This window comes from Rhinatrema bivittatum, unplaced genomic scaffold (assembly GCF_901001135.1).
Source record: "Rhinatrema bivittatum unplaced genomic scaffold, aRhiBiv1.1, whole genome shotgun sequence".
Lineage (NCBI taxonomy): Eukaryota > Metazoa > Chordata > Amphibia > Gymnophiona > Rhinatrematidae > Rhinatrema > Rhinatrema bivittatum.
Window position 1 is genome coordinate 25,156 of NW_021821165.1, and position 72,089 is coordinate 97,244.

At 45.5% G+C, this 72,089-nt stretch overlaps 1 protein-coding gene across 1 annotated transcript; it reads left to right on the plus strand.

Annotated features, from left to right (window-relative positions):
* Positions 1-8,019: 8,019 nt before the first annotated feature.
* Positions 8,020-58,069, plus strand: LOC115082500 (E3 ubiquitin-protein ligase TRIM39-like; the record flags this gene model as incomplete). Its single annotated transcript, XM_029586729.1, has 9 exons — positions 8,020-8,422; positions 14,408-14,461; positions 15,293-15,388; positions 15,846-16,076; positions 39,192-39,214; positions 41,817-41,926; positions 56,771-56,776; positions 56,877-56,906; positions 57,843-58,069. Coding segments are annotated over exons 1-9 (1,152 nt in total), but the record flags the coding sequence as incomplete, so codon positions are not given.
* Between the last annotated feature and the right edge of the window lie 14,020 nt (positions 58,070-72,089).

A 72,089-nucleotide genomic window follows, 5' to 3' on the forward strand; every position in this document is an offset into this window, starting at 1 on the left:
GGTATGTATCTAGCTAAATCAGATGTGAGCTGTATGGTTGATGAGTGGTCAACCGATGTGTTATCACTGCATTTCATTTTTAAAATTTCCTACTGTAATAAAAATGTGCATCATTGATTGCCCTACCGTCACTGTACTTGTCGCAATATTGTCTGATAGCAAATATGTCACGTCTCCCCTGCCATAAGAATTCTTGTTCCATGACAAAACTATAACAGTTTCGTTAGAGATGGGTACTGGTATAAATTCGGATGAACTCTCCACAATTATGGAATGACGTTGACCTCTTTCTATATCTTTGGCCACAGAAACAATGGACAATGGCGAAGGTGACAGCGGAGAATCCGAACACAACCAGGAATCCATTTTTCTGCAGCCTAGCGCGGACTCCCCCAGCCAACAGATGTCAACAGGGGACATGGATACACAGGATCTGTACGATGTCCCTGTCAACGAAGCACAGGAAGTTGTCCTAGACCTCCAGGATTTGACCCCCCCCCCCTGGCATTTGAAGAACCGGACCCATCCCAGCTACTTGATGAAGCACCAGTGATGGAGGAAATTGCACCAGTGTTACCGGACATGGAAGTGCCACTTTTTGCAGATGATGTCGTGAGCGAGCAATTACTGGAAGGAATAAGCTCGCGCCAGGATCATCATCATGAGCAAATCCTCCAGGAACTGGGTTTGCTGAGAGCCGACTTTAGAGAATGCATGGGGGCACTGAATGGCACAATCCAAGCACTTGCCTCTAAACCTCCCTCCGGCAACCATTCCTAAAACGTTAAATAAAAGTTATATTTTGTTTTCAATTTGAGTAAGCGTACTTTTATGTTTTTATTACAACCGGCAAATTCTTATATGGTCACACATGGGGCATAGGATGGGCAGGGCAATTGAACAGATCTTGCAGTAGGTGTGAATAAGAGCTTCATTGTTACAGCGGTTGGTGGGGGTGGTACATAACATGTTCATGATGTCTATGGCACCCCATTCCCTTATGCCCGGTATGAAGGTGCAGACGGGTGGAGAAGGGCCGGGGGGGGGAGGAGGAGGGGAATCCGTTATCCTAGGGGGGGGGGCACTCCACAGGAAAGAGCATAAAAGACAGGTAAAGTAGTATGCTATGGGTCACCACACATTATTTATGTAACACCTGCACTTCACGAAATGTGAATGTAACGTTAAAAAACAGATTTTATTGCAGGGAAAAGCTGTGATATTCATAGAAAGAAAACTAGATGTGGGCTGACAATATCCATGTAACACATCAAGGGATATTTATTCAAGCATAAATAACCATATGCTACTGTTCATATTTAAGTGGCTGGAAACGGTCTGGAGGACCATAAAAGGGAAAAAATGTATTAGGTTTGAATGGGTTGACCAAATATATTCAAGATTGCAAAATATGGATATGATGAAATCAATATGAGTTGTTAAATGGTTTAACGGAGGGGTCATCTTCCGGTAATGTCTTCTGTTCTGAGGAGTAAATTTTCAAAGAGATCAATTTCGAATTCTGAAAGAAAATGAGAAGAAATGGCAAAAGTGAATAGGACATACAGGTACAGAAATGATCAATATCTAGAGATTTAAATTGGAACCAGACCCTTTAAAAGTAACCCCTTACCTTCCCCCACCCTCCTGACAGGTACCTGGTGGTCCAGTGGGGGTCCCGGGAGCGATCTCCTGCTCCGGGCCGTCCTCCCACTCCCAGGCCGTCGGCTGCCAATAATCAGAATGGTGCCGATGGACTTATGCCCTTACCCTTACCATGTGACAGGGTATACGTGCTCCGACCATGCGACAGGGGCTGAGCAATGGCACCGGAAGCGATTTCCTGCACTGGGCCCATCGGAGGTTTGGGGGGGAGGGGGGTTCAGTAGAGTCGGGGGAGCCAAGGGGTTACTATTGAAAGGGTAGGGGTGGGTTTTTGGTTTATTTTTGTGTGCATTTTCCCGCCCTCCCCTTATCATCGGGTTTTCCTATCTTTTTGGGGGAGGCCTCAGCTTTCTGACGATTTTGAAAATATCCACGATATTTTCCATCGTCCGAAGCCCGCTTCACATCTCTATTAATATCTATAATAAAGCACAGCTATGAACTACTATGAAAGCGCAATATCGTCGTGGGGACTGTAGACAGGAGTGGTTCTATGACAGCAGTAATGAAATGTAATGTATGACATTTAACTTACAAGAGTAATAACTTTTGATGATCCTTTGTCGGACTTCATGACCCCGTGCAGTGTTGTCCGCTTCAACTGCGAGCTCCACGGGCAGATCGGGTGGCAAGTCTTCGTCAACCTCTGCATGCACACCGAATCTCAGACAAATGTTGTGTAGCATGCAGCAGGCAATAATTATGCTCATGACCTTTTCGGCACTGTATTGCAGGCCCCCCCCCCCCCCCCCCGAGCGATCCAGACATCGAAAACGCCCCTTCATAACTCCAAAAGTGCGCTCAATCACGTTTCTGGTGCTGCCATGAGCCTCATTGTAGCGTTTTTCGGCAGCTGTGCCTGGGGACTGGAGCGGTGTTAGCAACCAAGGCTTACAGCCATAGCCGCCATCACCTATGGGATGAAAAATCCGGGATGCATTGAAAATAACTTTGCAGCACAAACACCGTAAACATAATAAACATTACTGTATAGCGATCATCCTTTAGATCCGGAGAACAGAACACATGACAGACAGAATCACGGGAAGTAGCAATTGTCACTTACCAAGTAGCCAACCTTCACCATACTTTCCTTCAGGGAATTGGGTACCCAGAGATGAATGCGCGAGAATGTAGGCGTCATGGCAGCTCCCTGGAAAGTGTGCTACAACATGTAGGATACAAAGGCGTGCTTCGCAAACCGCTTGCACATTCATGGAATGGAAGTGCTTGCGATTCCAGAACCCACTCTCTTCATCCAACCTGGGTCTTAACGCAATATGAGTGCAGTCGATAGTGCCCAACACATTAGGCATACCCGCAATACCCATGAAGCCGCTGCGGATCTGTTGCAGTTCAGCTGGATCCGTAGGAAAGACAATGTACTCCCTCATCCGCTTCATCATGGCCTTCAACACCTGTGACAGGTGCCGTGAAACGGAGGCCTGTGTCATACCAGCAATTAAGCTCACTGGGTTTTGAAAACTTACGGTACCAAAATAATTTAAGGCACACAGAAGTTTATTCAATCCGGGCACAGCATGGTGTCGATTGGTCTGGGGGTCCAGGTCCTCACGCAGGTCTTCATACAGGGACAAGATTGCCTGTGAGCTCAGCCGGTAGGTTCGGACAACATCTCGCTCACACATGCCAAAAAGCGTTGTCCGTGTGCGAATGAAACGTCCCGGCCGCTGGATGGCCCGTTGATGGGCTGGCATGCAGATGGCATGGCGCTCTGCCTGCAGAGGATACAACAGATGATAAAACTGACAATGATAAAACATACGTAATTCAAATTAGTAATGGACACATATAAATGCTTTAACAACGCATTAATGCTTACATCTGCCACAGGGATCACTTGTGTTCAGTTTGAATGGCGGTGCACAAAAATAATGAAAACAGATGGCTAGGGAGAGATGGACAGATAGTCCGCCATCACTGTTCAGAGTAAAATCATTTGAAAACATAATGTACTTTCATACACTCCTTACCCACACCTAATACGTCCCAATCCTGTCTCCTCTAACTGCATTTGCCTGTACCTAATTATACATAGTTTCTCCCAGGAGATTAGACTGGTTTCAATTGTACAATATGTTGATTTATTGCTATGTTCATTGACTTCATTTGATATATGCTTGTTCTTTCTAAATTGATTGTAAAGCCTGTTGCTAAATTATTGTTCATTGTAAACCGAGGTGATGTTTGTAACGTGCCGCGGTATATAAAAAACCTTTAAATAAATAAATAAATAAACAAACTACAGCCAGATTGTTTCAATAGCTGACACAAAATCTGTCACATTAAATATATACTGAAAAAAAAAGAAGCATGGCCATGGATCAGCAACATATGGACAACCGTATAGGCGACCGTAGAGGAACCACCCATGCCGTAAAGAACGGCGTCCATGTAAGTCCATTTCTTCTAGCGCCCATCTCTCTGGGCACCCATCTCTCTGGCCTTTACGGATGCTTCTCATCTACGGACGCCATGTTCACAGGCGCCTATGTCTACTGGCACCTCTACGGACGCCGGAATATGGGCGCCCAGCGAGATGTGCGCCCGTGAACATAAGCGTCCGTAGACGATAAGCGTCTGTAAAGGCGTTCACGTCTACGCCTTTACGGGCGCCCATGTTCCGGCGACCGCGTTCTCTTGTCCGCCTTTACGGACGCCTATATCTACCGGCGCCCGTCCCCCGGCGTCAATAGAGGCACCAGAAGGCATGGACGGCATGGACGCCGTTCTTACAGCTAAACAAAACAAAACAGATCACGTACCTCCTCCGGTCTTGCAGCTGGGTTCTCAGGTCGGATGGGTTCTCCTTGCTGCGGCCACCCCCTGTTCACCTCTCCAATCTGCCGAGCATTTCCTGCGTTTCTCAGTCGAGCATATCTCTGTCTCCTTCTCCACCGAATGATAATTAGTGCCAGAGCAAAAACAAACAGGTCGTCCATGGTGCAGTCCGGTACGTAGCTGTTCGAACACCACACTAACGCCAGGTAGAGGGTAGGCGGTAAACTAACAGGTTAAGGACGCGGCAAAATAGCGGGTTACAAAGGAGATAATCGGAGCGCGCTTCACAGTATCGGGAGAGAATAGCTAATCCGTTCATTTACATATCATATAAATGCTGGGTGCGGAAAGGGTTACGCGTCGGTTTCAAGAAGCGCTAAGGACGCGTGAAACTGAAGACTGTATCGCGGGATCGCCTTACGCGTCCGAATTGTGCGCCCACAGCAGGTTATAGACGGGGAATCTGCAGTCGCACTTTACTGTATCGAGCTGTTAGTGAGGTTCGGGACAGAACGATTTCTATTGCAGGCCCAAAGTTTTGGACACATTGCCAACCAATCTAAGATTGCAAACTGATATCAAGAAATTGAAAACAGATTTAAAGACCTGGCTTTTTACATGTGCACATACAGAGGCCTGAGAAATAAATCAGCAGGCTCTACACTGTAATCCTCTGCGCTTACTGAATTCTGTTAGTTTATGATTTTATGACATATATTTTAATTTATCTAAAATGTAATGATGTTTTATTGTTTTAGAGTAATTTAATGCGACCAATATTTTATGGTATTAATCTGTTATTAATAGTATCTAAGACATTATTGTATCTTATTGTAACTGTACACCCTTGTGATGGACTAGGACTGATGTAACGGTATAGGAAACCTAAATAAACTATAAACGTTCCTAGCCTGCTCTGGGGAAGGTGCGAGGACCAAAGAAATAGGAATAAAGAATAAACCATCCAGACCAGGAGCTCGGCCGGCCTAATGATGCGATGAAAAGAACAAGTGGAACAGGAGAGCCGAGGTTGGACGGGGCGGAGGGGGCCTGTGTTATGCACATAGAGGGAGCTGGAGGGGGAGAGGTCACTGCTCCCAGACCCGGGCTCTCTGTCACTGGGAGGATGGGGAGGGCAGAGAGCCCAGGACCCTCCCACATGCCGTGTAGACAATTTAACAGTTTTGTTGCTAATTCCTGAGACTTTGTGAACCCGATGCAACAATTTAGCTGCAAATCTGGCATCTGGCTGTGCCCCCAGCACCCGATCATCACAGCAGGCAGCCTGGGTCCTGTCCTCCCCTCCCGGTATTGTTACTGCCAGGGGGTAACAAGAAGGATCCGGGAAACGGGAAGATTTTATCTTTCTACATCTTCATCAAACAATAACGGATTATAAAATTAGTTCAGCAGATTGCACTACAATTACCCATGATGCACCCTGACCGAAATGTGAAAATCTCGTTTTCCATCCTTTACCTTTTGTCTCTTGTTTACCCCACCCTCATCCCCTCAGCACAGAATCAGTTACAAAATGTTTATATGATGCCCACTCTGTAATCAGGACGTCCCCGAGGCATTCATCCTTATTCCTCCACCACTATACTGAGACCCCTCCCACCCCTACATATCCCTCTCCCTCCTCCCTCCCCATGAATTCCTTCTACATCAACCACTAAAGACTCAGCTTCCAGCACCAGGTGAGAGACCCTGAATATATTTCTGTTCCTTATTCCTCCCCACTAACCTGAGGCCCCTCTCACCCCTACGTATCCCCCTCCCTCCCTCCCTCCCCATGAATTCCTTCTACATCAACCACTAAAGACTCAGCTTCCAGCACCAGGTGAGAGACCCTGAATATATTTCTGTTCCTTATTCCTCCACCACTAAACTGAGACCCCTCTCACCCCTACGTATCCCTCTCCCTCCTCCCTCCCCATGAATTCCTTCTACATCAACCACTAAAGACTCAGCTTCCAGCACCAGGTGAGAGACCCTGAATATATTTCTGTTCCTTATTCCTCCACCACTAAACTGAGACCCCTCTCACCCCTACGTATCCCTCTCCCTCCTCCCTCCCCATGAATTCCTTCTACATCAACCACTAAAGACTCAGCTTCCAGCACCAGGTGAGAGACCCTGAATATATTTCTGTTCCTTATTCCTCCCCCACTAAACTGAGACCCCTCTCACCCCTACGTATCCCTCTCCCTCCTCCCTCCCCATGAATTCCTTCTACATCAACCACTAAAGACTCAGCTTCCAGCACCAGGTGAGAGACCCTGAATATATTTCTGTTCCTTATTCCTCCACCACTAAACTGAGACCCCTCTCACCCCTACGTATCCCTCTCCCTCCTCCCTCCCCATGAATTCCTTCTACATCAACCACTAAAGACTCAGCTTCCAGCACCAGGTGAGAGACCCTGAATATATTTCTGTTCCTTATTCCTCCACCACTAAACTGAGACCCCTCTCACCCCTACGTATCCCTCTCCCTCCTCCCTCCCCATGAATTCCTTCTACATCAACCACTAAAGACTCAGCTTCCAGCACCAGGTGAGAGACCCTGAATATATTTCTGTTCCTTATTCCTCCACCACTAAACTGAGACCCCTCTCACCCCTACGTATCCCCCTCCCTCCTCCCTCCCCATGAATTCCTTCTACATCAACCACTAAAGACTCAGCTTCCAGCACCAGGTGAGAGACCCTGAATATATTTCTGTTCCTTATTCCTCCACCACTAACCTGAGACCCCTCTCACCCCTACGTATCCCTCTCCCCTCCCTCCCCATGAATTCCTTCTACATCAACCACTAAAGACTCAGCTTCCAGCACCAGGTGAGAGACCCTGAATATATTTCTGTTCCTTATTCCTCCACCACTAACCTGAGACCCCTCTCACCCCTACGTATCCCTCTCCCACCTCCCTCCCCATGAATTCCTTCTACATCAACCACTAAAGACTCAGCTTCCAGCACCAGGTGAGAGACCCTGAATATATTTCTGTTCCTTATTCCTCCACCACTAAACTGAGACCCCTCTCACCCCTACGTATCCCTCTCCCACCTCCCTCCCCATGAATTCCTTCTACATCAACCACTAAAGACTCAGCTTCCAGCACCAGGTGAGAGACCCTGAATATATTTCTGTTCCTTATTCCTCCACCACTAAACTGAGACCCCTCCCACCCCTACGAATCCCTCTCCCACCTCCCTCCCCATGAATTCCTTCTACATCAACCACTAAAGACTCAGCTTCCAGCACCAGGTGAGAGACCCTGAATATATTTTTCTCACTGCAAAGGTTATGAATGTAGAATTATTGTAAAAATCTTTCCTTCCCCGTTCAGTGTTCACACTGTGGTTTTAGCTACATTTTACTCAATTTAGAGACTTTTCACAGTGGATTTGGTGATTTTCTTCACTATGGGGTGGGCGTCCCTGTCTCCCAGATGGGGCTGCATGCAGAAAGCTGAAAACCTCCTGTCCCAGAGAGACACTCCCTGAATTTCACGGAAATCTCCTGTCAGCACAGGAAACTGAAACCGAAACCTTTCATTTCTTTCCTGCAAGAGCCATGGCTGCTGCAAACCCTGCTGAGAGTCTGCGAGATGAAGCTTCTTGTCCCATCTGTTTGGATTATTTTACAGATCCGGTGACCTTAGACTGTGGACACAACTTCTGCCGCTCCTGTATCACTCAGACCTGGGAGGGGAGAGACACAAACTTCCCCTGTCCCCAGTGCAGGGAAACCTCCCAGCAGAGGAACCTCAGGACTAACAGGAAGCTGGCAAATGTGACAGAAATAGCGAAAAAGCTTTCTGAGAGCTCAGTGAGACAGAAAGAGGAGAATCTGTGTGAGGAGCACGAGGAGAAGCTGAAGCTGTTCTGTGAAGAGGATCAGAGACCAATCTGTGTTATTTGTAGAGAGTCCCAGGGACCACAGATCTCACACCGTGATCCCCATACAGGAGGCTGTGCAGGAATACAAGGTGTGTGTCAGTATCTTTATTATCACAGTGTGTCCCGGGGTCACAGATCTCACACTGTGATCCCCATACAGGAGGCTGTGCAGGAATACAAGGTGAGTGTCAGTATCTTTATTATCACAGTGTGTCCCGGGGTCACAGATCTCACACCGTGATCCCCATACAGGAGGCTGTGCAGGAATACAAGGTGTGTGTCAGTATCTTTATTATCACAGTGTGTCCCGGGGTCACAGATCTCACACCGTGATCCCCATACAGGAGGCTGTGCAGGAATACAAGGTGTGTGTCAGTATCTTTATTATCACAGTGTGTCCCGGGGTCACAGATCTCACACCGTGACCCCCATACAGGAGGCTGTGCAGGAATACAAGGTGTGTGTCAGTATCTTTATTATCACAGTGTGTCCCGGGGTCACAGATCTCACACCGTGATCCCCATACAGGAGGCTGTGCAGGAATACAAGGTGTGTGTCAGTATCTTTATTATCACAGTGTGTCCCGGGGTCACAGATCTCACACTGTGATCCCCATACAGGAGGCTGTGCAGGAATACAAGGTGTGTGTCAGTATCTTTATTATCACAGTGTGTCCCGGGGTCACAGATCTCACACTGTGATCCCCATACAGGAGGCATGTGCAGGAATACAAGGTGTAGTGTCAGTATCTTTATTATCACAGTGTGTCCCGGGGTCACAGATCTCACACTGTGATCCCCATACAGGAGGCTGTGCAGGAATACAAGGTGTGTGTCAGTATCTTTATTATCACAGTGTGTCCCGGGGTCACAGATCTCACACCGTGATCCCCATACAGGAGGCTGTGCAGGAATACAAGGTGTGTGTCAGTATCTTTATTATCACAGTGTGTCCCGGGGTCACAGATCTCACACCGTGATCCCCATACAGGAGGCTGTGCAGGAATACAAGGTGTGTGTCAGTATCTTTATTATCACAGTGTGTCCCGGGGTCACAGATCTCACACCGTGATCCCCATACAGGAGGCTGTGCAGGAATACAAGGTGTGTGTCAGTATCTTTATTATCACAGTGTGTCCCGGGGTCACAGATCTCACACTGTGATCCCCATACAGGAGGCTGTGCAGGAATACAAGGTGTGTGTCAGTATCTTTATTATCACAGTGTGTCCCGGGGTCACAGATCTCCCACCGTGATCCCCATACAGGAGGCTGTGCAGGAATACAAGGTGTGTGTCAGTATCTTTATTATCACAGTGTGTCCCGGGGTCACAGATCTCACACTGTGACCCCCATACAGGAGGCTGTGCAGGAATACAAGGTGTGTGTCAGTATCTTTATTATCACAGTGTGTCCCGGGGTCACAGATCTCACACCGTGATCCCCATACAGGAGGCTGTGCAGGAATACAAGGTGTGTGTCAGTATCTTTATTATCACAGTGTGTCCCGGGGTCACAGATCTCACACTGTGATCCCCATACAGGAGGCTGTGCAGGAATACAAGGTGTGTGTCAGTATCTTTATTATCACAGTGTGTCCCGGGGTCACAGATCTCACACCGTGATCCCCATACAGGAGGCTGTGCAGGAATACAAGGTGTGTGTCAGTATCTTTATTATCACAGTGTGTCCCGGGGTCACAGATCTCACACTGTGATCCCCATACAGGAGGCTGTGCAGGAATACAAGGTGTGTGTCAGTATCTTTATTATCACAGTGTGTCCCGGGGTCACAGATCTCACACTGTGATCCCCATACAGGAGGCTGTGCAGGAATACAAGGTGTGTGTCAGTATCTTTATTATCACAGTGTGTCCCGGGGTCACAGATCTCACACCTGTGATCCCCATACAGGAGGCTGTGCAGGAATACAAGGTGTGTGTCAGTATCTTTATTATCACAGTGTGTCCCGGGGTCACAGATCTCACACCTGTGATCCCCATACAGGAGGCTGTGCAGGAATACAAGGTGTGTGTCAGTATCTTTATTATCACAGTGTGTCCCGGGGTCACAGATCTCACACTGTGATCCCCATACAGGAGGCTGTGCAGGAATACAAGGTGTGTGTCAGTATCTTTATTATCACAGTGTGTCCCGGGGTCACAGATCTCACACTGTGATCCCCATACAGGAGGCTGTGCAGGAATACAAGGTGTGTGTCAGTATCTTTATTATCACAGTGTGTCCCGGGGTCACAGATCTCACACCGTGATCCCCATACAGGAGGCTGTGCAGGAATACAAGGTGTGTGTCAGTATCTTTATTATCACAGTGTGTCCCGGGGTCACAGATCTCACACCCTGATCCCCATACAGGAGGCTGTGCAGGAATACAAGGTGTGTGTCAGTATCTTTATTATCACAGTGTGTCCCGGGGTCACAGATCTCACACCTGTGATCCCCATACAGGAGGCTGTGCAGGAATACAAGGTGAGTGTCAGTATCTTTATTATCACAGTGTGTCCCGGGGTCACAGATCTCACACCTGTGATCCCCATACAGGAGGCTGTGCAGGAATACAAGGTGTGTGTCAGTATCTTTATTATCACAGTGTGTCCCGGGGTCACAGATCTCACACCGTGATCCCCATACAGGAGGCTGTGCAGGAATACAAGGTGAGTGTCAGTATCTTTATTATCACAGTGTGTCCCGGGGTCACAGATCTCACACCTGTGATCCCCATACAGGAGGCATGTGCAGGAATACAAGGTGTGTGTCAGTATCTTTATTATCACAGTGTGTCCCGGGGTCACAGATCTCACACCGTGATCCCCATACAGGAGGCTGTGCAGGAATACAAGGTGTGTGTCAGTATCTTTATTATCACAGTGTGTCCCGGGGTCACAGATCTCACACTGTGATCCCCATACAGGAGGCTGTGCAGGAATACAAGGTGTGTGTCAGTATCTTTATTATCACAGTGTGTCCCGGGGTCACAGATCTCACACTGTGATCCCCATACAGGAGGCTGTACAGGAATACAAGGTGTGTGTCAGTATCTTTATTATCACAGTGTGTCCCGGGGTCACAGATCTCACACCTGTGATCCCCATACAGGAGGCTGTGCAGGAATACAAGGTGTGTGTCAGTATCTTTATTATCACAGTGTGTCCCGGGGTCACAGATCTCACACCGTGATCCCCATACAGGAGGCTGTGCAGGAATACAAGGTGTGTGTCAGTATCTTTATTATCACAGTGTGTCCCGGGGTCACAGATCTCACACCTGTGATCCCCATACAGGAGGCTGTGCAGGAATACAAGGTGTGTGTCAGTATCTTTATTATCACAGTGTGTCCCGGGGTCACAGATCTCACACCGTGATCCCCATACAGGAGGCTGTGCAGGAATACAAGGTGTGTGTCAGTATCTTTATTATCACAGTGTGTCCCGGGGTCACAGATCTCACACCGTGATCCCCATACAGGAGGCTGTGCAGGAATACAAGGTGTGTGTCAGTATCTTTATTATCACAGTGATTCCCGGGGTCACCAATCTCACACCGTGATCCCCATAGAGGAGGCTGTGCAGGAATACAAGGTGTGTGTCAGTATCTTTATTATCACAGTGTGTCCCGGGGTCACAGATCTCACACTGTGATCCCCATACAGGAGGCAGTGCAGGAATACAAGGTGTGTGTCAGTATCTTTATTATCACAGTGTGTCCCGGGGTCACAGATCTCACACTGTGATCCCCATACAGGAGGCTGTGCAGGAATACAAGGTGTGTGTCAGTATCTTTATTATCACAGTGTGTCCCGGGGTCTCAGATCTCACACTGTGATCCCCATACAGGACGCTGTGCAGGAATACAAAGTGTGTGTCAGTATCTATATTATCACAGTGTGTCCCGGGGTCACAGATCTCACACCATGATCCCCATACAGGAGGCTGTGCAGGAATACAAGGTGTGTGTCAGTATCTTTATTATCACAGTGTGTCCCGGGGTCACAGATCTCACACCTGTGATCCCCATACAGGAGGCTGTGCAGGAATACAAGGTGTGTGTCAGTATCTTTATTATCACAGTGTGTCCCGGGGTCACAGATCTCACACTGTGATCCCCATACAGGAGGCTGTGCAGGAATACAAGGTGTGTGTCAGTATCTTTATTATCACAGTGTGTCCCGGGGTCACAGATCTCACACTGTGATCCCCATACAGGAGGCTGTGCAGGAATACAAGGTGTGTGTCAGTATCTTTATTATCACAGTGTGTCCCGGGGTCACAGATCTCACACCTGTGATCCCCATACAGGAGGCTGTGCAGGAATACAAGGTGTGTGTCAGTATCTTTATTATCACAGTGTGTCCCGGGGTCACAGATCTCACACTGTGATCCCCATACAGGAGGCTGTGCAGGAATACAAGGTGTGTGTCAGTATCTTTATTATCACAGTGTGTCCCGGGGTCACAGATCTCACACTGTGATCCCCATACAGGAGGCTGTGCAGGAATACAAGGTGTGTGTCAGTATCTTTATTATCACAGTGTGTCCCGGGGTCACAGATCTCACACTGTGATCCCCATACAGGAGGCTGTGCAGGAATACAAGGTGTGTGTCAGTATCTTTATTATCACAGTGTGTCCCGGGGTCACAGATCTCACACCTGTGATCCCCATACAGGAGGCTGTGCAGGAATACAAGGTGTGTGTCAGTATCTTTATTATCACAGTGTGTCCCGGGGTCACAGATCTCACACTGTGATCCCCATACAGGAGGCTGTGCAGGAATACAAGGTGTGTGTCAGTATCTTTATTATCACAGTGTGTCCCGGGGTCACAGATCTCACACCTGTGATCCCCATACAGGAGGCTGTGCAGGAATACAAGGTGTGTGTCAGTATCTTTATTATCACAGTGTGTCCCGGGGTCACAGATCTCACACCTGTGATCCCCATACAGGAGGCTGTGCAGGAATACAAGGTGTGTGTCAGTATCTTTATTATCACAGTGTGTCCCGGGGTCACAGATCTCACACCGTGATCCCCATACAGGAGGCTGTGCAGGAATACAAGGTGTGTGTCAGTATCTTTATTATCACAGTGTGTCCCGGGGTCACAGATCTCACACCGTGATCCCCATACAGGAGGCTGTGCAGGAATACAAGGTGTGTGTCAGTATCTTTATTATCACAGTGTGTCCCGGGGTCACAGATCTCACACCGTGATCCCCATACAGGAGGCTGTGCAGGAATACAAGGTGTGTGTCAGTATCTTTATTATCACAGTGTGTCCCGGGGTCACAGATCTCACACCGTGATCCCCATACAGGAGGCTGTGCAGGAATACAAGGTGAGTGTCAGTATCTTTATTATCACAGTGTGTCCCGGGGTCACAGATCTCACACCGTGATCCCCATACAGGAGGCATGTGCAGGAATACAAGGTGTGTGTCAGTATCTTTATTATCACAGTGTGTCCCGGGGTCACAGATCTCACACCTGTGATCCCCCATACAGGAGGCTGTGCAGGAATACAAGGTGTGTGTCAGTATCTTTATTATCACAGTGTGTCCCGGGGTCACAGATCTCACACCTGTGATCCCCATACAGGAGGCTGTGCAGGAATACAAGGTGTGTGTCAGTATCTTTATTATCACAGTGTGTCCCGGGGTCACAGATCTCACACCGTGATCCCCATACAGGAGGCTGTGCAGGAATACAAGGTGTGTGTCAGTATCTTTATTATCACAGTGTGTCCCGGGGTCACAGATCTCACACTGTGATCCCCATACAGGAGGCTGTGCAGGAATACAAGGTGTGTGTCAGTATCTTTATTATCACAGTGTGTCCCGGGGTCACAGATCTCACACTGTGATCCCCATACAGGAGGCTGTGCAGGAATACAAGGTGTGTGTCAGTATCTTTATTATCACAGTGTGTCCCGGGGTCACAGATCTCACACCGTGATCCCCATACAGGAGGCTGTGCAGGAATACAAGGTGTGTGTCAGTATCTTTATTATCACAGTGTGTCCCGGGGTCACAGATCTCACACCGTGACCCCCATACAGGAGGCTGTGCAGGAATACAAGGTGTGTGTCAGTATCTTTATTATCACAGTGTGTCCCGGGGTCACAGATCTCACACTGTGATCCCCATACAGGAGGCTGTGCAGGAATACAAGGTGTGTGTCAGTATCTTTATTATCACAGTGTGTCCCGGGGTCACAGATCTCACACTGTGATCCCCATACAGGAGGCTGTGCAGGAATACAAGGTGTGTGTCAGTATCTTTATTATCACAGTGTGTCCCGGAGTCACAGATCTCACACTGTGACCCCCATACAGGAGGCTGTGCAGGAATACAAGGTGTGTGTCAGTATCTTTATTATCACAGTGTGTCCCGGGGTCACAGATCTCACATTGTGATCCCCATACAGGAGGCTGTGCAGGAATACAAGGTGTGTGTCAGTATCTTTATTATCACAGTGTGTCCCGGGGTCACAGATCTCACACCGTGATCCCCATACAGGAGGCTGTGCAGGAATACAAGGTGTGTGTCAGTATCTTTATTATCACAGTGAATCACACATCTTGTGCCTGGAAATCAGGATGTTTAGTGCATGTTTGAAGTTACTCACAGACTTTTGCTTTTTCACCCATTACTGACATTTTTACCTCTAAAATCTCACAAAAAGGGGATGAATTAGCCCAGGATGGAAACTTGTGAGCAGTAACAGCTCTTGTCCAGACTTCAGCCCTGGCTACTGCGCACTGACCTGTATTTGAAATATATTCATAAATCAGTCTGCTTTTTAAAGATTATCTAAACTGGCGATGTTATCTCACATGTACTCTGTATGTGGAAATTCTGTGCTTAAATATAATAATGAAACTAAAACCAAAGATGTTTATTTTTCACAGAATAAAATCCAAATGCACTTGGAGCGAGTGAGAAAGGAGCTGGAAGATCTTCTGAAGCTTAAATCCAGTGAGGAGAGGAAAGCTGAGGAGCTGAGGGTGGGTGTCTGTGTCTCCTCAGTGCCCTGAACCAGATCAATCAGAGGATCCTAGGATCCATCCTGCCTTGTTACAGAGGGGCTGGGAGTATTTCTGGTGCTTATTAGCTGAGGACAGGCAGATTGGGGATCATTTCCGCTCTCTCCCTTAGAGGCCAGGGATACCTGGGCCTGATGCTATTTAACCAGTTGCACTCCAGGATGTACATTTACCCCTTAACCACGTGTGAAGTGAGAGATAACTTTCCTCTGATGTAAGCATTTGATATTTGTAGCTTTTGATTGACTCCTGAGAGCTGTGACGCAGTTTCTGGTGGTGGATCCTCGGGTGACACAAAGCTCAGGAGGGCTCTGGGAACAGCAGAGATTCCTTGTTCATTGCAGGAGCTGCATCCAGAGCTCTGTGCACCTAAACCAGGGCCGTGTTACTGAGATTTCCATCTCTTTGTTCCATGCAGAGCCAGACAGAGATCAAGAGACGGAGGGTTGAGTCTGACTTTGAGGAGATGCAGCGGTTTCTGACTGAGGAGAAGCGAATCCTTCTCTCCAGCCTGGAGGAGGAAGAGAAGAAGATTCTGCAGAGAATCGGGGAAAATGTGACCCGGCTAGAAGAGCAAAGCTCCTCCATCAAGCTCCTGATCTCCGAGATAGAGGAGAAGAGTCAGCAGCCAGCGGCAGAGTTACTGAAGGTGACAGCTCAGAGAGATTTCTAAGGAAGTTACAGATCTGCCATGAGGGCTGCTGGGATTCACTTACAATATAAAAACCCTAAAATAATCATTTCCCTGTGAATATCAGCTGTAGTGATACATAAGGCAGGCTAAACACATCAGATAAATCAGTGGGAATCTGAGGTAGGAATAATTATGTGCATAGGTGCAGACAGGGAGATTTTCAGGATTACTTGATATTATAATTGTGTAAGATCAGGAATTAGATCTGGGTCTTGGCTGCATTCACTCAGGAGAATTTTCAGCCACTTAAAAATGCTCCTTTTGATTGAAGAAACAGCAAATCTGAATATAACGGGAGCAATCAGTGGTCGGCTGCTGATATTTTGCAGACAATTGTGTAAAGTGTAAATCTTCCTCCCCTGGAAGAATAAGCCAAGTCTTGAAAGCCCCAGCCTGTCCCGGCTCTTGGAAAGCTGGGACGTAAGTCCTGGCACAGAGGATTTATTATAACAAATCAGAGATAGAGGGAGCATCTTCCAGTAACTCCTGACTTTCCTCTGTAGGATCCCAGATCAGGGGTGGATTGTCCTGTCGTGGGATCGGGCAGCCCCCGTGGGCCGGTCGCTCTGATCAGGTGATTTTTCCAGCTTCCTGCTGTGAAGAGATCCTGCATGGAGGTGGCCCAAAGAGAGACCCTCTCCTCCCCACCTTGCAGGCAATGGAGATTTCCCCTCTGGCCATGCGAGTCCCGTGCTGGTGCCACAGCTGTGGTCATTCTGTGATATTGCCTGCTAACTACACATGGGACCTTGCTATGCTGCAATCGACCTGTGCACCACTGTCCTCCTATCTAGAGTCCAGCTCTGACCTCCCTCCAGATAAAGTTGCCCCTTTGCTGGGGGGTGAGGGGAGTATTTCTCTGTTCTTCAGCTTCCCCTTCCCCTCTCTCCCCATTCCTGTTTGTTGGGACATCGGTAGTGCCCCAGTCAGGAAAAAAATGAGGAGGGCAGGCCATGTGTGTGTGTGAGAGTGAGAGAGCATGTATGTGAGTGGGAGAAAGTGGGAGAGAAATTTATGTGTATGAGAGAGGGAGAGAGAGTATGTATGTGTCTGACAGAGAGATGAGAACATAGGTATGAGTGAGGAGGGAGAGAGAATGTGTCTGTGAGAGAGGGAGAAAGTATGTGTGTGTGTGTGTGTGTGTGTGTGTGTGTGTAACAGAGAGATGAGAACATGGGTGTGAGTGAGGAGGGAGAGAGAATGTGTGTGTGAGAGAGGGGGAGAGAGTATTTGTGTTTGTGACAGAGAGATGAGATCATGGGTATGAATGAGGAGGGAGAGAGAATATGTGTGTGAGAGAGGGAGAGAGTATGTCTGTGTGCGACAGAGAGATGAGATCATGGGTATGAGTGAGGAGGGAGAGAGAATGTGTGAGTGAGAGAAAGAAGATGGACATTTGTGAGGGAGAAAGCAAAATTATCAGGAACTGGAGGGCCCTCAGTATGGTTCACGGGGAGTGGGATCACATATATGCAAATGAGAGGAAGGGGATGGACACCGTCTGACCTCTCCCCACCAGTCTTCAAGTGACCAGTTTAGGTCTATGGAAAAGATGGCCACCGTACAGGAGCTGCGTGTAGCAGTGACCTTCTTCCACCTGCCTTCCAGCATTGACGAGCAGCGCTGCCATCCCACAGCCTAGAAAGGGAAGGCCAGAAGAAGGGGGAGGCCTGAAAGCTATATGTGTGTATGAGAGAGAGACTGCGCGCGTGTGTGTGTGTGTGTGCAAGAGAATCTGCAGGTTTATGAACGTACGACAGAGCCTGTGTATGTGTGAGAGACTGCGTATGATTGACAGACTGAGAGGGCCTGTATGTGTCTGAAAGCTTGAGACTGTGTGTGTGTGTGTGTGTGTGTGAGACAGTAACAGAGCCTGTGTATGTGTGAGAGACTGCGTATGATTAACAGACTGAGAGGGCCTGTATGTGTCTGTGAGAGCCTGAGACTGTGTGTGTGTGTAAGAGAGAGTAACAGAGCCTGGTGTATGTGACAGCGTGTATGTGAGTGAGAGAGAGCCTGTGTGTGTGACAGCATGAGTGTTTGTTGGGGAGGTGGAGAGAAGTAAATATTGTGAGGTCCCCACAACAATCTTTGTGTGACTGGAAACCAAATGATTCCAGGTATGGAGAGTTAGAAATTTTTAATCCTATTATTTTAAATTTGGGGGGTTATTTCATGTGTCTGCTGTTTGAAATACTTGATGTTTGGGAAATATTAGAAAAAACTTATGATAATTACTTGATGTTCGATGGATGTTGCCTACTTGACATATTTATTCTTTTTTTTAGTATTGTTTTAATATTATGAATGATATTTTATATTTCTTACTTTATTGCTTAATGTTGTTTGAGGAATGATGTTTCTGTTTTTCCATTGTTGCAATGCATAATAGTCAGGCTTACTGTGTTTTCCAGAGCATGTGTGTGAGCAAGCCTGAGTGAGCTGTGAACACGTATGTGAGTGAGAGAGATCGAGCAGGCCAATGAGCATTTGTGTGAGCAAGAGGACTATTTAAAACAGTGAGCGTGTGTGTGTGAGAGAAAATATAAGGGAGTCTGTGTGAGAATGAGCATATATGTTAGAAAGTGTGAATATATAAGAGAGAGGAGAAAGTTTGTGCTCACCTCCTATCCCTGACTAATCCATGACAATCTGAGGGTGACTGGAGCCTAAAGTTCCCAGGTATGGAGAGCAGAGGATTTTTTTATAGCGTTAGTTTTAATTATTGGGTGTCGTTTGATGCGTCTGCTGGTTGGAAATACTTTACTGATTGTTTTTTTGTTTTAATTTTCCAGTGCTATATATTTTTAATCATTCAATGTTCTATTCATCAGCTGCTTTGAGATATTTATTGTTATTATGAGTATGGCTTTACTATTATCATATCTTGATTTTGTTTGATGTTTAATGAGGAATGGTGATGTTTCTGTTTTTCTGTCATTGCACTGCATACGGAGTCTGTCTTGTTATGGTTTCCAATTCAGTTTTTGTTTGCATGTTTCCAGTTCAGCTTTATTGTCTCTTTATTCTGTATTTGGTGAGGGTCTGTCTATTCTGCATGTGTGACTGAGATGAGGTATTCTGCTAGCGTAGGGATCTATAACAGCTTGGCTTGTTCTGTTATTCTAATATCAGGTGTATTGGTGTTTTAGGGCCTGTTGTAACAGAGTAGGAAGGCAGTGCTGAGCCTGGGGAACTATAAAAGCAGCAGACTCTGTAGCACTCAGTCAATGGGAATGCACTGGAATGGTGGTGGGGGGTATGGAGAAGTGGAGGCGAGCTACAGTCACAAAAAGGGATGGAGTGAGCCAAGAGGAAGTGCCGATGCAATGCTGGGGAGGCGTCTGCAGGCTGGGCTTTCCTCCTGAAAGGGTCAACTGGCTGTGGAAACAGTGAGTCTCCTGGAGTGAGGGTGAGAAAGGGAGAGGGTGAGTGCTGGCAGCGAGCAAAACCTTTTTAGATAATCCTGTGGCAGTACTGAAGCAGAGGTGCTCACTGTGTGAGCAGATGAGCAGCAGCAGTACAATGACAGAATGTGTGTTTCAGAGAGAGAGTGAGGCTGTGGGTGTCTTTCTCCCTGACACAGAAATACACCCATGCACACACTTTCTCTATCACACACCCATACACTGAGGGCAAGAGTCTGTGTCTGAGAGACTGTGTGTGTGTCTGGCCCTGGCTGGCAGTGTGGCTGTCACATTACTTGGGAACTGGTTCATGAGCTGATTGGTTGACAAAAGACTTTAATCCCAGATCAGGAATGCAAGATATAATTATGAGGGAGGGAACCAGAACTTGTGGGCGGATGGCAACTGATTGCATGGATGGAAGAGGGCCTGCAGCTCCGTTTGCTCACCTCTGGTCTAGGGCGTATTCTATGACTTAGTTATTTAGGAAAAATGTGACATTTATGTTGGAGAGTTTTTGGCTCAGTTCTTCCAGGCGCCAGGTCACATGATCTACCTATGAAGGGTCAGTTTGGCGAGCTTTTGGGAAATGCTGAAACACTGCTGCAGGGAAAATGCACAAGGGAGTCAGACAGATATCTTGTGGGTCAGTTTTGAAAAGAATCCCCCGGGCTGATATTTTCCTCAATCCGTCCTTGTCCCAGATCTTTTTTTTTTTTTTTTGTAATACAATTTTTATTGAGTGATCCTCAGACACAATATGAAACTTTGCCGATAACAGACAAGCAAACATAATACAGCAAACGATATTGATGACACAAATCACAGAACCATGAGGAAACACTCCTCAATTTCCCCCCTTCCAGATATCTATAACTGTGTCTAAGACATCTCTAGAGCCACCCTAGAGAATACTCATGTCGCCAGCAAACTAGGAGAGGCTGCACTCTGATACCTCCCCCAGTCTGACATATTGAACAACTATAGTGGGCTAGCTCTGCTTAAACAAGAAGGAACAGGAGTCCAGTATGCTTATCCCCAAACCCTCACCCTCTCCAAACCTCCCCGTCCCGCCTCTCCCCCTTTACCCCCCTTTACCCCCCCCCCCCTCCCTTCCCCTACCCAAGGCCTGGCTGACAAACCAGTTGAGACATCCATGTATACTAGAGTCCAATCATAACATTGAAGGCATGGGTCTATCACTAACCTAAAAAACAAAAAAAGAAGAACAAACAAACATCAGGCATTGAGGATCAAGCTGCGAGCCCGATGTGGCAAAGTCTGCACATATACCTCCCAGGTCTCCAAGAAAAGTCTTCGGTGCGTTGGCGATAACTTAGAAGTAAAACTGTCCATATACATCATTCGATGAAAATGATTACGCCAAGTCCAATACGATGGTGCAGATATCTCCAACCAATTAAGTAGAATAACTTTTTTCCCCACCAGCCAGGCCTTTTTAATCAGAGTTCTCAATCCCACTTTTCTTATAACCAACTGGGGAATGCAATCAAAAAGAATCAGCTGCGGGGTAACTTGAAAACGTATTTTCAGGAGGCGTTGTAAGTAATTTACAATTTTCTGCCAGAACTGTTGAACAAGGGGACAAGCCCAGAATGCGTGAGACAAAGTGCCAATTGCAAGGTGACAACGAGGGCATGTCGAATCTGTTATGAGCCGCGCTCTCCACGCAACCTGTGGAGAGACAAAGGCCCTCCGCAGAAACTTGTATTGCATTTCCCGGTAATGCATATTTTCACTTGACCTTTTTAAATTCCCCATACATGCAGAGAAGATTGCCACTGTAACCGTGAATACTCCATCTTTGGTCCAACGCTCTACTGAAGTCTCATAGGTACGCTGTGACATACCTCGTTGAAGAGCCCTATAATATGTCGAGAGAGATAATGGCCGCTCCCTTCCCAACTGAAAAAAGGATTCTAACGCCGCTAAATGTGTGGAAGTCTGAGTACCAATCTGCAATGATAATATGTAATGTCGGATTTGTAGATACCCAAAGAACTGGACCCGGGTCAAACCATATATACGTTGTACTGTGGGGAACGGCATTAGTATCCCTTCCGGGTTCACCAAGTGCCCAAATGAGTGATACCCTTCGAGGCCCATCCCCGCAGACTAACATCTTGGGATCCTGGTAAAAACTCTGGGTTGCCCTGAACTGGGAGAAGGTAAGGGTTACATCGAGGCAGTCCCAACTTCTTTGTAAGGTATTGCCAGGATTTTCGAAATGGGACAACCAGTGGATTCCGAGAGATTGCAGACGGTAGCTCCTTCCCCGGCCCCATCAGTACATAGGTCAACGCGAAGGGGGCCACCAATGTGGATTCAGCCACCAAGTCAATACAAAAGGGGATTCCCAATATCCATTCCCTAACAATCCGGAGGTTGGCAGCCACACAATAAGACTGAAGGTCGGGAACTCCCATTCCCCCTGCTCCCCAACGCAACATAAGCCAGAACAATGGTATGCGCGCCTTTTTCCCCTGCCAAAGAAATGCCCGCATCATCTGTTGAAGGGCGGCCAAATCGTTACGTTTTAGAATAAGTGGTAGGTTCTGCAACACATACAACCATTTAGGTAGTATGATCATCTTAAACAAATTAACTCGCCCCCCCTATGGAAAGAGGGAGGCTTTTCCAAAGTTTGAGCTTATCTCTCGTGAGTCTCAGTAATTTTTGGATGTTTAAGTCGTATAACTTAAGTAAATCTAAGGCTATATCAATCCCCAAATATTTTATTACACCGTTCGCCCAGTGCAGTGGGAAAGGGCCCTCCCACTGCTCCTGTATAGACATCAGGAATCCCATGGCCTCTGATTTCTCCCAATTAATGCGAAAACACGAAATACCACCATAGTCCCTAACCACCTCAAAAAGGGCCGGCAAGGAGTCTCTTGGATTAGTAAGGAATACCAAGAGATCGTCCACAAACGCGGCATATTTGAAAATCTCCTTTTTCCCCGGTACCTGAAATAACACCCCTCGGATCGCTAGGAACGTTTGAATAGCCAGTAATAGAGGCTCCAGGGTCAAGAGAAAAAGGAGAGAGGATAAGGGACAGCCCTGTCGGGTACCCCGAAAGACCTGGAATTCAGGGGAAAATTGACCATTCACCATTAACGAGGCAACCGGGCCCGAGTATAGGAGTTGCAAGGCTTGATAGAAAAAACCTCCAAATCCCATGTCTCTCAATAGGGTAAACATAAAGCCCCCATTCCACCCGGTCGAAAGCCTTCTCTGCATCTAGACTAGCAATGAGGAAGGGAATATTGTGTCTGGTGCAGAGATCCAAAGCAATTGTTAGCTTCCGGATATTAGTCAAGGCATAGCGTTTTTTCACAAAGCCTACTTGGCCCGGTTGAATCATCTGTGGCAAAACGGCACTCAATCTATCTGCCATAATTTTCGCCAACAGTTTATGGTCCACATCTAATAAAGAGATAGGGTGATAGGAAGCAGGGTGCAGGGTATCCTTCCCAGGCTTGGGAATTAGAGTGATGTGGGCCCTATTCCCATGCACCGGAAAACTTCCCTTCGAGATTAGTGCTGTAAAAACTAATGGCAACAAGGGGGAGAGGGGCTCTGAAAGACACCTATAAAAGTCCGCACTATATCCATCCGGCCCTGGGGCCTTAAACCTTGGGGAACTCCGAATAACCTGTCGAACCTCATCCTCCGTAATGGGTCGGTTAAGCCCCTCTTGCTGAGCCTGGGTCAGGATAGGGAGGTTTAACGCGGCACTAAATGAGTCCCATTGACTTGAGTCCCAGCCCTCAGCCCGATACAACGCCGCATAATAATCCCGAAAAACTTTTAGGATTTTAGGGGTTTCATGAACTATGTGGCCTTGTGGCGTACGAAGAGCCGTGATATGCCGGGACCCTCTATTAGACTTAACTAAGTTGGCCAGAAGCTTCCCAGATTTGTTACCATATCTATAGAGCCTATGTTGGTGATATAGAATGCTGTGTTTAGCCCTCTGGTGTAGCAGCGAGTTCAAAGCTGATTGAATGGTTCTATAATCACTCTTGGTTACCGATGTGCAAGAACGATTTAGTGCCCCTTTAGCCTGTTGCAATTTCTTTGTCAGGGTCAATAATTGATTATTTAGCACTTTTTTCCGATGTGATATATACAAGATAATATCTCCCCTAAGGACAGCTTTAGCAGTGTTCCAGAACAGTACTGGATCACTGCTATGTTGGGCATTTAGGGTTGCAAAATCTGTCCATCGTTCCAATAAAAAGGTTTGAAACACTGTGTCCTCTGCCAGATAATAAGGGAAGCGCCAGCCCCTACAGTCACTCACTTGAGGGAGCACTGCCAGATCCACCCAAATTGGGGCATGATCTGAGACAATAATGTCTCCAATTCCTACTCCTGAAATTTTGGAGAAGGAATGTGTGCTGACTAACCAATAGTCGATACGGGATTGTGTGGAATGAGCTCTGGAGACATGTGTAAAGTCCCACTCAAAAGGGTTTAGAGCTCGCCATGCATCAACCAGGTGCAAACTCTGTTCAAGGAGCTGTATCCCCCGACCCTTGACCCCCGTCCGCCGCAGAGTGGCAGAGCTATCTAAGTCGGGGTCCTGTAAAGAATTGTAATCTCCCCCCACTACCAGGAATTTGTCCATATATGAAAGTAACATTTTATGTATATTCTGAAAGAAAGGCATTTGCTGAGAATTCGGGGCATACAGGTTGCACAACACCACAGGCATCTGATTAATTGTTACTTCTAAAATAAGAAAGCGACCCTGAGGATCTTTATGTTCAGAAAGAACTTGTAGCGGGAGATTTTTGCGCACCAGGATAGCTACCCCCGCTGACCTCGTGGTGGTGGAGGCATAATACACCGAACCCACCCAAGACTGACACAATTTCAGGTGCTCCACATCTGTAAGATGGGTTTCCTGCAAGAATGCTATGTCCGCAGCCTGTCTCTTCAAGGCCTGTAATACCTTCGACCGTTTGACAGGTGTATTAATACCACATACATTCCAGGATATCAATTTGAGATTACGCATAGCCATTTACCCCATATCACGCCATAGAAAAGTAATTTGAACAATGAGAATTTCCCACCTCCAAGGGAATGATGACCACCCCAGCTCTGGCCATCTCCCTGTGAATGTGATTTCCCCACGCCACATGCCACCAAAATGTTTGAAATCTGTATCATGCCAGCACCTTGTATCTTTCCCTGACCCTCCTCCCCGCTCCATTCCTCCCCCCTTCCCCTAACTAGACTCCCCAGAAGTCTCATCTCCACTAATTCCCCACCTAAGACACTCGGGCCCCTCTGCCCCCTCCCCCCTTTCTTCACCCCCCATCCAGCTTGCAGCAACATAACAAGGGATGGGACTCCATAGAAATAACATAACATAAAAGTTGAACAAATAACAGCTTTTGTTCCCCCCCTAGAAACAATTTTACAATACAATATTGAAACACCTGTAGTAAACCAATATCCCATTGCAGCACAAAGTGGAGATCTGTTCACACCGCTCCAGCATGTGCCAGAAACTTGGAAAAAGAGAGAAAAAAAAACAGTGAACAGACTTAACTGTCAAATATTAAGTAACCAGAGGGTGCAGGTCCCCTGCCCCCATAAGCAATAGATTAGGCAATGCTTGCCCTGCCGGTAGAAACTTCTCAGCTTAAGTCGCTGGCTGCCTGTCCTGTACATTTATCCAGTATCCGACCCAGGGCTGCGTCCGCCCGGTCTTTCTCCAGCCCCACGATCCAGGGTGCCAATGTAAGCTTTTAAGTCAGCGACCTCACTAAACCATCTGGGTCCTCCAGGTGTACTTACACGGACCTTCGCTGGGTAAACTACCACAGCTCTCTGACCCAGATTAAACAACTGTGCACACAGTGGGGAGAAAGCCCTGCGCTGTGCAGATAGGGCCCCTGAAAAGTCTTGGAAGATCAGAATCTTCTTTCCCTCATACAACAACGCTTTCCCCCCACGGCTGGCCTGCAGGATCGCTACTTTCTGAGCATAATTTAACAGTTTTATTATTACTACGCGTGGGTTTTCTTGCTGAGCCCTTTTCCTCCCCAACCGGTGAGCTCTTTCTATTCTCAGGGGACTGTGCTCACTGCCCAGAGACAGTTCGCGAATCAACCAGTTTTCTATTTTTGGGGGCAAATCTCGATCCCCAATTTCCTCTGGGAGGCCTACCAGACGTAGATTGGACCTCCTGGACCTGTTTTCAAGGTCTTCAATACACGCTGTGTGTCGGGTGATCTCCGCACGTAGCTCCGCTACCTCTGACCGCGTGGCCTGGGCGCCATCTTCGCCGTCCGAAACCCGTTGCTCTAGGGATGAGAATCGCGCCTCATAGCCAGCAAGCGCTGCGGTCACCTCGCCGAGTTGGGACGAAAGTTTTTTAAACTCTGGCTCCAGTGCCTCTACTACCGCGGTGCGAAGATCTGCCCAGCTCGCTGGTGCCGGTAGGTCCGCCATGCTGTGTTCCTCCTCAGAGGCCGAGTCAGTAGGCCTGACTTTTTCTTTGGCGCCGTGCGGGTCGACATCTGGCTACCGTTCCGCTCACCAATAATAGCCGCTGGGATATTGAGAGACTTCTACGCAAAAATGAACAGCAAATAGGGCCGGATGGGGTTAGATTAGAAATCAGGGAGCCCGAGAGGGTCGGCTACATCCGCTCCCTCTCACGTGTCACGTGATCTCCCCCTTGTCCCAGATCTTTAGTGACATTGGGAATAGATTGGAGAAGCATCTCGGGTCTCTCGCTCTACCAAATAAGCAAGGGGAGCCACTGAGGGGACGTCTCCAGCAATTCTTGTTCAGTTACTGTTCTTTGTGAACCGGGGTGATATGTATATTATACAGGAACCTCCGGTATATAAATCATTTAAATAAATAAAAATAAATAAGTTCTTGCCACTGTTTGAGTGCGGATTCCCCAGGCCTTTCCTCTAAAGATTTCAACAGAGAGGCCACAAAACAGTTTTGAAAATTAGGCACCTCCAAGCCCCCTAGATCTCTAATTTTTGAAGAATCAGTTTTGCCACCCTCGGGGTCTCTTTCTCTGAATGTAACTGAATATCTTACTTTGAACTTGTTTAAGCATCGCATCAGGTGTTATCACCAGACCAGTACAACATTAATTACCCTTAAGGTCACAGCGAGCAATCCAGCCTTCCAGAGGCCTTCACCCCTTCCACCAGAAGAGGACCAGAAGCCTCATCTACATATCCTATCCAGCAGCCCCAGGGTAAGGACTCCAGAGGTCACTGGGTGCGAACCAGGCTTCAAGAGGCCCACACCCCTTCCAGCAGAAGAGGTCTGGAAGCCTCATCTACATCCCTGCGGTGTACCGCAGGGATCGGTGTTGGGACCGGTCCTTTTCAATATCTTTGTGAGCGACATTGCGGAAGGGATAGAAGGTAAGGTATGTCTTTTTGCGGATGACACTAAGATCTGCAACAGAGTGGACACGCCGGAAGGAGTGGAGAGAATGAGACGGGATTTAAGGAAGATGGAAGAGTGGTCGAAGACATGGCAGCTGACATTCAATGCCAAGAAGTGCAAAGTCATGCATATGGGGAGTGGAAATCCAAATGAACTGTATTCGATGGGGGGAGAAAGGCTGATGTGCACGGAGCAGGAGAGAGACCTTGGGGTGATGGTGTCTAATGATCTGAAGTCGGCGAAACAATGTGACAAGGCGATAGCTAAAGCCAGAAGAATGCTGGGCTGCATAGAGAGAGGAATATCGAGTAAGAAAAGGGAAGTGATTATCCCCTTGTACAGGTCCTTGGTGAGACCTCACCTGGAGTATTGTGTTCAGTTCTGGAGACCGTATCTCCGAAGAGACAGAGACAAGATGGAGGCGGTCCAGAGAAGGGTGACCAAAAAGGTGGAAGGTCTTCATCAAATGACTTATGAGGAGAGATTGAAGAATCTAAATATGTACACCCTGGAGGAAAGGAGGAGCAGAGGTGATATGATACAGACTTTCAGATACTTGAAAGGTTTTAATGATCCAATGACAACGACAAACCTTTTCCATAGGAAAAAAATCAGCAGAACCAGGGGTCACGATTTGAAGCTCCAGGGAGGAAGATTCAGAACCAATGTCAGGAAGTATTTCTTCACGGAGAGGGTGGTGGATGCCTGGAATGCCCTTCCAAAGGAAGTGGTGAAGACCAGAACTGTGAAGGACTTCAAAGGGGCGTGGGATAAACACTGTGGATCCATAAAATCAAGAGGCCGTCAATAAAGAGTGGGTGGCTCGCCAGAATGACGGCTACTGCCTGGAGATAATACCCTTATTCAATAAACATACACATGGTTACTGTGACTCCAACATCACTCTAAGCTACAACAGCAAGAGGAAATGTGGAAAAAAGGATTCGCACTCACAAAGTGGGGAGTAGCTGGCTTGTTACGGCGGTTACTACCCCAAACCAAATAAGCCTGATACTTCACTTTCAATGCATATCCAGCATAGCTCTCTGCTTCAACGGTAGGGGAGAAGAAAAACTGATACTTCACGCATAGCTCTCTGCTTCAACGGCAGGGGAGAAGAAAAACTGATATTTCACGCATATCCAGCATAGCTCTCTGCTTCAACGGCAGGGGAGAAGAAAAACTGATACTTCACGCATATCCAGCATAGCTCTCTGCTTCAACGGCAGGGGAGAAGAAAAAAGGATTCGCACTCACAAAGCGGGGAGTAGCTGGCTTGTTACGGCGGTTACTACCCCAAACCAAATAAGCCTGATACTTCACTTTCAATGCATATCCTGCTTCAACCGCAGGGGAGAAGAAAAACTGATACTTCACGCATATCCAGCATAGCTCTCTGCTTCAACGGCAGGGGAGAAGAAAAACTGATACTACACGCATATCCAGCATAGCTCCCTGCTTCAACGGCAGGGGAGAAGAAAAACAACCAATAAGGGCTGAATAACACAGTCTGGGTAAAACAAATAAACATGGGTGTAGCTTGCTTATTGCGGCGGTTACTACCCCTACTACCCCTAACTAATCAAGCTTGATATTTCACTTGGTTGCAGCTCCATCACTGCTCTCTACATTAATGGTGGGGGTGGAAGAGAAATAGAACCAAAGAGCTAAGAGAAACAGATAAGTATGAGAAAAAAATGTGAAGCTTGCTGGGCAGACTGGATGGGCCGTTTGGTCTTCTTCTGCCGTCATTTCTATGTTTCTATGTTTCTATATCCTATCCAGCAGCCACAGGGCAATGACTCCAGAGGTCACAACGAGTGATCCAGGATTCCAGAGGCCTGCACCCCTTCCACCAGAAGAGGACCAGAAGCCTCATCTACATATCCTATCCGGCAGCCCCAGGGTAAGGACTCCAGAGGTCACAGGGTGCGATCCAGGCTTCAAGAGGCCCACACCCCTTCCACCAGAAGAGGTCTGGAAGCCTCATCTACATATCCTATCCAGCAGCCACAGGGCAATGACTCCAGAGGTCACAACGAGTGATCCAGGCTTCAAGAGGCCCACACCCCTTCCACCAGAAGAGGACCAGAAGCCTCATCTACATATCCTATCCAGCAGCCCCAGGGCAAGGACTCCAGAGGTCACAGCGAGTGATCCAGGATTCCAGAGGCCTGCACCCCTTCCACCAGAAGAGGTCAGGAAGGCTCATCTACATATCCTATCCAGCAGCCCCAGAGCAAGGACTCCAGAGGTCACAGCGAGTGATCCAGGATTCCAGAGGCCTGCACCCCTTCCACCAGAAGAGGTCAGGAAGGCTCATCTACATATCCTATCCAGCAGCCCCAGAGCAAGGACTCCAGAGGTCACAGCAAGTGATCCAGGATTCCAGAGGCCTGCACCCCTTACACAAGATGTGGACTGGAAACCTCATCTACATATCCTATCTAGCAGCAACAGGGCAAGGACTCCAGAGGTCACAGGGCATGATCCAGGCTTCCAGAGGCCCACACCCTTTCCACCAGAAGTAAGGAAGGATCAGCTACATATCCTATCCAGCAGCCACAGAGCAAGGACTGCAGAAGTCACAGGATGCGATCCAGGTTTCCAGAGGCCCGAACCCCTTGTACCAGAAGAGGACCGGAAGCATCATCTACATATCCTATCCAGCAGCCCCAGGTCAAGGACTCCAGAGGTCACAGCGAGCGATCCAGGCTTCCAGAGGCCTGCACCCATTCCACCAGAAGAGGGCAGGAAGGCTCATCTACGTATCCTAACCAGCAGCCCCAGGGCAAGGGCTCCAGAGGTCTCAGGGTGCGATCCAGGCTTCCAGAGGCCTGTACCCCTTCCACCAGAAGAGGAAAGGAAGACTCATCTACATATCCTAACCAGCAGCCCCAGGGCAAGGACTCCAGAGGTCACAGGGTGCGATCCAGGCTTCCAGAGGCCCTGCGCCCCTTCCACCAGAAGAGGACCAGAAGCCTCATCTACATGTCCTATCCAGCAGTCATAGGGCAAGAACTCCAGAGGTCACAGCGAGTGATCCACGCTTCAAGAGGCCTGCACCCCTTCCTCCAGAAGAGGACCGGAATCATCATCTATTTATTGTAACCAGCAGCCACAAGGCAAGGACTCCAGAGGTTACAGGGCATGTTCCAGGCTTCCAGAGCCCCTGCACGTCTGGCAGCACAAGAGGACAGGAAGACTCATAAAAATATCTTACCCAAAGGCCTCTGGGCTAGGTATCCAGAGGTCACAGGGCATGATCCAGGCTTCAAACTCCACAGCCCCTGTAGCAAGGATCTGCTCTCCAGGTGATGAGTTGTGCTCTCGCATTGAAGGTGAGTCACCCAGGGCAACTTCCCTGGAGGGAAAATTTGGTCGGTCATCATAATTGGTGATTTGATCATTAAAATGCAGATAGCTGGTTGGCTAGTGGACGTGAGGACTGCCTGGTAATTTGCCTGACTGGAAGAAGGTGGCGAACCTCACGCGTCACCTAGATAGGATTTTAGACAGTGCTGGGGAGGAGTCGGCTGTCGTGGTACATGTGGGTACCAACGACATAGGAAAATGTGGGAGAGAGGTTCTGGAAGCCAAATTTAGGATTTTAGATAGAAAGCTGAAATCCAGAACCTCCAGGGTGGCATTCTCTGAAATGCTTCCTGTTCCATGCACAGGTCCCCAGAGGCAGGCAGAGCTCCAGAGTCTCAATGCGTGGATGAGACGATGGTGCAGGGAAAGGGTTTCAGTTTTGAAAGGAACTGGGGAACCTTTTGGGGAAGGGGAGTCTCTTCCGAAGGGATGGGCTCCACTTTAACCAGAGTGGAACCAGGCTGTGGGCGTTAACTTTTAAAAAGGAGATAGAGCAGTTTTAAACTTGAACAAGGGGGAAATCTCTTGTTTCTTTGAAGGATAGGGCATCCCAGGAGAGAGGTTCCAATAAAAGGAAAAGCAGTCCATGTGCCTATAAGTAAAGAATAACCTGAGCTAAAGGATTCCAAATTATCCCTAACAACTGAAAAGCAGGTTGTTAATACAAATAAAAAACACACGTTGAACTGTCTGTATGCCAATGCCAGAAGTCTAAGAAGTAAGATGGGAGAGTTAGAGTGTATAGCAGCAAATGATGACATTGACATAATTGGCATCACCGAGACCTGGTGGAAGGATGATAACCAATGGGACAGTGCTATATCAGGGTACAAATTATATCGCAATGATAGGGAGGATCAACGTTATGCCCGGGAGGGTATAGAGTCCAACAGGATAAAGATCATACAAGAGACTAAATGCTCAGTAGAATCTATATGGGTAGAAATCTCGTGTGTGTAAGAGTATAGTGATAGGAGTGTACTACCATCCACCTGGACAAAATGATAAGCTGGACAATGAAATGCTAAGAGAAATAAGGGAAGCTAACCAATTTGGCAGCACAGTAATAATGTGAGATTTGAATTACCCCAATTTTGACTGGGTAAATGTAACATCAGGACTTGCTAGAGACAAAGTTCCTGAATGGAATTAATGACTGCTTCATGGAGCAATTGGTTCAGGAACCAACAAGAGAGGGGGCTATTTTAGATTTAATTCTTATTGGAAGACAGGATTTGGTGAGAGCGGTAACGGTGGTGGGGCCACTTGGCAATAGTGATCATAACATGATCAAATTTGAATTAATGACTGGAAGAGGAATAATAAGTAAATCCACGGCTCTAGCATTAAACTTTCAAAAGGGACACTTTGATAAAATGAGGAAATAGAAAAAAACTGAAAGGTGCAGCTACAAAGGTTAAAAATGTAAAACAGGCGTGGACATTGTTACAAATTACATTTTAGAAGCGCAGTCCAAATGTGTTACACGCATTAAGAAAGGTCGAAGAAAGACGAAACAATTACTGTCTTGGTTTAAAGGCACAGTGAAAGAGGCTATTTTATCCAAAAAGGTCCTTCAAAAATTGTTAAAAGGATCAATGTGAAGAAAACAGGACAAAGGATAAGTATTGTCAAGTTAAGTGTAAAACATTGATAAGGCAGCTAAGAGAGAATTTGAAATCAAGTTGGCCGTAGAGGCAAAAGCTCATAATAAAAACCTTTAAAAAATTTTTTTTATGTATTTATACTTTATTAATTTTCTCAAACATTTTACAATGAAAAAGAATAAGTAAATAGGAAATGACAATAGCAATATTCCATAAGAAAACAAATATGAAAATAACTACATCTGTTATTCTACTAAGTCCACATTAATTGGGGAGCCTTAATAATAAAGAAAAAGATCACAAAAGAAATATTCAAAAACCTAATGAGTAAACTGAGAGTTATATTTTTAAATGACCATCAATTAAATCCAACATAGGTCAAACACCATCCCTCATCCCCCTTTATCAGTAAGGAATACTCCTGGAAGGCTCCCAAAAAAAACCTTTTTAAATATATCTGAAGCAGGAAAATTAAGAGGGAGTTGTTTGGACTGTTAGATGACCGAGGGGATAAAGGGGCTCTTATGGAAGTTAAGGCCATTGTAGAAGGACTAAATTAATTCTTTACTTCTGTGTTTACTAATGACAATGTTGCGGAGATACTGGTTCCTGAGATGGTTTTCAAGGGTGATGATTCAAATGAACTGAACAAAATCTCTGTGAACCTAGAAGATGAAGTAGGCCAGATTGATAAACTAAAGAGTAGCAAATCACCTGGACCAGATGGTATGCATCCCAGGGATCTGAAGGAACTAAAAAATGAAATTTCAGATCTATTAGTTAAAATTTGTAACTGATCATTAAAATCATCCATTGTACTTGAAGACTGGAGGGTGGCCAATGTAATCCCAATATTTAATAACAATTCCAGGGTTGATCCAGGAAACTATAGACAGGTGAGCCTGACTTCAGTGCCAGGAAAAATAGTGGAAAATATTCTAAACATCAAAATCATAGAGCATATAGAAAGGCATGGTTTAATGGGACACAGCATTTATTTACCCAAGGGAAGTCTTGCCTCACAAATCTGCTACATTTTTTTGAAGGAGTTAATAAACATGGATAATTATGAACCAGTAGATGTGGATATTTAGAAGGCGTTTGACAAAGTCCCTCATTAGGGGCTTCTAAGAAAATGAAAAAGTCATGGGATAGGAGACGATATCCGTTTGTGGATTGCGAACTGGTTAAAACAGAGGAAACAGAGAGTAGGATTAAATGATCAATTTTCCCAGTGGAAAACAGTAAACAGTGGAGTGCCTCAGGGATCTGGACTTAGACCTGGGCTTTTCAATATCTTTATAAATGATCCGGAAAGGAATACGAAGAGTGAGGTTATCAAATTTGCTGATGGTACCAAATTATTCAGAGTAGTTAAATCACATGCGGATTGTGATACTTTGTAGGGGAACATTGCGAGACTCAAAGATTGGGCATCCAAATGGCAGATGAAATTTAATGTGGACAAGTGCAAGGTGTTGCATATAGGGAAAAATAACCCTTGCTGTAGTTACACTATGTTAGGTTCCATATTAGGAACTATCACCCAGGAAAGAGACCTAGGCGTCATAGTGGATAATACATTGAAATTGTTGGCTCAGTGTCATGCGGAAGTCAAAAAAGCAAAAAGAATGTTAGTAATTATTAAGGAATGAAACATAGAAACATATAGAAACATAGAAATGACGGCAGAAGACGACCAAATGGCCCATCTAGTCTGCCCAGCAAGCTTCACACATATTTTCTCTCATACTTATCTGTTTCTCTTAGCTCTTGGTTCTATTTCCCTTCCACCCCCACCTTTAATGTAGAGAGCAGTGATGGAGCTGCATCCAAGTGAAATATCTAGCTTGATTAGTTTGGGGTAGTAGCCGCCGCAATAAGCAAGCTGCACCCATGCTTATTTGTTTTACCCAGACTATGTTATTAGCCCTTATTGGTTGTTTTTCTTCTCCCATGCCGTTGAAGCAGAGAGCCATGCTGGATGTGCATCGAAAGTGAAGTATCAGGCACATTTGGTTTGGGGTAGTAACCGCCGTAACAAGCCAGCTACTCCCCGCTTTGTGAGTGCGAACCCTCTTTTCTTCTCCCCTGCCGTTGAAGCCGAGAGCTCTGCTGGATGTGTGAAGTATCAGTTTTTCTTCTCCCCTGCCGTTGAATCAGAGAACTATGCTGTATATGCATTGAAAGTGAAGTATCAGGCTTATTTGATTTGGGGTAGTAACCGCCGTAACAAGCCAGCTACTCCACTCTTTGTGAGTGTAAATCCTTTTTTCCACATTTCCTCTTGCTGTTGAAGCTTAGAGCGATGTTGGAGTCAAGCCTGTGTATGTTTATTTAATAAGGGTATTGACTCCAGGCAGTAGCCATCATTCTGGCGAGTCACCAACTCTTCATTGGCAGCCTCTTGACTTTATGGATCCACAGTGTTTATCCCACGCCCCTTTGAAGTCCTTCACAGTTCTGGTCTTCACCACATCCTCCGGAAGGGCATTCCAGGCATCCACCACCCTCTCCGTGAAGAAATACTTCCTGACATTGGTTCTGAATCTTCCTCCCTGGAGCTTCAAATCGTGACCCCTGGTTCTGCTGATTTTTTTCCTTCGGAAAAGGTTTGTCGTTGTCTTTTGATCATTAACACCTTTCAAGTATCTGAAAGTCTGTATCATATCACCTCTGCTCCTCCTTTCCTCCAGGGTGTACATATTTAGATTCTTCAATCTCTCCTCGTACGTCATCCGATGAAGATCCTCCACCTTCCTGGTCGCCCTTCTCTGTACCGCCTCCATCTTGTCTTTGTCTTTTTGAAGATACGGTCTCCAGAACTGAACACAGTACTCCAGGTGAGGCCTCACCAAGGACCTGTACAAGGGAATAATCACTTCCCTTTTCTTACTCGATATTCCTCTCTCTATGCAGCCCAGCATTCTTCTGGCTTTAGCTATCGCCTTGTCGCATTGTTTCGCCGACTTCAGATCATTAGACACCATCACCGCAAGGTCCCTCTCCTGCTCCGTGCACATCAGCCTTTCCCCCCCCATCGAATACAGTTCATTTGGATTTCCACTCCCCATATGCATGACTTTGCACTTCTTGGCATTGAATCTCAGCTGCCATATCTTCGACCACTCTTCCAGCTTCCTTAAATCCCGTCTCATTCTCTCCACTCCTTCCGGCGTGTCCACTCTGTTGCAGATCTTAGTGTCATCCGCAAAAAGACAAACCTTACCTTCTATCCCGTCCGCAATGTCGCTCACAAAGATATTGAACAGGATGGTTAATAACACGAAAATGTCATAATGCCTCTGTATCGCTCCATGGTGAGACCGCACCTTGAATATGGTGTACACCTCTGGTAGTCGCATCTCAAAAAAGATGATAAAGGGGATGGAACAGCTCCCCTATGAGGAAAGACTAAAGAGGTTAGGACTTTTCAGCTTGGAGAAGAGAAAGAGGTGTTTAAAATCATGAGAAGTCTAGAACAGGTAAATGTAAATTGGTTATTTATTCTTTCGGACAGTAAAAGAACTAGGGGTCACTCCTTGAAGATAGGAAGTCTTTTAAAAGAATCCTCAAGACTCATTTCTACAAATTGGCCTTTGAAGCTTTTCTGCCATTTTATTCCTTGCTTGTTTGATCTCTGGCTTGAATTTTTTGTATTATTATCAGCCAAATATGTTTTTATTTTACATTTTCAGTTGATGTAGGTTTTATTATATCCTTCCCTCAACTATAAAAGAGTGGATAACAAATATTATAAATAGATAAATAATGTTTGCCTGCTTGCCGGGTACTTCTGACTTGGATTGGCCCCTGTTGGAAACAGGACCATGGGCTTGATGGACCCTCGGTCTGACCCAGTATGGCAAATCTAATGTTCTTATCAATATCCCCTTCACTTTGGACCGCTCGGTGATTTACTCTGCATTGTGCTTGGTAGGGGAGGGGAGGAAAAACATCATCGCATCCCTCATATCAGGCACCAGATTGCCTTGAGCTCCCCTGGGAAAACTGAGTTACCCTTACTGTCACCTTCAGTCTCTGGAAGTGCTGAGCTACCCCTGGGAGTGACAGAGAGAACGAGCCCTGACACGAGCTCCATCTACTGATGTAGAAGCTCAGCAGAGCCTCACATCTTCCAGGGGAGCTCTCATAAGAAAACCCCTCAGTCCCAGCCTCTCTCCTTACATCTTCCAGGGGAGCTCTCATAAGAAAACCCCTCAGTCCCAGCCTCTCTCCTTACATCTTCCAGAGGAGCTCTCATAAGAAAACCCCTCAGTCCCAGTCTCTCTCCTTACATCTTCCAGGGGAGCTCTCATAAGAAAACCCCTCAGTCCCAGTCTCTCTCCTTACATCTTCCAGGGGAGCTCTCATAAGAAAACCCCTCAGTCCCGGCCTCTCTCCTTACATCTTCCAGGGGAGCTCTCATAAGAAAACCCCTCAGTCCCAGCCTCTCTCCTTACATCTTCCAGGGGAGCTCTCATAAGAAAACCCCTCAGTCCCAGCCTCTCTCCTTACATCTTCCAGGGGAGCTCTCATAAGGAAACCTCTCAGTCCCAGTCTCTCTCCTTACATCTTCCAGGGGAGCTCTCATAAGAAAACCCCTCAGTCCCAGCCTCTCTCCTTACTAGGGATGTGAATCGTTTTTTGACGATTTAAAAAAATCGTCAGATAATTTTTAAATCGTCAAAAATCGTTAAGAGTCGCAATACAATAGAAATTCCCCCGATTTATCGTGAAAAATCGTAAATCGGGGGAGGGCGGGAAAACCGGCACACCAAAACAACCCCTAAACCCACCCCGACCCTTTGAAACAAATCCGCCACCCTCCCGAACCCCCCCAAAATGTTTTAAATTACCTGGTGGTCCAGTGGGGGGGGGGGGGTCCCGGCGCGATCTCCCACTCTCGGACCATCGGCGCCATTTTGACTGCCACTAATATAAATGGCGCCGATGGTCCGATAAAAAAAAACCCGCACCCGACCCTTTAAAATTACACCCTTAGCCTTCCCCACTCTCCCGACCCCCCCCCCCAAAACTTTTTACACATACCTGGTGGTCCAGGGGGGCCGCAGGGAGCGATCTCCCGTTCCCACGCTATCAGCTGCGCTAAAAAAAAATGGTGCCGATGGCCCTTTGCCCTTACCATGTGACAGGGCAAAGGTAGCGCCGGCACCATTTTGAATATTGGCAATACGGCCCGTGTGCAGGAGATCGTTCCTGGGCCCCCGCTGGACCCCCAGGGACTTTTGGCCAGCTTGGGGGGGCCTCCGGACCCCCACAAGACTTGCCAAAAGTCCAGCGGGGGTCCGGGAGTGACTTCCTGCACTCTGGCCGTATTGCCAGTATTCAAAATGGCGCCGGCGCTACCTTTGCCCTCACTATGTCATAGGGGCCGATGGTCCAAAAGACCCTGGGGGTCCAGCGAGGGCCCGGGAATGATCTTCTGCACGCGGGCCGTATTGCCAATATTCAAAATGGCGCCGGCGCTACCTTTGCCCTGTCAAATGGTAAGGGCAAAGGGCCATCGGCGCCATTTTTTTTTAGCGCAGCTGATAGCGTGGGAACGGGAGATCGCTCCCCGCGGCCCCCCTGCACCACCAGGTATGTGTAAAACGTTTTGGGGGGGGGGGGTCGGAAGAGTGGGGGAGGCTAATGGGGTAATTTTAAAGGGTCGGGGTGGGGGTTTTTTTTTTATCGGCGTTTGCCTCACTAAAAAAAATTAGTGATCAGATTTCCCCCCCACTCCCAGCCGAACCCGATCGTTAAAACGATCGGGCACACGATTCACATCCCTACTCCTTACATCTTCCAGAGGAGCTCTCATAAGAAAAGCCCTCAGTCCCAGCCTCTCTCTTTACATCTTCCAGGGGAGATCTCATAAGAAAAGCCCTCAGTCCCAGCCTCTCTCCTTACATCTTCCAGGGGAACTCTCATAAGAAAAGCCCTCATTCCCAGCCTCTCTCCTTACATTTTCCAGGGGAGACCTCATAAGGAAACCCCTCAGTCCCAGTCTCTCTCCTTAAATCTTCCAGGGGGGCTCTCATAAGAAAACCCCTCAGTCCCAGCCTCTCTCCTTACATCGTCCAGGGGAGCTCTCATAAGAAAACCCCTCCATCCCAGCCTCTCTCCTTACATCTTCCAGGGTAGATCTCATAAGAAAACCCCTCAGTCCCAGCCTCTCTCCTTACATCGTCCAGGGGAGCTCTCATAAGAAAACCCCTCCATCCCAGCCTCTCTCCTTACATCTTCCAGGGGAGCTCTCATAAGAAAACCACACAGTCCCAGCCTCTCTCCTTACATCTTCCAGGGGAGCTCTCATAAGAAAACCCCTCAGACATCATCCAGGGGAGCTCTCATAAGAAAACCCCTCAGTCCCAGCCTCTCTCCTTACATCTTCCAGGGGAGCTCTCATAAGAAAACCACACAGTCCCAGCCTCTCTCCTTACATCTTCCAGGGGAGCTCTCATAAGAAAACCCCTCAGACATCATCCAGGGGAGCTCTCATAAGAAAACCCCTCAGTCCCAGCCTCTCTCCTTACATCTTCCAGGGGAGCTCTCATAAGAAAACCCTCAGTCCCAGCCTCTCTCCTTACATCTTCCAGGGGAGCTCTCATAAGAAAACCACACAGTCCCAGCCTCTCTCCTTACATCTTCCAGGGGAGCTCTCATAAGAAAAGCCCTCAGTCCCAGCCTCTCTCTTTCCATCTTCCAGGTGGAACTCTCAGAAGAAAACCCCTCAGTCCCAGCCTCTCTCCTTACATCTTCCAGGGGAGCTCTCATAAGAAAACCCCTCAGGCCCAGCCTCTCTCCTTACATCTCCCAGGGGAGCTCTCAGAAGAAAAACCCTCAGTCCCAGCCTCTCTCCTTACACCTTCCAGGGGAGCTCTCATAAGAAAACCCCTCAGTCCCAGCCTCTCTCCTTACATCTTCCAGGGGAGCTCTCATAAGAAAAGCCCTCAGTCCCAGCCTCTCTCCTGTTCCTTCCCAGGCAGCTCTGATTAGGTGCCCCCAGTGTCTGCTCCTCATCAAACTGCTCCCTGCCTGTGAGAAGGAGGAAGGATGATCCTCTTTCATTGCATGGAGTCTCTTTGCTCTATAAACAGGCAGTTGTGTCATTGCACAGATCTGAGTGTGGAATATCCTAAAGTGTATATCAGCTGCTCATGATCTGTAGGGTGGAGCTAGAAATAATCTCTGTTTTGTTTCTCCTCTAGGATGTGAAGGACACCCTGAGCAGGTACAAGTTACTTTCTCATCTTTTCTATGCAGTTGGAAATTTATATTTTTGGTGATGGAGCTTGACGGGGATAAGAGGGGTAACAAAGGATGTTATTGATTGGTAAACTGGTGGGAGAAGTGGGATTTGGTTTGGATAAGTTCCTGGAGGAAACGTCCATAAACCATTATTAAGGTGGAGATGTAGGAATCCCCTTCTCACTGGGATGAGCAGCTTGGAATCTCTCTACCCCTTGAGATCCTGCCAGGTACTTGATGGACCTTTGGTCTGACCCAATATGGCAAAGTCTTATGTTCTTGTAGAACCAGCACCAACGCAGGCCCTGATCCCCTTCCCACTTGGGTAATGGCTCAGGCTGTGTAACCCGGAACCCAAACCGGGGAACAACTCCAGATAAACACCCCTACTCTCCTTAACTCTTATCCAGAATGCCAGAGCTAGAATTGCTGCAGCCGCTTTTATAAGCAGCAGGGGGGGGGGGGGCTATTCCAGCAATCTCAGTGGAGGAGCTGTTCTGAATAGTTCACTCCTCCCTCCACTAACTTTCCCATCCTAGCTCACAGGGTTGAAGACCAGGGCATCATCAGGATGATCCCATCTGCTCCATCTCTATCCCCTGGGGTTGAACACCTCCCAGAATAATCCCAGTCACTCTCTTACCTGTAGTTATATCTCATTCTCTCCTCCTGTCCCATGTCCATCTCCTGTGTTGAACATCTACCAGAATAATCTCAGCAACTCTCTTACCTGTAGTTATATCTCATTCTTTCCACCTGTCCCATGTCCATCTCCTGTGTTGAACATCTCCCAGAATAATCTCAGCAACTCTCTTACCTGTAGTTATATCTCATTCTTTCCACCTGTCCCATGTCCATCTCCTGGGTTGAACATCTCCCAGAGTAATCCCAGTGACTTTCTTACCTGTAGTTCTTACCTGCCTCAAGTCCATAAACAACCTTCTATCAAGCCTCAACTTGATCCTGAACACAAAAAAGACGGAATATCTACTTATCTCGCACGACGGCAATTTCACACAGCTTAACTCACTTCCTGCAACCCTTCCCTCTTTCTCCTCCGAAGTCAGAAATTTAGGAGTCCTCATGGATAAACAACTCAACTTCAAAAGCTTCATCAATAACACCACCAAGGACTGCTTTTTCAAACTCCAAGTCTTAAAACGACTTAGACCTCTCCTCCACTTCCACGACTTCCGTACAGTACTTCAGGCAATCATTTTCTCTAAGATAGACTATTGCAACTCACTTCTGATCGGCCTCCCTGCAAATACTATCAAGCCATTACAGATGGTACAAAATGCCGCTGCCAGGATTCTAACCAGATCCAAAAAATGGGATCACATCACCCCCATTCTGAAGATCCTCCACTGGCTCCCTATCAATTTCAGAATACTGTTCAAAGTTCTAACCATCACCCACAAAGCGATTTTCAACATCACACCTTTGGATCTCAAATTCCCTCTCAGATTGCACTTACCATCCAGGCCGGTAAGAGCAGCATACAAAGACACCCTCCAGGTTCCCTTTCTAAAAACAACTTCAGGATTGAGAGCCCTCTCAGCGTCTGGTCCAAAACACTGGAATTCTCTCCCTCCAGACCTACGGCTAGAACACTGCCCGGTTACTTTTAAGAAAAGACTCAAAACCTGGTTGTTCAATCAGGCCTTTTCCCATTCAGATAATCCTCTGAATTAAATTCCTCCCGTTCCCCAGCAGTATTTACACCCTTCCTATTCATTTATATCTCCTTAGACAAAAAATTTCATGTCCAGATTTGGCCCCTCTACTTAGCTCCTGTTGCCTTCACTACGGTTCACATACCTATTCCTCACCCCACTAGCCGTTTATTATATTGTACAGTGACACCCTGATATGCCCCTCTGTTCCATGATTTCAGCTTGGTGCAATACCTTAGCGTCAACCCCTAGTTTTCTGTTTCTTAGTTCAAGACCTAAGCCTAAGCCTCTGCGATCACGGATGGATTACATTTACTCTCTCTGGGACACTGTTTTCTGTACAAATGTTAAATGTTTATTCTGCTTGTTTGTTGGTTAATAAGATATTTTATTATTAGTTCTTTGTAATTGTTCACATTTGAAGCTCTGTTAATGTTCTATGTAATTGCTTTCATTTACCGAAGCACTGTTTCTGTTCAATGTAAACCGAACTGATTTGTAAACCATTACAAGAATTTCGGTATATAAAACTGTTAAATAAATAAATAAATAAATAGTTATATCTCATTCTCTCCTCCTGTCCCATGTCTATCTCCTGGGGGTGAACATCTCCCAGAATAATCCCAGTGACTCTCTTACCTGTAGTTATATCTCATTCTCTCCATCTGTCCTATCTCTATCCACTGGGGTTGAACATCTCCCAGAATAATCCCAGTGACTCTCTTACCTGTAGTTATATCTCATTCTCTCCTCCTGCCCCATGTCCATCTCCTTGGGTTGAACATCTCCCAGAATAATCCTAATGACTCTCTTACCGGTAGTTATATCTCATTCTCTCCTCCTGTCCCATGTCTATCTCCTGGGGTTTAACCTCTCCGAGAATAATCCCAGTGACTCTCTTACCTGTAGATGTCAGAATGCAGAGTTTCCAGAACCAGAGGCTGTTTCTACTGACCTGAGATTGGATTTCCCACTGAGATACCCTCAGCAACTGAAGAAAGTGATCACAAGCTTTGGAGGTAGAAGAATCTCTCTCTTTTACTTTTGCTTTATTTGTTTGTATTAAATCATTAGCAGTCAGAATGTGGAGTTTCTCAGATGCAGATCTGCAATCTGTCTGTACAGATAAGAGATTGCTCCTCTCTTCCCCTTCCTCTGTTTGTGGTCCTGATCCCGTTGTCTCCTGTCTTCCCCGATCTCTTATTTGTTCTCTCTCTTACATTTGCCAAAATCTCAAATTGCAAAGCCTGCCCTATGAAACACATTTTAGATGTAAATCTCTGAGTTCTCTCAGTATATTCTACAGAGGGACTTGTGGAGGAAGAGAAGGCAGAGAAGGGGATATGATTGGGACTTATAAATAATGAGTGGGGTGGAACGGGTAAATAGGGAACGGTTATTTACCCTTTCAATAACAATAGGACTAGGGGACATCCCATGATAGTAGCAAGCGGCAGATTTAATTCCAATCATAGGAAGTATTTTCCACTCGCAGCACAATCAAGCGATGGAATCTGTTGCAGGAGGACATGGTTAAGGGACGTAGCATGGGGGGATCAGAAGAGGATTGGAGAAGTCCCTGAAGGAAAAGTCCATAAAGAGTTATTAGCCAGGTGGCCTCAGGAAAGCCGGCGCTTATCCCTGGGAGTGAGATACAAGAAATGGATCAACTATTGGGGGTCTGCCGGGTACTCGTGCCCCAGACTGGCACTGTCAGACAGGATGCTGGGCTCGATGGACCTCGTCTGACCCAGCAGGGCACTTCTTATGTTCTTATGGAAATAATAAATATCATTTACACTCTCCTACTCTCAGTTATGTATAAGGTGAAGGGAATTCGTTTTTGTTATAAAGAAATATATAGAAGTGTACAGCTCAATATTCAAAATCTGAGCCGTGCAAACCCCCTAACCCCCGCCAAGCCCCCTCCCATAGAGTAAAATGTGCCAGGGGGATCTCAGATCCTTGCAGCCCCTCTCCCCACCCCCTCTCACAAAACCCTCCCCCTCTCCGGGAGCAGCAGAAATCCTGCTGGGGGTGAGGGAAACTCTTATATGCTTACGGTGCTTCCAGGACTTTTCTGCTACGACGAGCGCTGGAAGCGTAAGCAGCCCTCAGATTTAGGGAAGTAGATTCAGAGGAACATTTATCCCACTAATCATACAGCACAAGTTATCCCACTAACTTTACATGATAAAATGTCCAGTAACCTGCCTGCTGAATATGACCCCCATGTAATATTTAACTTTATAGACAGATAAGTCATCACTTTACTGTGAATACTGTGTTTTACCAACAGAGAGAGCAGCTCAGTCCATCTCTCACTCACTTCCTACTGAATATGACCCCCATGTAATATTTAACTTTATATACAGATAAGTCATCACTTTACTGTGAATATTGTGTTTTACCAACAGAGAGAGCAGCTCAGTCCATCTGTCACTCACTTCCTACTGAATATGACCCCCATGTAATATTTAACTTTATAGACAGATAAGTCCTCACTTTACTGTGAATATTGTGTTTTACCAACAGAGAGAGCAGCTCAGTCCATCTGTCACTCACTTCCTACTGAATATGACCCCCATGTAATATTTAACTTTATATACAGATAACTCCTCACTTTACTGTGAATATTGTGTTTTACCAACGAGAGAGCAGCTCAGTCCATCTGTCACTCACTTCCTACTGAATATGACCCCCATGTAATATTTAACTTTATACACAGATAAGTCCTCACTTTACTGTGAATATTGTGTTTTACCAACAGAGAGAGCAGCTCAGTCCATCTGTCACTCACTTCCTACTGAATATGACCCCCATGTAATATTTAACTTTATATACAGATAACTCCTCACTTTACTGTGAATATTGTGTTTTACCAACAGAGAGAGCAGCTCAGTCCATCTGTCACTGACTTCCTACTGAATATGACCCCCATGTAATATTTAACTTTATATACAGATAAGTCATCACTTTACTGTGAATATTGTGTTTTACCAACAGAGAGAGCAGCTCAGTCCATCTGTCACTCACTTCCTACTGAATATGACCCCATGTAATATTTAACTTTATATACAGATAAGTCATCACTTTACTGTGAATATTGTGTTTTACCAACAGAGAGAGCAGCTCAGTCCATCTGTCACTCACTTCCTACTGAATATGACCCCCATGTAATATTTAACTTTACATACAGATAAGTCCTCACTTTACTGTGAATATTGTGTTTTACCAACAGAGAGAGCAGCTCAGTCCATCTGTCACTCACTTCCTACTGAATATGACCCCATGTAATATTTAACTTTACATACAGATAAGTCCTCAACTTTACTGTGAATATTGTGTTTTACCAACAGAGAGAGCAGCTCAGTGCATCTGTCACTCACTTCCTACTGAATATGACCCCCATGTAATATTTAACTTTATATACAGATAAGTCCTCACTTTACTGTGAATATTGTGTTTTACCAACAGAGAGAGCAGCTCAGTGCATCTGTCACTCACTTCCTACTGAATATGACCCCCATATAATATTTAACTTTATATACAGATAAGTCATCACTTTACTGTGAATATTGGGTTTTACCAACAGAGAGAGAAGCTCAGTCCATCTGTCTCTCAGATCCTTTCCACTCCCCCTGTGGTCTGTCCATGATCGCCCCCAACCCCCTTCCTCCTCAGCAGGTTTTGCTGCAAGAAATGCATGTGAATATTTGGAAATTCATCTAACTGTGTACTCTTCCTCCTCTGACCTGATCATCCAGCTCCCTACCATGAGAATGCTCCATTTAACATATTAACAACCCACAGAAATGCCTCCATGCACTGCATTCATCTTTAGTACCCTCCCCCAAGAACATCTCCACTCACTGCATGCATCTTTAGCATCCTCTTCCCGGGAATGTCTCCACTCACTGCATTCATCTTTAGTACCCTCCCCCGGGAACATCTCCACTCACTGCATGCATCTTTAGCACCCTCCCCCCAGGAACATCTCCACTCACTGCATGCATCTTTAGCACCCTCCCCCCGGGAACATCTCCACTCACTGCATGCATCTTTAGCACCCTCCCCCCGGGAATATCTCCACTCACTGTATGCATCTTTAGCACCCTCCCCCTTGGAACATCTCCACTCACTGCATGTATCTTTAGCACCCCCACCCCCAGGGAACATCTCCACTCACTGCAGTCATCTTTAGCACCCTCCCCCCGGAAACATCTCCACTCACTGCATGCATCTTTAGCATCCTCCCCCCGGGAACATCTGCACTCACTGCATGCATCTTTAGGACCCTCCCCAGGAACATCTCCACTCACTGCATGCATCTTTAGCATCCTCTCCCCAGGAACATCTCCACTCACTGCATGCATCTTTAGAACCCTCCCCCACGGAAACATCTCCACTCACTGCATGCATCTTTAGCACCCTCCCCCCGGTAACATCTCCACTAACTGCATGCATCTTTAGGACCCTTCCCAGGAACATCTCCACTCACTGCGTGCATCTTTAGCACCCTCCCCCCAGGAACCTCTCCATTCACTGCGTGCATCTTTAGCACCCTCCCCAGAAACATCTCCACTCACTGCATGCATCTTTAGCACCCTCCCCCAGGAAACATCTCCACTCCCTTCGTGCATCTTTAGCACCCTCCCCCTGGGAACAACTCCACTCACTGCATGCATCTTTAGCACCCTCCCCTCAGGAACATCTCCACTCACTGCATGCATCTTTAGCATCCTTCCCCCGGGAACATCTCCACTCACTGTATGCATCTTTAGCACCCTCCCCCCGGGAAAATCTCCACTGACTGATGCATCTTTAGCACTCTCCCCCCGAGAACATCTCCACTCACTGCATGCATCTTTAGCACCCTCCCCCCGGGAACATCTCCACTCACTGCATGCATCTTTACCACCCTCCCCCCGGGAATATCTCCACTCACTGTATGTATCGTTACCACCCTCCCCCCGGGAACAGCTCCACTCACTGCATGCATCTTCAGCACCCTCCCCCCTGGAACATCTCCACTCACTGCATGCATCTTTACCACCCTCCCCCCGGGAATATCTCCACTCACTGCATATATCGTTACCACCCTCCTCCCGGGAACATCTCCACTAACTGCATGCATCTTGAGCACACTCCCAGAGGAACATGTCCACTCACTGCATGCATATTTAGCATCTTACCTCCAGGAACATGTCCACTCACTTCATGCATCTTTAGCACCCTCCCCCCCAGAAACATCTCCACTCACTGCATGCATCTTTAGCAACCCCCCCCCAGAAACATCTCTACTCAATGCATGAATCTTTAGCACCCTCCCCCAGGAACATCTCCACTCACTGCATGCATATTTAGCACCTTACCCCCAGGAACATCTCTACTCACTGCATGCATCTTTAGAACCCTCCCCCCCCCCCGGAAACATCACCACTCACTGCATGCCTCTTTAGCATCCTCTCCCCAGGAACATCTCCACTCACTGCATGCATCTTTAGAACCCTCCCCCCCGGAAACATCTCCACTCACTGCATGCATCTTCAGAACCCTCCCCCCGGTAACATCTCCACTCACTGCATGCATCTTCAGAACCCTCCCCCCGGTAACATCTCCACTCACTGCATGCATCTTTAGGACCCTCCCCCCGGTAACATCTCCACTCACTGCATGCATCTTTAGCACCCTCCCCAGGGAACATCTCCACTCACTGCGTGCATCTTTAGCACCCTCCCCCCGGGAACATCTCCACTCACTGCATGCATCTTTAGCACCCTCCCCCTGGGAACAACTCCACTTACTGCATACATCTTTAGCATCCTCCCCCCGGGAACATCTCCACTCACTGTATGCATCTTTAGCACCCTCCCCCCGGGAACATCTCCACTGACTGATCCATCTTTAGCACTCTCCCCCCGAGAACATCTCCACTCACTGCATGCATCTTTAGCACCCTCCCCCCGGGAACATCTCCACTCACTGCATGCATCTTTACCACCCTCCCCCCGGGAATATCTCCACTCACTGCATGTATCGTTACCACCCTCCCCCCGGGTACATCTCCACTCACTGCATGCATCTTTAGCACCCTCCCCCCGGGAATATCTCCACTTACTGCATATATCGTTACCACCCTCCTCCCGGGAACATCTCCACTAACTGCATGCATCTTTAGCACACTCCCCCAGGAACAAGTCCACTCACTGCATGCATATTTAGTATCTTACGCCCAGGAACATGTCCACTCACTTCATGCATCTTTAGCACCCTCCCCCCAGAAACATCTCCACTCACTGCATGCATCTTTAGCACCCCCCCCCCCAGAAACATCTCTACTCAATGCATGAATCTTTAGCACCCTCCCCCAGGAACATCTCCACTCACTGCATGCATATTTAGCACCCTCTCCCAGGAACATCTCCACTCCCTGCATGCATCTTTAGCATCCTCCCCCAGGCAACATCTCCACTCACTGCCTGCATCTTCTTCACCCTCTCCTGGGAACATCTCCACTCACTGCATGCATCTTTAGCACCCTCCCCCCAGGAACCTCTCCATTCAATGCATGCATCTTTAGGACCCTCCCCAGGAACATCTCCACTCACTGCATGCATCTTTAGCACCCTCCCCCAGGGAACATCTCCACTCCCTTCGTGCATCTTTAGCACCCTCCCCCTGGGAACAACTCCACTCACTGCATGCATCTTTAGCACCCTCCCCTCAGGAACATCTCCACTCACTGCATGCATCTTTAGCATCCTTCCCCCGGGAACATCTCCACTCACTGTATGCATCTTTAGCACCCTCCCCCCCGGGAACATCTCCACTGACTGATGCATCTTTAGCACTCTCCCCCCGAGAACATCTCCACTCACTGCATGCATCTTTAGCACCCTCCCCCCGGGAACATCTCCACTCACTGCATGCATCTTTACCACCCTCCCCCCGGGAATATCTCCACTCACTGTATGTATCGTTACCACCCTCCCCCCGGGAACAGCTCCACTCACTGCATGCATCTTTAGCACCCTCCCCCCTGGAACATCTCCACTCACTGCATGCATCTTTACCACCCTCCCCCCGGGAATATCTCCACTCACTGCATATATCGTTACCACCCTCCTCCCGGGAACATCTCCACTAACTGCATGCATCTTGAGCACACTCCCAGAGGAACATGTCCACTCACTGCATGCATATTTAGCATCTTACCTCCAGGAACATGTCCACTCACTTCATGCATCTTTAGCACCCTCCCCCCCAGAAACATCTCCACTCACTGCATGCATCTTTAGCAACCCCCCCCCCAGAAACATCTCTACTCAATGCATGAATCTTTAGCACCCTCCCCCAGGAACATCTCCACTCACTGCATGCATATTTAGCACCTTACCCCCAGGAACATCTCTACTCACTGCATGCATCTTTAGCACCCTCCCCCCCCGGAAACATCACCACTCACTGCATGCCTCTTTAGCATCCTCTCCCCAGGAACATCTCCACTCACTGCATGCATCTTTAGAACCCTCCCCCCCGGAAACATCTCCACTCACTGCATGCATCTTCAGAACCCTCCCCCCCGGTAACATCTCCACTCACTGCATGCATCTTCAGAACCCCCCCCCGGTAACATCTCCACTCACTGCATGCATCTTTAGGACCCTCCCCCCGGTAACATCTCCACTCACTGCATGCATCTTTAGGACCCTCCCCAGGAACATCTCCACTCACTGCGTGCATCTTTAGCACCCTCCCCCCAGGAACCTCTCCATTCACTGCATGCATCTTTAGGACCCTCCCCAGGAACATCTCCACTCACTGCATGCATCTTTAGCACCCTCCCCAGGGAACATCTCCACTCACTGCGTGCATCTTTAGCACCCTCCCCCCGGGAACATCTCCACTTACTGCATGCATCTTTAGCACCCTCCCCCTGGGAACAACTCCACTTACTGCATACATCTTTAGCATCCTCCCCCCGGGAACATCTCCACTCACTGTATGCATCTTTAGCACCCTCCCCCCGGGAACATCTCCACTGACTGATCCATCTTTAGCACTCTCCCCCCCGAGAACATCTCCACTCACTGCATGCATCTTTAGCACCCTCCCCCCGGGAACATCTCCACTCACTGCATGCATCTTTACCACCCTCCCCCCGGGAATATCTCCACTCACTGCATGTATCGTTACCACCCTCCCCCTGGGTACATCTCCACTCACTGCATGCATCTTTAGCACCCTCCCCCCGGGAATATCTCCACTTACTGCATATATCGTTACCACCCTCCTCCCGGGAACATCTCCACTAACTGCATGCATCTTTAGCACACTCCCCCAGGAACATGTCCACTCACTGCATGCATATTTAGTATCTTACCCCCAGGAACATGTCCACTCACTTCATGCATCTTTAGCACCCTCCCCCCAGAAACATCTCCACTCACTGCATGCATCTTTAGCACCCCCCCCCAGAAACATCTCTACTCAATGCATGAATCTTTAGCACCCTCCCCCAGGAACATCTCCACTCACTGCATGCATATTTAGCACCCTCTCCCCAGGAACATCTCCACTCCCTGCATGCATCTTTAGCATCCTCCCCCAGGCAACATCTCCACTCACTGCCTGCATCTTCTTCACCCTCTCCTGGGAACATCTCCACTCACTGCATGCATCTTTAGCACCCTCCCCCAGGGAACATCTCTACTCACTGCATGCATCTTTAGCACCCTTCCCCAGGGAACATCTCTACTCACTGCATGCATCTTTAGGATTGTCCCTCAGGGAACATCTCCACTCACTGCATGTATATTTAGCATCCTATCCCGGGAACATCTCTACTCACTGCATGCATCTTTAGCACCCTCCCCCTAGGAGCATCTTCACTCACTGCTTGCATTTTTAGCACCCTCCCCCCGGGAACATCTCCACTCACTGCATGCATCTTTAGCACCCTCCCCCCGGAACATCTCCACTCACTGCATGCATCTTTAGCACGCTCCCCCCGGGAACATCTCCACTCACTGCATGCATCTTTAGCACCCTCCCCCGGAACATCTCCTCTCACTGCATGCATCTTTAGCACCCTCCCCCGGGAACATCCCCACTCACTGCATGCATCTTTAGCACCTTACCCCGGGAACATCTCCACTCACTGCAAGCATCTTTAGCACCCTCCCCCCGGGAACATCTCCACTCACTGCATGCATCTTTAGCACCCTTCCTCGTGAACATCTCAACTCACTGCCTGCATCTTTAGCACCTCTCCCCGGGAACATCTCCACTCACTGCATGCATCTTTAGCATCCTCCTCCCGGGAACATCTCCACTCACTGCATGCATCTTTAGCATCCTCCCCCAGGAACATCTCCACTCACTGCATTCATCTTTACTACCCCCCCCCCCCGGGAACATTGCCACTCACTGCATGCATCTTTAGCAACCTCCCCGGGAACATCTCCACTCACTGCATGCATCTTTAGCACCTCTCCCCGGGAACATCTCGACTCGCTTCATGCATCTTTACCACCCTCCCCCCAGAAACATCTCCACTCACTGCATGCATCTTTAGCACCCTCCCCCCGGGAACATCTCCACTCACTGCATGCATCTTCAGCAACCTCCCCGGGAACATCTCCACTCACTGCATGCATCTTTACCACCCTCCCCCCGGGAATATCTCCACTCACTGCATGTATCGTTACCACCCTCCCCCCGGGTACATCTCCACTCACTGCATGCATCTTTAGCACCCTCCCCCCGGGAATATCTCCACTTACTGCATATATCGTTACCACCCTCCTCCCGGGAACATCTCCACTAACTGCATGCATCTTTAGCACACTCCCCCAGGAACATGTCCACTCACTGCATGCATATTTAGTATCTTAACCCCAGGAACATGTCCACTCACTTCATGCATCTTTAGCACCCTCCCCCCAGAAACATCTCCACTCACTGCATGCATCTTTAGCACCCCCCCCCCCCAGAAACATCTCTACTCAATGCATGAATCTTTAGCACCCTCCCCCAGGAACATCTCCACTCACTGCATGCATATTTAGCACCCTCTCCCCAGGAACATCTCCACTCCCTGCATGCATCTTTAGCATCCTCCCCCAGGCAACATCTCCACTCACTGCCTGCATCTTCTTCACCCTCTCCTGGGAACATCTCCACTCACTGCATGCATCTTTAGCACCCTCCCCCAGGGAACATCTCTACTCACTGCATGCATCTTTAGCACCCTTCCCCAGGGAACATCTCTACTCACTGCATGCATCTTTGGGATTGTCCCTCAGGGAACATCTCCACTCACTGCATGTATATTTAGCATCCTATCCCGGGAACATCTCTACTCACTGCATGCATCTTTAGCACCCTCCCCCTAGGAACATCTTCACTCACTGCTTGCATCTTTAGCACCCTCCCCCCGGGAACATCTCCACTCACTGCATGCATCTTTAGCACCCTCCCCCCGGAACATCTCCACTCACTGCATGCATCTTTAGCACCCTCCCCCCGGGAACATCTCCACTCACTGCATGCATCTTTAGCACCCTCCCCCGGGAACATCTCCTCTCACTGCATGCATCTTTAGCACCCTCCCCCGGGAACATCCCCACTCACTGCATGCATCTTTAGCACCTTACCCCGGGAACATCTCCACTCACTGCAAGCATCTTTAGCACCCTCACCCCGGGAACATCTCCACTCACTGCATGCATCTTTAGCACCCTCCCTCGTGAACATCTCAACTCACTGCCTGCATCTTTAGCACCTCTCCCCGGGAACATCTCCACTCACTGCATGCATCTTTAGCATCCTCCTCCCGGGAACATCTCCACTCACTGCATGCATCTTTAGCATCCTCCCCCAGGAACATCTCCACTCACTGCATTCATCTTTACTACCCCCCCCCCAGGAACATTGCCACTCACTGCATGCATCTTTAGCAACCTCCCCGGGAACATCTCCACTCACTGCATGCATCTTTAGCAACCTCCCCGGGAACATCTCGACTCGCTTCATGCATCTTTACCACCCTCCCCCCAGAAAAATCTCCACTCACTGCATGCATCTTTAGCACCCTCCCCCCGGGAACATCTCCACTCACTGCATGCATCTTCAGCAACCTCCCCGGGAACATCTCCACTCACTGCATGCATCTTTACCACCCTCCCCCCAGAAACATCTCCACTCACTGCATGCATCTTTAGCACCCTCCCCCTGGGAACATCTCTACTCACTGCATGCATCTTTAGCACCCTCCCCCCGAGAACATCTCCACTCACTGCATGCATCTTTAGCACCCTCCCCCGGGAACATCTCCACTCACTGCATGCATCTTTACCACCCTCCCCCCAGGAATATCTCCACTCACTGCATGTATCGTTACCACCCTCCCCCCGGGTACATCTCCACTCACTGCATGCATCTTTAGCACCCTCCCCCCGGGAATATCTCCACTTACTGCATATATCGTTACCACCCTCCTCCCGGGAACATCTCCACTAACTGCATGCATCTTTAGCAGCCTCCCCCCGGGAATATCTCCACTTACTGCATATATCGTTACCACCCTCCTCCCGGGAACATCTCCACTAACTGCATGCATATTTAGCATCTTACCCCCAGGAACATGTCAACTCACTTCATGCATCTTTAGCACCCTCCCTCCAGAAACATCTCCACTCACTGCATGCATCTTTAGCACCCCCCCCCCCAGAAACATCTCTACTCAATGCATGAATCTTTAGCACCCTCCCCCAGGAACATCTCCACTCACTGCATGCATATTTAGTACCTTACCCCCAGGAACATCTCCACTCACTGCATGCATCTTTAGCACCCTCTCCCCAGGAACATCTCCACTCACTGCATGCATCTTTAGCATCCTCCCCCAGGCAACATCTCCACTCACTGCCTGCATCTTCATCACCCTCTCCTGGGAACATCTCCACTCACTGCATGCATCTTTAGCACCCTCCCCCAGGGAACATCTCTACTCACTGCATGCATCTTTAGCACCCTCCCCCTGGGAACATCTTCACTCACTGCATGCATCTTTAGCACCGTCCCCCCGGGAACTTCTCCATTCACTGCTCGCATCTGTAGCACCCCTCCCCCCGGGAACATCTCCAGTCACTGCATGCATCTTTAACATCCTCCCCCAGGGAACATTTCTACTCACTGCATGCATCTTTAGCATCCTCTTCCCGGGAACACCTCCACTCTCTGAATGCATCTTTAGCACCCTCCCCAAGGGAACATCTGCACTCACTGCATGCATCTTTACCACCCTACCCCAGGGAATATCTCCAGTCACTGCATGCATTTTTAACATCCTCCCCCAGGGAACATTTCTACTCACTGCATGCATCTTTAGCATCCTCTTCCCGGGAACAGCTCCACTCACTGCATGCATCTTTAGCACCCTCCCCAAGGGAACATCTCCACTCACTGCATGCATCTTTACCACCCTCCCCCCGGGAATATCTCCACTCACTGCATGCATCTTTAACATCCTCCTCCAGGGAACATCTCCACTCACTGCAAGAATCTTTAGCACCCCCCCCCCCCCCCGGGAACATCTTCACTCACTGCATGCATCTTTAGTACCCTCCACCCTGGGAACATCTCCATTCACTGCATGCATCTTTAGCACCCTCCCCAAGGGAACATCTGAACTCACTGCATGCATCTTTACCACCCTCCCCCTGGGAACTTCTCCACTCACTGCATGAATCTTTACCACTCTCACCCAGGGAACATCTCCACTCACTGCATGCATCTTTACCACTCTCACCCAGGAAAATCTCCACTCACTGCATGCATCTTTAGCACCCTTCCCCAGGGAACATCTCTACTCACTGCATGAATCTTTAGGATTGTCCCTCAGGGAACATCTCCACTCACTGCATGTATATTTAGCATCCTATCCCCGGGAACATCTCTACTCACTGCTTGCATCTTTAGCACCCTCCCCCCGGGAACATCTCCACTCACTGCATGCATCTTTAGCACCCTCCCCCCAGGAACATCTCCACTCACTGCATGCATCTTTAGCACCCTCCCCCCGGGAACATCTCCACTCACTGCATGCATCTTTAGCACCCTCCCCCGGGAACATCTCCTCTCACTGCATGCATCTTTAGCACCCTCCCCCGGGAACATCCCCACTCACTGCATGCATCTTTAGCACCTTACCCCGGGAACATCTCCACTCACTGCAAGCATCTTTAGCACCCTCCCCCCGGGAACATCTCCACTCACTGCATGCATCTTTAGCACCCTCCCCTGTGAACATCTCAACTCACTGCCTGCATCTTTAGCACCTCCCCCCGGGAACATCTCCACTCACTGCATGCATCTTTAGCATCCTCCTCCCGGGAACATCTCCACTCACTGCATGCATCTTTAGCATCCTCCCCCAGGAACATCTCCACTCACTGCATTCATGTTTACTACCCCCCCCCCCCCGGGAACATCGCCACTCACTGCATGCATCTTTAGCAACCTCCCCGGGAACATCTCCACTCGCTTCATGCATCTTTACCACCCTCCCCCCAGAAACATCTCCACTCACTGCATGCATCTTTAGCACCCTCCCCCCGGGAACATCTCCACTCACTGCATGCATCTTTAGCAACCTCCCCGGGAACATCTCCACTCACTGCATGCATCTTTACCACCCTCCCCCCAGAAACATCTCCACTCACTGCATGCATCTTTAGCACCCTCCCCCCAGAAACATCTCCACTCACTGCATGCATCTTTAGCACCCTCCCCCTGGGAACATCTCCACTCACTGCATGCATCTTTAGCACCCTCCCCCTGGGAACATCTCCACTCACTGCATGCATCTTGAGCACCCTCCCCCCAGCAATGATTCCAGTCAATGTGTGCTACTTTATTACCCACACCATGGGAACACCTTCACTCAACAGGTGCACCTTTAACACCTCTTCCTGGAAACCTCTCTACTCAGCCCTTGTTACTTCAGCCATATTCAGGGGACACAATTAATGATTTTTTACCACTAGAAATGTCTTTGATAATTACCTTGAGAAGTCCCAACAATTTTATCCTGATTGTATCCTCAGCATCAGCCTTAGAACAGGAGACAAAATGCAGATAAGTGCAAGGTGATGCATATAGGGAAAAATAACCCATGCTATAGTTACACAATGTTGGGTTCCATATTAGGTGCTACAACCCAAGAAAGAGATCTAGGTGTCATAGTGGATAACACATTGAAATCGTCGGCTCAGTGTGCTGCGGCAGTCAAAAAAGCAAACAGAATGTTGGGAATTATTAGAAAGGGAATGGTGAATAAAACGGAAAATGTCATAATGCCTCTGTATCGCTCCATGGTGAGACCGCACCTTGAATACTGTGTACAATTCTGGTCGCCGCATCTCAAAAAAGATATAATTGCGATGGAGAAGGTACAGAGAAGGGCAACCAAAATGATAAGGAGAATGGAACAGCTCCCCTATGAGGAAAGACTAAAGAGGTTAGGACTTTTCAGCTTGGAGAAGAGACGACTGAGGGGGGATATGATAGAGGTGTTTAAAATTATGAGAGGTCTAGAACGGGTAGATGTGAATAGGTTATTTACTCTTTCGTATAATAGATTAGGGGGCACTCCATGAAGTTAGCATGGGGCACATTTAAAACTAATCGGAGAAAGTTCTTTTTTACTCAACGCACAATTAAACTCTGGAATTTGTTGCCAGAGGATGTGGTCAGTGCAGTTAGTATAGCTGTGTTTAAAAAAGGATTGGATAGGTTCTTGAAGGAGAAGTCCATTACCTGCTATTAAGTTCACTTAGGGGCGGATTTTCAGAGCCCTGCTCGCGTAAATCCGCCCAAAAACCGGGCGGATTTACGCGAGCAGGGCCCTGCGCGCCGGGAAGCCTATTTTACATAGGCCTCCCGGCGCGCGCAGAGCCCCGGGACTCGCGTAAGTCCCGGGGTTCTCGGAGGGGGGCGTGTCGGGGGGCGGGCCCGGTCGTCGCGGCGTTCCGGGGGCGTGTCGGCAGCGTTTTGGGGGCGGGTACGGGGGCGTGGCTACGGCCCGGGGGCGTGGCCGCGCCCTCCGTACCCGCCCCCAGGAGGCGTAAATCCCCCGACAAAGGTAAGGGGGGGGTGTAGACAGGGCCGGGTGGGTGGGTTAGGTAGGGGAAGGGAGGGTAAGGTGAGGGGAGGGCAAAGGAAAGTTCCCTCCGAGGCCGCTCCGATTTCGGAGCGGCCTTGGAGGGAACGGGGGGGGAGGCAGCGCAGGCTATACAAAATCGATAGCCTTGCGCGCGCCGATCCAGGATTTTAGTGGATACGAGTCTGATGCGCTTCTTTTAAAATCTACCCCTTAGAGAATAGCCACTGCCATTAGCAATGGTTACATAGAATAGACTTAGTTTTTGGGTACTTGCCAGGTTCTTATGGCCTGGATTGGCCACTGTTGGAAACATAATGCTGGGCTTGATGGACACTTGGTCTGACCCAGTATGGCATTTTCTTATGTTCTTAGAATTAGTTTTGAAACAACTTCCTGGCTCAGAAATCAATAAAATCCCAAAGAGGAACCTCGGACAATTCTGAATTATCTGTCAAATAGCAATAAGAAGACAGCGTGAATTTGTCTGGGATTTCTGTTATACGTCTGATGCACATAAAAACAGAGAATTATCATTTGTATAAATATCTGTTTATGATTCTATTCTAGCGCATATAAAATGCCAAGTTCTTTCTTTATAACAGAGGAAATGTCACAAGTTCTCTGATGGACATTTTATAACCTGGAAGCTCTAACATTTCTCTATTTCTTACTGTTTCTTCCCGCCCTGCAGGACTGGGTAAGTTTTATTCACAGTCTGATAAATATATTTCTGCCTGGCTCTGTATTTATTTCTCTTCTCTGACCTCTGATCCGTGTTTCTCTTTGTTTTAATTCAGAGTGGTGGATGGGATGTGGCAGATATGCAGGTAACTGCCTCTGATATAACTAATTATACAAATGATCCCGTCTATGAATGAGAGCTGCTACAGGGTCTCCTCCAGCCTCACCCTTCCCCTCCCTTTCCCCCTCTCAGCTGTGAAGCTGCTGCCCCTGCAGCCTTCTGAGCTCCCCTGGCTCTTCCTCCATCACTATCACCGTCCCTCCATTCCCTGCCCCTCACCCACCTTCTGTCTGAAATCATCCTCCCTCTCCTCCCTCTCCCCCTCTGCATCCCCTAGCCCTCTCCCCTTCCCCCTCTCAGCTGTGAAGCTGCCGCCCTTGCAGCCTTCCCTCTCCTCTGCCCCTTGCTCTGTGCTGGCCCCGCTCTTTCCGCTCTCTGCCTCTCCTTCCCGCCTGCGTGGCCGGTGCAGCTTCTCCCAGTGCAGACCCCAGCGCCAGCACCGCTCCCTCCTGTCCCATGGGGCAATTACTGCACTTCCTGCCGCAGGAGCGCATGCAGGGAGTGACACAGACCCCGCCCCTTATACTAAGAACTGCCCCTGGCTTTATTGGGGGGGAGGGTCACAGGGGGAGGGGGTTTCAGTGAAAGGGAAATATAAATGGGAAGAGGAGGCCAATGGGGCTGTGAGTTATAGGAAGCCCGGCAGGGAATTAGCCAATTAGAAACTCTCTGTCACTGATGATGTCAGGGGAATCAGTCCAATGGGAGATACTGGAGTGCAGTCAATCAATAGGATCGCTGGTATGATGAGACCTGTCAGTGAGTGGCAGCCAATAACAGAGCTCCTCTCATAGACTAAGTAACTGACTCAGGGAGCAGCCAATGAGGTTTAGGGGTGGGAGAGTGAGGAGCCAATGAGAGTTAGAGCTGGGGGTATAGGCAACCAATGGGGGTTAGAGGTGTGTGAGGAGCCAATGAGGAGTGTGTGCTCATGTTTATTAATGTCTCCTCCTCTCTGCAGTGCCTGTGACTCTGGATCCTGAAACTGCGCATCCACGGCTCCTCCTGTCTGAGGATGGGAAAAGGGTCAGAGGGGGAGAGACCTGGCAGAGCCTCCCTGACAGTCCCCGGAGATTTGATACTAAGCTCCGTGTGCTGGGGCGTGAGGGCTTCACCTCGGGGAGACATTACTGGGAGGTGGAGATGGGGGAGGGGGGGGGCTGTGCACTGGGGGTGTGCAGAGACCGAGTGAGAGCCCCCGGGCAGTGGGGATTCTCCTGGACTATGAGGGAGGGGAAGTTTCATTTTACAATGCAGAGAATAAATCTCATCTCTACACCTTCTCCCACACCCTCACTGGCTCTCTCCTGCCTTTCTTCGGTACTAATAAAGCAGCTCTGAGGATCCTCCCAGTGCCAGGCTGGGAGTGAGAGACCCCGGTCAGTGGGGATTCTCCTGGACTATGAGGCAGGGGAAGTTTCATTTTACAATGCAGAGAATAAATCTCATCTCTACACCTTCTCCCACACCCTCACTGGCTCTCTCCTGCCTTTCTTCTGTACTTATAAAGCAGCTCTGAGGATCCTCCCAGTGCCAGGCTGGGAGTGAGAGACCCCGGGCAGTGGGGATTCTCCTGGACTATGAGGCAGGGGAAGTTTCATTTTACAATGCAGAGAATAAATCTCATCTCTACACCTTCTCCCACACCCTCACTCCCTCTCTCCTGCCTTTCTTCTGTACTTATAGAGCAGCTCTGAGGATCCTCCCAGTGCCAGGCTGGGAGTGAGAGCCCCCGGGCAGTTGGGATTCTCCTGGACTATGAGGCAGGGGAAGTTTCATTTTACAATGCAGAGAATAAATCTCATCTCTACACCTTCTCCCACACCCTCACTGGCTCTCTCCTGCCTTTCTTCTGTACTTATAAAGCAGCTCTGAGGATCCTGCCAGTGCCAGGCTGGGAGTGAGAGACCCCGGGCAGTGGGGATTCTCCTGGACTATGAGGGAGGGGAAGTTTCATTTTACAATGCAGAGAATAAATCTCATCACTGCACCTTCTCCCACACCCTCACTGGCTCTCTCCTGCCTTTCTTCTGTACTTATAAAGCAGCTCTGAGGATCCTGCCAGTGCCAGGCTGGGAGTGAGAGACCCCGGGCAGTGGGGATTCTCCTGGACTATGAGGGAGGGGAAGTTTCATTTTACAATGCAGAGAATAAATCTCATCTCTACACCTTCTCCCACACCCTCACTCCCTCTCTCCTGCCTTTCTTCTGTACTTATAAAGCAGCTCTGAGGATGCACCCAGTGCCAGGCTGGGAGTGAGAGACCCCGGGCAGTGGGGATTCTCCTGGACTATGAGGCAGGGGAAGTTTCATTTTACAATGCAGAGAATAAATCTCATCTCTACACCTTCTCCCACACCCTCACTCCCTCTCTCCTGCCTTTCTTCTGTACTTATAAAGCAGCTCTGAGGATCCTCCCAGTGCCAGGCTGGGAGTGAGAGACCCCGGGCAGTGGGGATTCTCCTGGACTATGAGGCAGGGGAAGTTTCATTTTACAATGCAGAGAATAAATCTCATCTCTACACCTTCTCCCACACCCTCACTGGCTCTCTCCTGCCTTTCTTCTGTACCTATAAAGCAGCTCTGAGGATCCTCCCAGTGCCAGGCTGGGAGTGAGAGACCCCGGGCAGTGGGGATTCTCCTGGACTATGAGCCAGGGGAGGTTTCATTTTACAATGCAGAGAATAAATCTCATCTCTACACCTTCTCCCACACCCTCACTGGCTCTCTCCTGCCTTTCTTCTGTACTTATAAAGCAGCTCTGAGGATCCTCCCAGTGCCAGGCTGGGAGTGAGAGACCCCGGGCAGTGGGGATTCTCCTGGACTATGAGCCAGGGGAGGTTTCATTTTACAATGCAGAGAATAAATCTCATCTCTACACCTTCTCCCACACCCTCACTCCCTCTCTCCTGCCTTTCTTCTGTACTTATAAAGCAGCTCTGAGGATCCTCCCAGTGCCAGGCTGGGAGTGAGAGCCCCCGGGCAGTGGGGATTCTCCTGGACTATGAGGCAGGGGAAGTTTCATTTTACAATGCAGAGAATAAATCTCATCTCTACACCTTCTCCCACACCCTCACTGGCTCTCTCCTGCCTTTCTTCTGTACTTATAAAGCAGCTCTGAGGATCCTCCCAGTGCCAGGCTGGGAGTGAGAGACCCCGGGCAGTGGGGATTCTCCGGGACTATGAGGCAGGGGAAGTTTCATTTTACAATGCAGAGAATAAATCTCATCTCTACACCTTCTCCCACACCCTCACTGGCACTCTCCTGCCTTTCTTCTGTACTTATAAAGCACTGAACTCGAGGAAGGGATAGGGATGAGTATTAATAACTTAGTAAGCTCTCTCAGGCAGGGACTCATTGTACTTGTATGTAATTGGTGGTAAATGATGTCTGTGATACTGCAGCAATGATAAGAGGAATATTAATAATAAAATTAATAAAATCTGTTTTCCGTTTGCTCCTCCCTCCTCTCCTGTACATTTCTCTGGGGGGGGGGGTCTTCCTATCACAGTGCACGCTCTCTACACATTATCGTCTGGGGAAGGAGTAAGGACGAGTGCTATTAACTTAGACTGTAAGCTCCTGGGGGTAGGGGTTCCTATTTTTTTTTAATGTTATTTTTATTTACTTTTCATTTTCAAAAAGATATTAGACAGCTTGTATCCACAATACGATTATATGTAAAACAACATATATCTGAAATGTTACACATACATTCTGTGAAACTGGAAAATCATTTATAAGCAATTAAAGAGACTGGATGATAAATTAAAAAGATATTACACAGCTTGTATCCACAATACGATTATATGTAAAACAACATATATCTGAAATGTGAAACAAACATTCTGTGAAACCTGGAAAATCATTTATAAGCAATTAAAGAGACTGGATGATAAATTAAAAAGATGTTACACAGCTTGTATCCACATTACGATTATATGTAAAACAACATATATCTGAAATGTTACACATACATTCTGTGAAACTGGAAAATCATTTATAAGCAATTAAAGAGACTGGATGATAAATTAAAAAGATATTACACAGCTTGTATCCACATTACGATTATATGTAAAACAACATATATCTGAAATGTTACACATACATTCTGTGAAACTGGAAAATCATTTATAAGCAATTAAAGAGACTGGATGATAAATTAAAAAGATATTACACAGCTTGTATCCACATTACGATTATATGTAAAACAACATATATCTGAAATGTTACAGATACATTCTGTGAAACTGGAAAATCATTTATAAGCAATTAAAGAGACTGGATGATAAATTAAAAAGATATTACACAGCTTGTATCCACAATACGATTATATGTAAAACAACATATATCTGAAATGTTACACATACATTCTGTGAAACTTGGAAAATCATTTATAAGCAATTAAAGAGACTGGATGATAAATGAAAAGATATTACACAGCTTGTATCCACAATACGATTATATGTAAAACAACATATATCTGAAATGTTACACATACATTCTGTGAAACTGGAAAATCATTTATAAGCAATTAAAGAGACTGGATGATAAATTAAAAAGATATTACACAGCTTGTATCCACAATACGATTATATGTAAAACAACATATATCTGAAATGTGAAACAAACATTCTGTGAAACCTGGAAAATCATTTATAAGCAATTAAAGAGACTGGATGATAAATTAAAAAGATGTTACACAGCTTGTATCCACATTACGATTATATGTAAAACAACATATATCTGAAATGTTACACATACATTCTGTGAAACTGGAAAATCATTTATAAGCAATTAAAGAGACTGGATGATAAATTAAAAAGATATTACACAGCTTGTATCCACATTACGATTATATGTAAAACAACATATATCTGAAATGTTACACATACATTCTGTGAAACTGGAAAATCATTTATAAGCAATTAAAGAGACTGGATGATAAATTAAAAAGATATTACACAGCTTGTATCCACATTACGATTATATGTAAAACAACATATATCTGAAATGTTACAGATACATTCTGTGAAACTGGAAAATCATTTATAAGCAATTAAAGAGACTGGATGATAAATTAAAAAGATATTACACAGCTTGTATCCACAATACGATTATATGTAAAACAACATATATCTGAAATGTTACACATACATTCTGTGAAACTTGGAAAATCATTTATAAGCAATTAAAGAGACTGGATGATAAATGAAAAGATATTACACAGCTTGTATCCACAATACGATTATATGTAAAACAACATATATCTGAAATGTTACACATACATTCTGTGAAACTGGAAAATCATTTATAAGCAATTAAAGAGACTGGATGATAAATGAAAAGATATTACACAGCTTGTATCCACAATACGATTATATGTAAAACAACATATATCTGAAATGTTACACATACATTCTGTGAAACTGGAAAATCATTTATAAGCAATTAAAGAGACTGGATGATAAATGAAAAGATATTACACAGCTTGTATCCACAATATGATTATATGTAAAACAACATATATCTGAAATGTTACACATACATTCTGTGAAACTGGAAAATCATTTATAAGCAATTAAAGAGACTGGATGATAAATGAAAAGATATTACACAGCTTGTATCCACAATACGATTATATGTAAAACAACATATATCTGAAATGTTACACATACATTCTGTGAAACTGGAAAATCATTTATAAGCAATTAAAGAGACTGGATGATAAATTAAAAAGATATTACACAGCTTGTATCCACATTACGATTATATGTAAAACAACATATATCTGAAATGTTACACATACATTCTGTGAAACCTGGAAAATCACTTATAAGCAATTAAAGAGACTGGATGATAAATTAAAAAGATATTACACAGCTTGTATCCACAATACAATTATATGTAAAACAACATATATCTGAAATGTTACACATACATTCTGTGAAACTGGAAAATCATTTATAAGCAATTAAAGAGACTGGATGATAAATGAAAAGATATTACACAGCTTGTATCCACAATACGATTATATGTAAAACAACATATATCTGAAATGTTACACATACATTCTGTGAAACTGGAAAATCATTTATAAGCAATTAAAGAGACTGGATGATAAATTAAAAAGATATTACACAGCTTGTAACCACAATACGATTATATGTAAAACAACATATATCTGAAATGTTACACATACATTCTGTGAAACCTGGAAAATCATTTATAAGCAATTAAAGAGACTGGATGATAAATTAAAAAGATATTACACAGCTTGTATCCACAATACGATTATATGTAAAACAACATATATCTGAAATGTTACACATACATTCTGTGAAACCTGGAAAATCATTTATAAGCAATTAAAGAGACTGGATGATAAATTAAAAAGATATTACACAGCTTGTATCCACAATACGATTATATGTAAAACAACATATATCTGAAATGTTACACATACATTCTGTGAAACTGGAAAATCATTTATAAGCAATTAAAGAGACTGGATGATAAATTAAAAAGATATTACACAGCTTGTATCCACAATACGATTATATGTAAAACAACATATATCTGAAATGTTACACATACATTCTGTGAAACTGGAAAATCATTTATAAGCAATTAAAGAGACTGGATGATAAATTAAAAAGATGTTACACAGCTTGTATCCACAATACGATTATATGTAAAACAACATATATCTGAAATGTTACACATACATTCTGTGAAACTGGAAAATCATTTATAAGCAATTAAAGAGACTGGATGATAAATTAAAAAGATATTACACAGCTTGTATCCACAATACGATTATATGTAAAACAACATATATCTGAAATGTTACACATACATTCTGTGAAACTGGAAAATCATTTATAAGCAATTAAAGAGACTGGATGATAAATTAAAAAGATGTTACACAGCTTGTAACCACAATACGATTATATGTAAAACAACATATATCTGAAATGTTACACATACATTCTGTGAAACCTGGAAAATCATTTATAAGCAATTAAAGAGACTGGATGATAAATTAAAACGATATTACACAGCTTGTATCCACAATACGATTATATGTAAAACAACATATATCTGAAATGTTACACATACATTCTGTGAAATTGGAAAATCATTTATAAGCAATTAAAGAGACTGGATGATAAATTAAAAAGATATTACACAGCTTGTATCCACAATACGATTATATGTAAAACAACATATATCTGAAATGTTACACATAGATTCTGTGAAACCTGGAAAATCATTTATAAGCAATTAAAGAGACTGGATGATAAATTAAAAAGATATTACACAGCTTGTATCCACAATATGATTATATGTAAAACAACATATATCTGAAATGTTACACATACATTCTGTGAAACCTGGAAAATCATTTATAAGCAATTAAAGAGACTGGATGATAAATTAAAAAGATGTTACACAGCTTGTATCCACAATACGATTATATGTAAAACAACATATATCTGAAATGTTACACATAGATTCTGTGAAACCTGGAAAATCATTTATAAGCAATTAAAGAGACTGGATGATAAATTAAAAAGATATTACACAGCTTGTATCCACAATATGATTATATGTAAAACAACATATATCTGAAATGTTACACATACATTCTGTGAAACTGGAAAATCATTTATAAGCAATTAAAGAGACTGGATGATAAATTAAAAAGATATTACACAGCTTGTATCCACAATACGATTATATGTAAAACAACATATATCTGAAATGTTACACATACATTCTGTGAAACTGGAAAATCATTTATAAGCAATTAAAGAGACTGGATGATAAATTAAAAAGATATTACACAGCTTGTATCCACAATACGGTTATATGTAAAACAACATATATCTGAAATGTTACACATACATTCTGTGAAACCTGGAAAATCATTTATAAGCAATTAAAGAGACTGGATGATAAATTAAAAAGATGTTACACAGCTTGTATCCACAATACGATTATATGTAAAACAACATATATCTGAAATGTTACACATACATTCTGTGAAACCTGGAAAATCATTTATAAGCAATTAAAGAGACTGGATGATAAATTAAAAAGATGTTACACAGCTTGTATCCACAATACGGTTATATGTAAAACAACATATATCTGAAATGTTACACATACATTCTGTGAAACCTGGAAAATCATTTATAAGCAATTAAAGAGACTGGATGATAAATTAAAAAGATATTACACAGCTTGTATCCACAATACGATTATATGTAAAACAACATATATCTGAAATGTTACACATACATTCTGTGAAACTGGAAAATCATTTATAAGCAATTAAAGAGACTGGATGATAAATTAAAAAGATATTACACAGCTTGTATCCACAATACGATTATATGTAAAACAACATATATCTGAAATGTTACACATACATTCTGTGAAACTGGAAAATCATTTATAAGCAATTAAAGAGACTGGATGATAAATTAAAAAGATATTACACAGCTTGTATCCACAATACGATTATATGTAAAACAACATATATCTGAAATGTTACACATACATTCTGTGAAACTGGAAAATCATTTATAAGCAATTAAAGAGACTGGATGATAAATTAAAAAGATGTTACACAGCTTGTATCCACAATACGATTATGTGTAAAACAACATATATCTGAAATGTTACACATACATTCTGTGAAACTGGAAAATCATTTATAAGCAATTAAAGAGACTGGATGATAAATTAAAAAGATATTACACAGCTTGTATCCACAATACGATTATATGTAAAACAACATATATCTGAAATGTTACACATACATTCTGTGAAACTGGAAAATCATTTGTAAGCAATTAAAGAGACTGGATGATAAATTAAAAAGATATTACACAGCTTGTATCCACAATACGATTATATGTAAAACAACATATATCTGAAATGTTACACATACATTCTGTGAAACTGGAAAATCATTTATAAGCAATTAAAGAGACTGGATGATAAATTAAAAAGATGTTACACAGCTTGTATCCACAATACGATTATATGTAAAACAACATATATCTGAAATGTTACACATACATTCTGTGAAACTGGAAAATCATTTATAAGCAATTAAAGAGACTGGATGATAAGTGAAAAAGATATTACACAGCTTGTAACCACAATACGATTATATGTAAAACAACATATATCTGAAATGTTACACATACATTCTGTGAAACTGGAAAATCATTTATAAGCAATTAAAGAGACTGGATGATAAATTAAAAAGATATTACACAGCTTGTATCCACAATACGATTATATGTAAAACAACATATATCTGAAATGTTACACATACATTCTGTGAAACTGGAAAATCATTTATAAGCAATTAAAGAGACTGGATGATAAGTGAAAAAGATATTACACAGCTTGTAACCACAATACGATTATATGTAAAACAACTTATATCTGAAATGTTACACATACATTCTGTGAAACTGGAAAATCATTTATAAGCAATTAAAGAGACTGGATGATAAATTAAAAAGATATTACTCAGCTTGTATCCACAATACGATTATATGTAAAACAACATATATCTGAAATGTTACACATACATTCTGTGAAACTGGAAAATCATTTATAAGCAATTAAAGAGACTGGATGATAAATTAAAAAGATATTACACAGCTTGTATCCACAATACGATTATATGTAAAACAACATATACCTGAAATGTTACACATACATTCTGTGAAACCTGGAAAATCATTTATAAGCAATTAAAGAGACTGGATGATAAATTAAAAAGATGTTACACAGCTTGTATCCACAATACGGTTATATGTAAAACAACATATATCTGAAATGTTACACATACATTCTGTGAAACCTGGAAAATCACTTATAAGCAATTAAAGAGACTGGATGATAAATTTAAAAGATATTACACAGCTTGTATCCACAATACAATTATATGTAAAACAACATATATCTGAAATGTTACACATACATTCTGTGAAACTGGAAAATCATTTATAAGCAATTAAAGAGACTGGATGATAAATGAAAAGATATTACACAGCTTGTATCCACAATACGATTATATGTAAAACAACATATATCTGAAATGTTACACATACATTCTGTGAAACTGGAAAAATCATTTATAAGCAATTAAAGAGACTGGATGATAAATTAAAAAGATATTACACAGCTTGTAACCACAATACGATTATATGTAAAACAACATATATCTGAAATGTTACACATACATTCTGTGAAACCTGGAAAATCATTTATAAGCAATTAAAGAGACTGGATGATAAATTAAAAAGATATTACACAGCTTGTATCCACAATACGATTATATGTAAAACAACATATATCTGAAATGTTACACATACATTCTGTGAAACCTGGAAAATCATTTATAAGCAATTAAAGAGACTGGATGATAAATTAAAAAGATATTACACAGCTTGTATCCACAATACGATTATATGTAAAACAACATATATCTGAAATGTTACACATACATTCTGTGAAACTGGAAAATCATTTATAAGCAATTAAAGAGACTGGATGATAAATTAAAAAGATATTACACAGCTTGTATCCACAATACGATTATATGTAAAACAACATATATCTGAAATGTTACACATACATTCTGTGAAACTGGAAAATCATTTATAAGCAATTAAAGAGACTGGATGATAAATTAAAAAGATGTTACACAGCTTGTATCCACAATACGATTATATGTAAAACAACATATATCTGAAATGTTACACATACATTCTGTGAAACTGGAAAATCATTTATAAGCAATTAAAGAGACTGGATGATAAATTAAAAAGATATTACACAGCTTGTATCCACAATACGATTATATGTAAAACAACATATATCTGAAATGTTACACATACATTCTGTGAAACTGGAAAATCATTTATAAGCAATTAAAGAGACTGGATGATAAATTAAAAAGATATTACACAGCTTGTATCCACAATACGATTATATGTAAAACAACATATATCTGAAATGTTACACATACATTCTGTGAAACTGGAAAATCATTTATAAGCAATTAAAGAGACTGGATGATAAATTAAAAAGATATTACACAGCTTGTATCCACAATACGGTTATATGTAAAACAACATATATCTGAAATGTTACACATACATTCTGTGAAACCTGGAAAATCATTTATAAGCAATTAAAGAGACTGGATGATAAATTAAAACGATATTACACAGCTTGTATCCACAATACGATTATATGTAAAACAACATATATCTGAAATGTTACACATACATTCTGTGAAACTGGAAAATCATTTATAAGCAATTAAAGAGACTGGATGATAAATTAAAAAGATGTTACACAGCTTGTAACCACAATACGATTATATGTAAAACAACATATATCTGAAATGTTACACATACATTCTGTGAAACCTGGAAAATCATTTATAAGCAATTAAAGAGACTGGATGATAAATTAAAACGATATTACACAGCTTGTATCCACAATACGATTATATGTAAAACAACATATATCTGAAATGTTACACATACATTCTGTGAAATTGGAAAATCATTTATAAGCAATTAAAGAGACTGGATGATAAATTAAAAAGATATTACACAGCTTGTATCCACAATACGATTATATGTAAAACAACATATATCTGAAATGTTACACATAGATTCTGTGAAACCTGGAAAATCATTTATAAGCAATTAAAGAGACTGGATGATAAATTAAAAAGATATTACACAGCTTGTATCCACAATACGATTATATGTAAAACAACATATATCTGAAATGTTACACATACATTCTGTGAAACTGGAAAATCATTTATAAGCAATTAAAGAGACTGGATGATAAATTAAAAAGATATTACACAGCTTGTATCCACAATACGATTATATGTAAAACAACATATATCTGAAATGTTACACATACATTCTGTGAAACTGGAAAATCATTTATAAGCAATTAAAGAGACTGGATGATAAATTAAAAAGATATTACACAGCTTGTATCCACAATACGATTATATGTAAAACAACATATATCTGAAATGTTACACATACATTCTGTGAAACTGGAAAATCATTTATAAGCAATTAAAGAGACTGGATGATAAATTAAAAAGATGTTACACAGCTTGTATCCACATTACGATTATATGTAAAACAACATATATCTGAAATGTTACACATACATTCTGTGAAACCTGGAAAATCACTTATAAGCAATTAAAGACACTGGATGATAAATTAAAAAGATGTTACACAGCTTGTATCCACAATACGATTATATGTAAAACAACATATATCTGAAATGTTACACATACATTCTGTGACACCTGGAAAATCATTTATAAGCAATTAAAGAGACTGGATGATAAATTAAAAAGATGTTACACAGCTTGTATCCACAATACGATTATATGTAAAACAACATATATCTGAAATGTTACACATACATTCTGTGACACCTGGAAAATCATTTATAAGCAATTAAAGAGACTGGATGATAAGTGAAAAGATATTACACAGCTTGTAACCACAATACGATTATATGTAAAACAACATATATCTGAAATGTTACACATACATTCTGTGAAACCTGGAAAATCATTTATAAGCAATTAAAGAGACTGGATGATAAATTAAAAAGATATTACACAGCTTGTATCCACAATACGATTATATGTAAAACAACATATATCTGAAATGTTACACATACATTCTGTGAAACTGGAAAATCATTTATAAGCAATTAAAGAGACTGGATGATAAATTAAAAAGATATTACACAGCTTGTATCCACAATACGATTATATGTAAAACAACATATACCTGAAATGTTACACATACATTCTGTGAAACCTGGAAAATCATTTATAAGCAATTAAAGAGACTGGATGATAAATTAAAAAGATGTTACACAGCTTGTATCCACAATACGGTTATATGTAAAACAACATATATCTGAAATGTTACACATACATTCTGTGAAACCTGGAAAATCATTTATAAGCAATTAAAGAGACTGGATGATAAATTAAAAAGATATTACACAGCTTGTATCCACAATATGATTATATGTAAAACAACATATATCTGAAATGTTACAGATACATTCTGTGAAACTGGAAAATCATTTATAAGCAATTAAAGAGACTGGATGTTAAGTGAAAAGAGCCGAATTATATCAGAAATTTAACATTAACAATGCGTCTTACCCATATTTAACTACTTACCCCCAATTTCATAACTAAGGATAAGTATGGGGTTAGGAATCAAGGTGTGAGCGAAGCTGTTCAGGTTGATTGAAACCTTACCTCACATTTTGATATAAGAGGAAATCGTAAGAGAAATTTAGCTCCACCTTGTGTAACCCTATCTCTCATACGGGTCGATACTGTAAGGCCGCGGTAGAAACAGTGCGGCAGTGTCAGGCGCACCCTTCCTCCCCGCACGCACAGTTCTCTAGACCTAGCGCCTGATACTCTCTTCTAATTGCATGCAAATGCAAGCCGCGGCTGTGAAGCGATAGGGAAGGGTTATACCACGCGGCTTCCTGTGCCGTCCCTGCCATCCTCCGACCGCACGAATGCCGCGAAGGCCCGCCCCCCACCAGCAGCCAGCCAACCACAAGGGGCCCTGAGGCTCCTTAAAGCCAGCTGCAGCTCCGAGATCCCCCTCTTCACCGGCGATCCTCTGCAACCGCGGCGACCGGACCGAGCAAAGGCCTGCGCGATCGGCGCCACGGACCCACCGGGGTAAGGCCCTTTAAATTCACTCTTACCTCCGTTGGATCCGGGCCCGACCACGCGGCTTCCTGTGCCGTCCCTGCCGTCCTCCGACCGCACGAACGCCGCGAAGGCCCGCCCCCCACCAGCAGCCAGCCAACCACAAGGGGCCCTGAGGCTCCTTAAAGTCAGCTGCAACTCCGGCGCCGCGCACCGAAGGAGCGCAACAAAGGGGCCCGCCCCTTTGTGCGCCCCTTCGTGCAGCCCATTCGGACTGCCCTGAAGGACTCCGAAGCTTCATCCAGACCACCCCCGCTCCCTCAGCAGGCCCACTGGACCCGAAGCCCACCTGCCAGCCCTCAGCCAAGACCAACCTGGCCTCAGGAACGCCGGAGTGAGTAGGCACCTCCACAGATCCTTTCACCCCCTTGCCCCTGCCACTGGACTACTCCCCACCCTAACATCTTAATACGCCCCAAGCCGTATTAACTGCATATTACCTACATGGTCTTGTATTGTTATCTGCATAACCTGCATTGTCTTACCTACATGGTCTTACCTTGTCTAAGAACTGCACATTACCTGCATTGTCTTGTATTGTCTAATCCGTATTAACTGTATATTACCTTTATTGTCTAAACTGCACTATCTGCATCGTTTAACCTGCATGGTGTACTATCAGCATTACTCGCACTACTGCACCAGCACTGTGCTCTTTCCCTCAGCCAAACTCTCCCTATACCTTAAACCCCGCCCTGTATTGCCCTACACGCTCTCACCACAGACTCCACCCTGTTTTTATTCTCTGTTAGTCCCCACCACCCAAGTCCCCTCACTATACTAGAACCATGTGCCTACTCCCCATCCCAACACGGCACTGCCCGCTACTACGCAAACCCCCTACAACACCCCCCCACCCACCCATACTTCGCAAATCCCTCATACCGATTATGACCCCACCTTTCTCACAACTCCTAGGTTAACAACATTAGCCATTACTCTCTTCAATGCCAAATCCATACAAAAAAAAGGAACTATACTAAATGATCTGCTTACAGACGACAACCCTGACCTTTGTGCCATTACCGAATCCTGGTTAAAAAATACCGACCAGGTTTTCCTAAACCAGCTCCCCACAAAGTCATACGACCTCCTCTCCATACCAAGGCCGAAAAAGAAAGGAGGTGGTCTACTCTTGGCAGCCAAGAAAAGACTCAACCTCAAACTCCAAACCACTCAACCGCCACCCAAAATTGAAATTGCATTATTTGCATCCAAATCCCTACAAATCTGCCTAGTCTACGCCCCCCCCAGGCCTAATTGAAAAAGATCCCTCACCCATCACTGAATACTTCACCGTCAACATCAAAACAGACCTTCCTACCATTATTCTAGGGGATTTCAATCTCCATGTGGATACCCGCCCC